Source organism: Lissotriton helveticus, chromosome 7 (genome assembly GCF_964261635.1).
Source record: "Lissotriton helveticus chromosome 7, aLisHel1.1, whole genome shotgun sequence".
NCBI lineage: Eukaryota > Metazoa > Chordata > Amphibia > Caudata > Salamandridae > Lissotriton > Lissotriton helveticus.
Window position 1 is genome coordinate 1244410653 of NC_136068.1, and position 72089 is coordinate 1244482741.

The following is a 72089-nucleotide window of genomic DNA, read 5'->3' on the forward strand; positions in this document are numbered from 1 at the left end:
CGCCATGACTGCAGAGAGCATCCCGCCGGAGGAGGAGGGGACAGAATGAGCTCGATCCCCCAAGCGCCTGGATCACAGCCGATCAACACTGAGGCAATATATCTCTCAGGAGCGCAGCTCAGCCCATGCTGGTCCTGACTAATAGATTCATCGGAGCTGCCACAGGGGATCAATACCTGATGATCTGCTCCCGATCACCCATGGTCTAAGAGATGATGCAGATCAACAAGGCAAAGGGATCTGAGCGGAGCTGTCCTGAGGATCCGAACACTACACTGGTGAGTGCCCCCAAGGTGGAAAGTAGAGGCTACTCACCAGGTCACCGGGATTACAATCACGAAAGCAGGCAAAGTGAAGAAACGGGCGAACGTGGTTGCCTGACCTCAAGATGGCGGCCTCTTGGGACGGAGATGCAAATTGGGAGCTGGTCTGCCTCTCTACCCACTGCTAAGAGGCAATCGCCTTGTTACCTTAGGTCTGTTTCAGTTCTCAGAGCGTGTAGAGAGCTCTCCAGGAGCACTGACTTCATACTTCAATTAATTCATTACTGGTGACCGCTTGGAGCCACAGCGACGATCACCCCTTCAGATCGCCCCCCCCCTTTCCAGGCAGTGGATGCGCTAGCTTCTCCCCTTACTTTCGATGCCCGGCGAGGGATCGACAACACCCTTTTGTTCCTCTTTCAAATTTTGGTGACTTTGCCTTCCCATTCAGGGGTAGATGTTCTCTGACTGTTCAGCCGGTTCGGTTTTGCATGCATTGCCTGCCATTTTGTTGTGAGGTATTTACCTCCATGACCTGGACCCTCCATCTTGTGGCTGCAACTGACACTAGGACTGATCGTCACTGTTGGTCAGTGGCTTCCTTCCAACACCACCTGAACACCGGGTTGAACGATGGCAAGATTTTCCTGCTCTGTAAATATGTATTATATATTTGTCCAAGCCTAATCGCTGTTAAACTGTCATCCTCAGCGAATTTGTAATTTGTATATAAATATATATATATATATACAAGGTTTTTTTAAATGCTCATCCTGTCGGGCTTGTAAATTTGGTATAACCACCAAAAAATACACTACACCTTTCAGCCCGAGGGAATTTAAAATTCAGGGATGCTATGACTGCAAAACTGAATATGCAGTTTATATTCTGACGTGTACTTGCGGGCTCAGATATGTGGGTAGTACCAAGCAGCAAGTACACGTCAGAATTTTGCAACATCTGCGTGCTATCGTGAATAACGATGGCACGTATCCTGTTGCAAGACACTTTAAGGCAGTCCACCAAAACAACTTAGCAGACTTAAAATATTTTGTCATCGGAGCAGTAAATGAGAATCCGTGCGGTGGAAATAGAGAAAAATGCCTTAGACAGCTGGAATCCAAATTCATTGTAGAACTAGACAGTAGACAGCCTAATGGTTTAAATAATACAGAGGACCTACACTATTTCCTTTAAGAACTCATTAATTTGGTTAGGATGTCCCCGTCAAAGTATTTTCAAACTTTTTGTTTTCTAAATTGAAGTCCAAATAACCTTACTGCGGCCCTAGTACCTTTTCCATTTTTTTCAATTTTGGTTTTAGTCTTTCACATTATAAGTATAAATTATTTTTATCTTATAATTTTTAAAAAACTACACGATTCTTGTGAATATTAAGTCTTTTTTTTCCTAAAAAAGAGAACACTATTATTATGGAATGGGAAAATATCACTGTTACTATTTGCACTTTAACTGAAGAAATACTTTTATGCTGCTATAATACATCGTTTGCACTTAATTTGTATTTTGCACATGAGCTCCATTTTGCACAACTCTTTATCTTGCCTAGTTCAAGATTGATGAGGTCAGGTCCTTATAATTTTGGAATTCATTCCGATATTTATGTATAGCCATTTTTGAAGTACCAATATTTTTTATAAAATATTTCTATTTTTATATTGTATATAATATGCATATTTATTTATATATATATATATTTTTTTTAAATGAAAAGTGAAGGATATATATATATTTTCGTATGTCATGGGTACATTCATGAAAAGTAATGGAATTACACGCATAAGTGACCATAAGTGCAAATTAAGACATGCTCTGTGCTGATATATCAAATACATCTGTGCACTATGTTCTATTTATCATCAATGAATTGGCATTCATGCTGTTATGTTGTTTTGATTTTAATATGAAATGTAATTGATTTGGGTATTTGGTTTAAAAACTACAAAACCCAGCATGCACATGTATATAGTATCTCTTCTATTTTTAGCACTTAGATGAGGTGAAAGCATCACACCAAAAATGTATAAAAATAAAAAGCGGACCATCTGTTTGTCAAATTGAGAAAGAATACGGAGGTATTCGAAACGCGTCTGGCAACATTTGTAAAATAAAGACCTGCTAATCCACGAAAATTGGAGTCTGTATTTCGTTCCTTTGGCTGTGTTCCGGCTGGGCATTGCAGAGGGGATTCGGAGATATCGTCATATATATATATATATATATATTACCTACTGGCGGTCGCCAGTAGGTATATATAGTTAGAATTTTTTCCCTATGGGTTTTTTGAAAATTCTATGTCTAATAACTTTGGCGTTTGTGGACGGAATTGGCTGAAATTTTCTGGAAAATGGAACATTTTGTTTCTGAGCAGCCCCTGGAAATTTGGGGGGGGTTCGTCCAGGGGGGGCCGAGAAAAAAGGGGGGTCCCAAAACGTGTTTTTAACATTGAGTTTTCCATAGGGCGGTCTGTCGCACTTTTAGCCCGAACGGCTGAATGGATTTGCACGAAACTTGGCAAAATTGTAGAGACTGGTAGCCCGATGTGCCTTTTGTAGGTCTCAATATATGTGCTCCAGTGGATTTTGAGAAATTAACATTTAAAAAAAGATATATATCTGTAACAGCGGACTGGGCAGCTCCCGGTTCGCGGACCGGGGAGCGTACCAAAACTTCGCGTAGCGAAGCTGATTGGCTCTCCGGCGTCTGTAAACATTCCAAACAGTCCGGAGCGGCCGCCATCTTGTCTCTCGGTAGGATTGAGAGACAAGAGGAGGCCAAAACAAAAGGGGAAATAACCATAAGGGGGCATAGTAGATCCTCCCTGACCCCTTAGGTTTAATGTGGAGGCTTTAAAAGGGCCCCGTGGGTAGCGCCCGGTACGCGAACCGGGAAGCGTTCTGGGCAGCGTACTGCAATGAAAAATGAATGATAGACTTTTCAAATGCTGTATGTTAATTGATTGTTGTTTTTGTTGATTATTTTTTTTTATTTTTTTATTTTTTAAGCATTTTTTATTGTGTTTCATAATTTATTAAACTTTCTAACATTTCATTGTCAGAAATTTCAAAATTATCATGGAATATACTTTGTAGTCTCTGAGGTTGTAAAATGTCCTCATTTGCAAGGAGGTTATCTACTGCTTGTACACATTGCAGTAGTTCTTGGTCCCAAGTTTCATCCATAAATTCAATCTCATTTGGATCAATGATTTCTGTGTTGGACTCTGGAAGGACAATTTCAAATGACATTTTTTGTTCGCTTTCCATTTTCCCTGAAATTTGCATAAAAAAATATATATTAGTAGAGGTAGGGCAATGTTGGGATTAATTTTAGATAGGCAGTTTTTAACAGTGAATTTATCTTTGGGCAGTGTATAGTATCAGAGTGATTGTATCTAAATTTATAAGTACTACAGAGGGATAGTATATAACTAACAGAAAAAGTTTGCCATATTAACTTAAAGTGCACAATATACTTCAGTTTTAAAAATAACAACTTACCTTTAAAAATAAGTTGAAGTTATTAATGAAAATCCTATTGAAATGTACACCAGGAAGTAGTAGTCAAAATGGCTGTGTTTCCTTCTCTTCCTTTATATATATTCGGGTACATAACCAATCAAATGTCAGGTAAAAAAAGTAGAAAATGAAAGTAACATTTTAATTGGTTGTGAATTCCAACACTTCAGATGTGTTTTGTGAAGTAATTTACCTCACGGTATTTAGAGAGGTCTACAGGCTAAATGGCTAAATGGAATTCCAATCAAATTTGTGAAAATGGTAGGGATTGGTATGTAGTATGAGCTAATTTATATTTGGTGAAATTATCTCAAGTGGCTTTTGTGTGAACTACTTTCCCACCTTTTTTGATGGTGCGCTTCCCAGGGAGCGACCCGGTACGCGAACCGTTGAGCGCCCCGGTTCGCGGACCTTAAGCGTTCCAGGAGTCCACCATTTTGTGTTTCGGTCGAATTAAGATACAAGATGGAGGGCAAATAATGTTCAGAATGGGTAGAAGGGGGCACGGTAGAGTTATCTTGACCCCCTAGGTTTTCTGAGGGTGGCTGAGGAGGCTTATATGTGCGAAAAAAAAACATTTTTTTAAAAAATTTCGCGAGGTTAGCTCCCGGTACGCGTACCGGGTAGCGGCCCCGGTAGCGTATTTTGTTGAAAATTAGTGAAAAATGTTAGAGTTAAATAATAATTGTGAGTGATCAGATGTAGGGTAGCTCTGAGAAGAGCTTTTGGGTTTATGGTACATTTAGGTACTTATAAGTAGGTACCAATGCACATTCTTAAATTCAGAGTGAAAATTCTGTTGCCCTCATCTGAGAAGTGAACTCCATCTCCTCTGTAGATATCTTGCATGTAGTAACGCAAGTTATTGTTGTACAGGGAGCCCATTCTATGGTCTCTCATGTAAGCTGAAACAGATTTGTTTACATGCTTCCTCGATTTCTCAATTTGTGGACAAAATTGGTTGGACCACCTCCATTTCTGTCTTTGGCATATATTTGAATATACCAAGGCAGTCTGAGGAAAAAGTGCCATCAATTGCTCAAAGGTGTCCTTTAAAAGCATTTCCAGACCTACCCCAGTCAAAGTGCCCAAGTCATTACCTCCACAGTGCACAATTAACAGGTCAGGTTTGGGCAAATGCATAAAGGTTTTCACCAATGGTATCAATTGGTGACATTTTAATCCTCTGTGGCCAAACCACTTAATTTCCACATCTTGTAAATTGAGGTTAGGTAAATTCCTGCTTTCAACGTACCTTTGAGCCCAGTGAATATAACTATGACCAACAATCCAGACAGAAAACATGGTGAGAGAAAGTTCTCCTGCAGTCAGATGAAGTGTGGCAATGAAATGGCAGTTGAAAAAATGAGAGTTTGAAATGAAAAAAACTGTGGAGTTTCTGTGTTCATGAAGCAGTAACAGTGATTGGTGGATTTTGATTGCTGAAAACAAAAAGTTAGGGTGCACGGATGTGTTCTTTGAAAGATGTATTTTGAGTGGTCAATAAAAAGTCATTAAATGAAAGAATGCACTGGATATGCAGGTGCACTGAGAGTTCAGAGTTCAATTGCAACATTGTTGTGTGAACTTGCAAACAACAGAGTTCTTCCAGGAGGTGGTTGCCATGCAGATAAAGCAGAAAGGGCAGAGGGGGGATGGGTTTTCATTTGAAAAAAGTGAGGGAAGACTTTTGATTGGGTGACATGAGAGATATGTGTGAAGAATTACAGCATTTCTGTGCTTTTCATAGCTGCAGACTCTGGAGTGCATACCTTTTGCTCTGCTGCAGACAAATTGGTGTGTTTCTGAGACTGTTTTCAAACTCAAAGTATTTGCTAAGGTGAGAAAATATTTCTTTACTTTAGATAGAGAATAGTGTGTTTTAAGGAGAAAATTATGATTTATGTGGCGCAAATTGCTTGTAAATATGCTCTCACATGTGTATGGAAAATATTGATTTTGAATGTTTGTGTTACATAGCCATGTTAAAAGTGACCCAACCATGCTGGAAAGGCAATCAAAAAATGCTTTCATGTGTTTTATTGACATTTTAAGTCATTTTCCCATGTGCAGTGTTTAGAAATTATGATTAGAAAATCGTTTTTGGGGAAAAGGAATTGTTTTTAAAATCATGACAAGGAGATAATGGTGTATACTTCTTTATAAGGCTATTGACTGTCCTTGATGTTATTTTTCTCATTTTAGTGTAAGACCTTTCTCTGTGGCGCAAATTGCTTGTAAATATGCTCCCACATGTGCATGGAAAATTTAGAGTTTGAATGTTTGTGTTACATAGCCATGTTAAAAGTGACCCTACCATGCAGGGAAGCCAATCAAAAAACGCATTTATGTGTCTTAAGGACATTTTAAGTCATTTTCCCATGTGCAGTTTTTAGAAATTATGATTTGAAAATCGTTTTTGGGGAAAAGGAATTGTTTTTAAAATCATGACAAGGACATAATGGTGTATGCTTCTTTATAAGGCAATTGACTGTCCCTGATGTTATTTTTCTCATTTTAGTGTAAGACCTTTCTCTGTGGCGCAAATTGCTTGTAAATATGCTTCCACGTGTGCATGGAAAATTTTGATTTTTAATTTTTGTGTTACATAGCCATGTTAAAAGTGACCCAACCATGCTCGAAAGGCAATCAAAAAACGCTTTCATGTGTTTTAATGACATTTTAAGTCATTTTCCCATGTGCAGTGTTTAGAAATTATGATTTGAAAAACGTTTTTGGGGAAAAGGAATTGTTTTTAAAATCATGACAAGGACATAATGGTGTATGCTTCTTTATAAGGCAATTGACTGTCCCTGATGTTATTTTTCTCATTTTAGTGTAAGACCTTTCTCTGTGGCGCAAATTGCTTGTAAATATGCTCCCACATGTGCATGGAAAATTTGGAGTTTGAATGTTTGTGTTACATAGCCATGTTAAAAGTGACCCTACCATGCAGGGAAGCCATTCAAAAAACGCTTTTATGTGTCTTAAGGACAATTTAAGTAATTTTCTCATGTGTAGTGTTTTGAAGTTATGATTTGAAAATCGTTGTTGAGGTAAAGGAATGTTGTTAAAATTTATGTGCGCCATATGACCCCAAATTTCTTTTTCAGGGGTGCAGCAGGGTGTTCTTGAGATACCCCTGCACGCTTGAAAAAAATCCTATTTTGTGATGAGCTAATTGCTAATCACAAATTGCAACCTTCATTCCTATGAGCCTCCTAGCCCATGGAAATGAATGGTTAATTTGCAATTAGCAATTTGCTCATTGCAAATTAGGAATAGTAAAGAATTGCTATTTATTCCTTAAAATTTGCTATTTAGGAAATGCAAAATAGTTTGATGGTACATATGGTGGTTCATCTGTAACAAGATAAGAAGCTTAGGGATACATTTATGATGACTAGTGCAATAAAGTGCACATTACTTACTTCATTGGTAGGCCTTTACATGTATTATCTCCTCTGTATTCTTCATCAAGCGTAACTTTAATCTGCAATCCTGAGTAGGCCTCACCTTAAACAAACCTCTGGATAGGACACACTTTATTGTCATCCTGGATTAATCATTTAAAATGGTAGGGACAGATTTATGATAGGTGTATGCCTCTTTTGTGCCACTGTGCGTCACTTTTATGATGCAGCGGTGGTGCAAAAGATTTGCTATGAGGCGACAACATTACAAATTGATGCATTTAGGCAGATATGTCATGGTGTAAAAAAAAACGTACCACATAAAACCCAAGCAGCAGTGATGCAAAAGATGCACCATGCCGCAAGACAGGCCTCACTTGGGGCCATATGTATGAAGGTAATTAGCATTTGCAAAGATCAAAATTCTACAAATTTCAGCCTTTGTTAATGTTAATTAGACAAATGGTATGTATCAAACAAGTTTGATGCAAAATAAGGAGTAGCAAAATTTGCTATTCCTTATTTTGCAATTGTACTGAAGGATTTGCAAATTTTGTGATTCCTTAAATGCAATGTATCAAACAAAAAATATGTAAAAAATGACATTAAGGATTTGGAAACTATTGTGGTAAATTGGTGGTAATTTGTGAAATCTTTTCAAAAAGCTTTTTTTCAAAAAAACAAAAGGTGCTATATGACGCCAACACATGCCCTTAGGGCATGTATGTGTGCCATATGCCCCCAATTTTCTTTTTCAGGGGTGCAGCAGGGTGTTCTTGAGACACCCCTTCACCCTTGGAAAAATTCCTAATTTGTGATGAGCAAAATGGTAATCGCAAATTAAACCTTCATTCCTATGAGTCTCCTAGCCCATGGAAATGAATGGGTAACTTGCAATTAGCAATTTGCTCATCGCAAATTAGGAATGGTAAAGAATCGCTATTTATTCCTTAAAATTCGCTATTTAGGAAATGTAAAATATTTTGATGATACATATGGCAGTTCATCTCTAACAAGATAAGAAGCTTAGGGATACATTTATGATGACTGGCGCATCACCAGGGATGTGACAGTCATCCTGCGCCGCTGTTCCGCCACCCATGGTGTGCTGCATTTACAATGCGGCGCAGCATGGGGCAAAAATGGCACAGATGTGTGACGCATATGTGCCGTAAAGGTGGCGCATTGCTGGAGTTGTATTGCAAGTGCGATGCAGCTCCAGCAAGGCTCAGGGGTGCCGCATCTCCACAATGCTGCGTCAAGACCTATGCCAGCTTCAAGCAGGCGCAGGGTTTTGACGCAGCTTTCTCCTATCTGATTGTAAATGCGGCACACCATGGGTGGCAGAGCAGTGGTGCACGTTAACTGGTGCATGCCTGGGGATGTGCCATTTAATAGAAATCTGGCCCTTTACATTTAAGTATGTGCAGGGGACACAGAGTCGGTGAGGCTTATCCAAGGTTAAGAAGAGATGAGTCCTGTTCAGTGAATAATTAGACATAGGCTTCACCTGCTCAGCATTGCTGGACATGGCTAAATAATAGCTGCTAAATGTTAATCTTGTTAAACAATTTTACTAATATAATCTCTGAGATTTGTCTCTTACTCTGCAACATCTCATTGTTGTTATCTTTCTTTAAAGATAAAGACAACCTCAACATGAGCGACAATCTGCAATCAGTTGATTTTGACCTCATCATTGAACTTGTAATTGAAACATCAGTGGATGTTGATCCCTTGGATGATTTAAATCCTGAGGATGAAGAAGAGCGTGATGAGGATGCAGATTTGTCCGAATTATATGACATAGGATGGGAAGCTGACCTGCGTGAGCCTATGGAAATATAAACATTTATTTTTAAAATTTATAATTAATAAAAAGTAAAAAGGTAAACCGTTTAATTTAAAAATAAAGACACCTTCAAAAGCAGGTTATGTGTAGTGTCTTCAATAAAATATTAAAATATGCTCATAACATGGACAATTGTTCCTTGCATATGAGGCATGTTGCATACCTGGCATTGACCTTTTTTTGGCCACGAGGGATGGAAAAAAACTGCCAGATGAAACTGGGTTTCTTTCTTGAAACCCGGGGCAACTCTTCAAGAAATTGTGGTTGTTCTCCCTCCTCATCCATCTCTTCATCTTCCTCCTCAGTGTTGATAACCACCTGGGGAGGTGGTCCTCTCTTCCCATGAGGAGGTGGAGGTGGTGGTGGGGGTGCACCAGCTGAAGCAATCAGTGAAGCCATTTTCATACAATCAAAATAGGTCTTCCAAGAAGCAAAATAGGTCTTCCTCTCACAATAATGAAAGTCAGAGTGAGGAAAGAAGGAGTGGTTTTCATCATTTGGAAAAAACAATACTTCTCAACCAATGAAAAGTGTTATTTTTAGGTCACCTGACCTAGCCTTCCATAATTATGAAACTAAAAGTGAAATGAACCAATGAAAAGCTTTATTAACAAGTCACATGACCTCTAACTTTCATGTTACGCGCTGCGGAACGCTCCCCGGTTAGCTTCCGGTTCGCTGCGCTTCGCGCCTCGGTCCGCGCCCCGGGACACTTCCGGGTGCGCTAACGCAGTACGTCACAAGACGCATTTCGCGGCAACGCGATACGTCGCGCTTTCGCGGCGCGGATCGCTTCCGGGGAGTTGCGTTTCGCGCCTCGGTCCGCGCCCCGGGGCACTTCCGGGTGCGCTAACGCAGTACGTCATAAGACGTATTACGCGGCAACGCAATACCGTCACTATGTTGATTTGTTACCGGTTCGCGGACGGGATCGCGGAATCGAATTGAGCTAACTGGAAGCTTCCCGGTTAGCGGACCGGGAGCGAAACAAAAAAAATATTTAAAAAAAAATTATTAATAAACATATAAAATATATTTTTGGATTTAAAGAATAATACATTTTACTTCTGTAGATATTAGCTTTTAAAAAACCAATGAAATTCACTGAAAAAACCATAGGTTATAGACCATATATAGTTAGGAATTAGCATTTACAAAACCTTGAAAATTCACTGAAAAAACCATAGGTTATAGACCATATATAGTTAGGAATTAGCATTTAAAAAACCTTATTTTACTCACACAAAACCATTGAAATTCCATATATAGTTAGTTGTACTAACTATATATCGCGCACCCGCAATCCACTGCTGATGATGTCACATATTACATCATTCATGACATGGTCAGTGACATCACTGATGACATCACTGATGACATCTCAAATGACATCACTGATGACATCACTGATGACATCTCAAATGACATCACTGATGACATCACTGATGACATCTCAAATGACATCACTGATGACATCACTGATGACATCTCAAATGACATCGCTGATGACATCACTGATGACATCTCATTTGACATTACTGATGACATCACTGATGACATCATTCATGTGATTATACGATGAAGCTCTTCAGACTCTAATATAACCTTAGATACAGTAAGTGTAAACAGACACTCACAGACTGTCACTCATCCATAGAGTTACACACACACCTAGTCAGTCATGGAAAGAATCAATCACACATCCATTTTCTCAACTATACAGTTATACACACCTTACTTATTCAAAGATATACTAACACATATTTACTCTCTTATGCAATCCCTGATACAAGTTCACAATGATCCATACAGCCACTCACACATTCACTGGCTCTTATGCACAGTTATTTATATATGTCAACTCTCACATGTACTGTGTTTTACATATGTACTTACTTTTACATGCAGCACTGAGATATCCATTCACTCACCCATACACTCATGCACACAGTCAACCGCCCATACAGCTGTTTCCACATGCACTTTTGAACCCATACATCTAGTGAATCAACTGCTCACACATCTATGCAAAGAGTCATACACCTCCCAGCCATCCATACACACTCTCAGTCTCCCATACAAATACGTAGGCAACCAATCAATAACGCATATAGTTAATCATATAGCTAATGATCAACACATGCAGCAGTTTATAGAACAACAAAGATAATGATGCACAAATTGAGACAGTTTAGTCACTAACCCATGCACTCAGTGAGACACATTTAACCACTCACTCATACAGTCAGTCATGCACCTAATAAATCCTTCATCCAGACATTTATACATCCACTAATTCTTAAATATGTAAGACATATTTTAACTTTACAGAATTATACAGTCACTGGATGACGTCATCAGTGATGTCATCAGTGATGTCATTTGAGATGTCATCAGTGATGTCATCAGTGATGTCACTGACCATGTCATGAATGATGTAATATGTGACATCATCAGCAGTGGATTGCGGGTGCGCGATATATAGTTAGTACAACTAACTATATATGGAATTTCAATGGTTTTGTGTGAGTAAAATAAGGTTTTTTAAATGCTAATTCCTAACTATATATGGTCTATAACCTATGGTTTTTTCAGTGAATTTTCAAGGTTTTGTAAATGCTAATTCCTAACTATATATGGTCTATAACCTATGGTTTTTTCAGTGAATATATATATATATATATATATATATATATATATATATACATATATATATATATATATATTTGAAACTCTAACCACTAGTATATGTAGTAGACCATTGTACTTACGACCACTCCTATGTGATTTTAGAGTTTATCTGTTTCTATCTCTTCTTTAAGTGACTTTACAATTGGTACATTTGCATTTTTTTCTGTTTATATCTCTTATGTAACTTTTAGAATCCAAAGTCCTTATGTAACGTAACTGGTTCTTTTGTAAAGCGCTCTGACACCTTCGCACCTTCAGGGAATGTTCGTGCTATATAAAATAGCATTAAAAAAAAAAATAATAACCTTCCCTTTTTTACTGTTATTCACCCCTAAGGTAGGCCCAATGTACCCCTGTGGGCAGGGTGCAGTGTATGTGAAAGGTAGGACATGTCCTGATGTGTGTGGCATGTCCTGATAGTGAAATACTGCCAATTTTGTTTTTCACTATGAAGGCTCCCTGTCCCCATAGGATAGAATGGGGAGTTTGCTTATAACATGTTATAGGCATAACTGCCCCTGAGAAACAGATAGAAAATAAAGTTTAGTATGCCTGCACCTAGAATGTCAAAATGCATCTTTTAGGGTGAGTGATTTTTACATTCTGTGTTTGAAAATAGATATGTTCTTACTTAGCCATCCAGTGTGCCTATGCTAGGATGTGTATTGACTTGTCTACATTTAGAGTGGTGGGAGTAGTAGCACCTGCACCTGAATAGGGCTGTGCCTGCCTTCCACAATGATGGCTATGCACCCCTGTGTGATGTGTCTGGAGACAGGGCTCACACTGACAATGGAGGTTATTGTGCACTTGCAAAGTGCCCCCAAGAACTGGTTTGGACTCAGCTCAGAGCCCTGGGCCAGGAGAGAACACAGCGATTTACTGTATAAAAAGAGGGCCCCAGACTTTTAGATCACTTCTAAGAAATCAAGAGGAACTTTTGCCACGGGGAAGAGCTGGAGAAACTGAGGAGGAATACTGCCACTGTGCTGTTTGCTGTTGGTGTTGGCCTGCAGAAGCTACGTTCTGCCAAGGAAAGGCAAAAGGACTTTGCTGTTTGCTGTGTCCCCCAGCTTGAAGAGGACCTCCAAGGGCTTGAAACTAAGCTTGCTTCCTGTTCTGAAGTCTCAGGGACACAAAGACTTCACCACCAGCTCCCCTGAACTTCCTTGCTGGGAGTTCTGACCTGCTAAGAGGTGTCTGCTATTGTTTTCGGCCTCTGGAGGCTGTTTGTCATAGGGAGCTAGAAAAGTAATGCAACTTGGAGAAGTATGACGCATCCGCACCTGTTTCCAACGCATCGCCGAAGAAACCATCACAGCACCTGTCCGCTGCTCGAGAAATCACTACTCGCTTCATCGAGTGCACTGATCTCCGATCTCCGAAATTCCGAGATCACCGCACCGATTCCAACAAAAGGCCACTTTATCCGTGGGGACAGTTCTGATTGAGTTAGGACACCCGCTGCATTGGTAGCAGCCTTGACATTATGGATTCAGGGCATTTGAGCCCCCCTCTGAGATGGCCACTTGGCCAGGAAGACTGCAAGGTTTGTAGGGCGCCAGGCCCTTGTACGTATATGTGGTGCTAGGAAATGTTTTTCATGTAGTATGAGGTACGCACGCTGTTCTGAGTACCTCTCAAGGTGGTCTTATGATGATGAGGTTGTCGTGCATATTTAGACTTTGCTAATCAGATTTTGTTCCACTCTACGCTCTGCCCCTAATGTTAGTGATTCTCAGGAGATTAAGGTCCGATAGTAGTCTGTTGAGACTATGGGCGTACAATGCGGTTGATGCCGAATGTGCTTCTGTTACAGGCTGATGCTAAGTACAGTGATCACAAGTGGTCACTGGGTGTTCATTTATAATCTGTTCTAATTTGACTAAATTTGCTTTGTGATGGTTCTGAAAGTGGTCCATTTGGTCCTATCATATGTAAACAATTCACTTGTAAATATTATCTAGTGCCAGGTGACATCATGTATACCTAGATGAAGGGCCTAACAAATATCCCACCTCACTTCCCGGACGGCACATTAGTTCTGATATCTTCACCCAACGTCTGGAAAATGTGCCCCCTTTATGTCCTTTTACTTCTCCTCACCACTGTTTTCCTAGTAAAACCCTTCTCATATCCCCCCCCACCCTCCTCCGCCTCATTTTCCCAGCATGGCCACCACTCGATTTAAGGCTGGAATTAATTGCTACAAAATCATTTATCCTCCCGACCAGACTAAAGCTGCAGTAAAACGATTGAAGCATAACACTATTGAACGTTTCCCTGATTCCCTTTTTGTTGATCAATTTTACAATGGTCGTTTTGGGAGGCTCAAAAACGATTTCATTTTCTTCACTCACGACACCCCCTCTTGGTCCTCCAGCTTATATAATTTCCTTAACATCTCCTCCTCCTCCTCTTCCCTCATGGGAAACTACTAAAAATGTCCCCCTCTGTGTGTTTCAATGGCTACCTCACTATCTCACCATATAGCAACAGTACTGTCATGATCCAAGGCAAAGACACCTGTCTCTCTCTCTTTGACCACCTCTTCCCCTCCCTACTCCCCTCCTCTGTGACCAGGTTATTCCCTGACTCTTATCTAGCTCTACCTATTACTCCCTTTCTCCTCCCCTGACCCCCTTACACTCCAATAGGCTGCACCCTCGAGAAGCACAGGTCGGCACTCCTTCCTCCGCCTCCCCCTGCTCTATGCCCTCCTCTCCTATTCCTCCCCCGCACAGTATGCCCCCCTTCATGACTTCAGCCTTATCTCTGGCTAATACGCTCCTTATCCAATTTGCACCATCCCGGTACTCCAATCTCTTCTCCTCCCCCATATTCCTACCTGCCACCCCCCTTTTAAGTCCACCTCTCCTCCAACCTTCTCCCCCAGTTAACTTTCCCTATGCTCCCCTTATACCTCCCTCCCCCCTCTTCTCTACCCCCTCCTCCCCTCATTACTCACCCCGATTTCTCCACAAACCCATTGCATTTCTCTCCTTCCCCCCACTTCTCCAGCAATGCTGTTCTACCCCCTTTCCCCGCTGGGTAACCCTTTCCATTTCCCTGCCTCGGGCCCAGCAGAACCAGTTCCTTTCTTCAACTTCCCTTTCTCCCAACCCCCTTCACTCTGCCAGATGCCCGTTCCCTCACAGCTACCTCTTCTAGCTGTCAGGACCTCTTCAACCGCCTCCCCTCTTTTCCTCCCAAACCTCCTACATTCCCATGACTCCACACAGTCCTCCCCTCTCCTTCTACCCTACCGCCTTGATCCGCACCCATCTCCCCCTAAATATGTCCTTAATTCCTTTCCTTCTTGCAACACCAACAAAGACAACTCTCCCTTCACCTCTGATTCACCAACTCCCACTCTCAACCTCCACCATTCCCCACTTTTGAACCCTATACCCAAACTCTCCTGCTGTCCCCAAACCTCTCCCTGCCTTCCACCACCAATTCCACCCCCTCCTGTTTCCATCGAGCCACCAAACCTCCCGTGCTCTGCCTTACTCTCTCTGGAAAAAAAGCTAGACTCTCTTATCACCTCCATCTCCCAGCTTGTAGCTGCCATTTCACTTTTAAGCTCCAAGATTTCCACCTTTCCATAACCTCTACTCCTTTGGAAACCCCTCACCTTCACACGAGCTGCACCTCGCCCCCTCACCCCACTATAGCCAAGCTCAACCTGTCGCCTACAAACTTTGTTAACTCACACAAGCCCTTGAGCGCCACCCTTCTTCAACCTACATCTCCTAGTAACCCTACTATCTACTCTATTCCGACCATCTCCTCCAAGCACCTAAACCCTCCTGAGCACCCCCGTATAAGTACAATATCCCGATCATCCTTCAGAGCCCAAGTGCCCCGTCACCAAAACAGTCTTGACAGAGCTGTGCTGTCTGCTCCACAACTGTAGATCTGCAGTAAAACACAAACTTGAAATCTCCAATACCATCACCCTTCACAATATTGACATGCTCTTCCTCACAGAGACCTCGTTGAATGATACCTCTCAATCTATGTTTGATCTCCTATTTCCCACAGGCTATTCTATAGTTGGGAATGATAGAATTGACAACGTTGGGGAAGGTGTTGCAGTCATCTTTAGAAACTCCCTTCAACTGAAGGCTTTTCCTATCAGCTCCTTCCACACTTTTGAATGCCTTTCTCTTGAGCTTCAATTGCACCACCGCACCCCCTTCAGATTCCATCTAATTTACCGCCCGCCTTGTAGCGGCCCTTCGTTTATGGAGGAACTCACTGACTTCATCAGCGACCAATACTTGCAAAGTGACAATCAGACCTTCGTGAGTGACTACAATCTTCACTAGGGCTTACCGCAAGACTCTTCTGCAAACTCGCTGGCCACCTTCCTCTCTGCAAATGATATTATCCAACACTGCACAGAATCAACACACTCCAAGGGCTCAATCCTGGACCTTGTTATTTCTAAAGCAGGCATTCTTTCTATAACTACCCCTATTCATGCAGACTGGTCTGACCACCTCCTCATCCCATTCTCTCTTCACCTTTCACACTCTATAACTCCTGGCCAACCTAAGAGGGCTACCTCCTGGTTCCGTGATGCTAAAAATATTGATGTCGATTCCCTCTGTGAATCAGCTTTGTTTTCATTTCGGCTAGACCCGAACCTAGATGTTGACTAACTCACCTCCCAATGCCTTACAGTCTTTGCAGTCGAAATCAATAACATTGCTCCTCTCCAAAGCAAATAGATAAGGCCCACTCCCTCAGCACATTGGTTCAACAAATCCCTATATGAAGAAAGGAAGCAGCTAAGATTCCTGGAGAAACAATGGAGGCAAGCGCCCTCCACCGATAATTTGGCTACGCTTCGTTCAGCAAGACCCAAGTTCCTCAAGCACATCTTCCGTGGGAAAGCGTCGCACTTCAGAACCCCCCTTGACTCCGCCAAAAATAGACCCAAAAAACTATTCGATCTCATCAAGATTCCTAACTGCTCTCCCCAACCTCCAAGTTAGAGGATTCTACAAAGAAAGCAGCGGATTTTGCTATATTCTTTGATGAAAAAGTGAAATCCCTTGTGGGTCAGGTCGCACATCCTACCCCTCCAGAGGAGCGTAAATCCTTAGCTATTTGGCAGAACTTTGACCCCATCTCTGAAGATGCCCTCCTCAATTGCATCCTCGAAACAAAGCCCTCCAACCATTCTCTTGACCCCATCCCCAGTGCCACTGCCATTGACTTCTATTTCCATTCTCTTTCTTATTGGACCACTCTGGTCAACCTCTCCCTCTGTCATCGCTCCCTTCCTGTCTCCTTCAAAACTGGGCAGGTAACCCCTCTGCTTAAAAAACCCACTGCTGAGGCAAATGACCTCAACAACTTCCGCCCCATCACTAACCTACACTTTCTTGAGAAGATCACAGAAAGATGTGTAGCGAAACAACTCTCTCATCATATCAAGGACAATGATCTTCTTGACAATTGTCAGTCCGGCTTTATCCAAAACTGCAGCACTGAAACAGCCCTACTGCAAGTGGTTAATGACGCGCTGAGGATAGTGGATACTCGATTCGAGAGGGTCCTGTCTTCTAATTCTACTTGAGCTTTCTGCAGCCTTTGACACTGTCAATCACAACACTCTCCTCAACACTCTGCACCAGAGAATGGGCATGGAGGGCACTGTGCTTAAATGGTTTGCTTCCTTCCTCTCTGATAGATCCCAAATGATCAAAATAGCGAACTGTCTTTCATCTCCTTTGCCGGTAGGTCAAGGTGTTCCTTAAGGCTCTATACTTGCACCCACTTTGTTCAATCTCTACTTAGAACCCCTCGAAAATCTCCTAAGTAAATCCGGGATCCACTATCATCTCTATGCAGATGACACTCAAATCTACCTCAAGGTTGCCTCAACTCACGATCTCGCCATCCTAAGCTCTACTCTCGACTCCATTCAAAACTGGATGTCAACGCATTAACTGATTCTGAATCCCCCCAAAACTGAATTCCTCCTTCTCACTTTCTCCTCCCCCGGTTCAATCATGGATGGATCAGATGAATCTACTTAACAATAAACCCATCATTGTCGACAGTGCAAAATCCCTTGGTGTCATACTCGACAAAAAACTCAATCTAATCTCCAACATCAATTCCATTGCAAAGTCTGCTCAATACCAACTGTGCCTTCTTTGGGGAATTCAACGCTTTTTCCCGGAGCAAGACCTTAAAACCCTGGTGCAATCGCTAGTCCTCTCCAGACTGGACTACTGCAATTCTCTTCTTACTGGCCTCCCCAAGTCCCAACTGTCCCCTCTTAAATCTGTTCTCCATTCAGCAGCTCGTTTTATTTATGGGGCCAAAAGTAGCGACCACATCACACCGATGTTAACCACCCTCACCTGGCTTCCCATTGAGGCTAGAGCTATCTACAAGACTGCCTGTATCACCCACAAAGCCTTGCACTCCTCATCTCCTCGCTACCTGGCGAATAAACTGAAACTTTCTGGAGACTGTAGACCATCTCGTAATGCGGAAAATGTACTGCTTGAACCTCCCACTTTCAAGAAGGAAAGATCGATGGCCCAATTCTTTTCAGGCAACGCGGTGAGAATCTGGAACTCACTTCCGCCGCAGCTCCGGACAACCACCTCCTCCCAGGCCTTCAAAATGAACCGAAAAGTTCTCCTCCTCCAAAGACACCTCCAAATGTAATTCACGCCCTCTCTATTCTCTGAAGGAAGACCTCCCATTATTGAAAATTCTAATCTGCATGACTATGGAAGTGACTTCCATGTGTGTTCTTCCATTTATTGCAGTATTATCCTTCTACCTGTGTTTGGTACTCGTTTGTAACATGCACACGTCACTTTTCTCTTGTAACACACCGTTTGCTACCTCTCACATTTTGTTTGCTTTAGATACTTACACACACAAGTGCCACCGTTGCCTACGTGACGTTAGTTTTTGTGCTGGAGTGTCTGCCATTTATTGCAGTATTATTCCTCTACTTGTACTTTGCACGCTTTTGTAACCTGCACACATATCACTTTTTCCTCCTGTAATGTATCGTTTGCTACCTCTAGTATTCTGGTTGCTCACTATTGTCACTTTTGCCTCATGTAACTTTATGTTTGCTTTTGTAATTTGTTCACTTGTAATTTTCTCCTCATGTATGATTACTGTTCCTATTGTGAAGCGCTCTGACTCCTTCGGGTAAAATCCGTGCTATATAAAAACGCATAAATAAATAAATAAAAACACATTGAGGTGTCAAGTCTGTTGCATCATTGGGGGATGGAGTAAGAAACCAACACATCGCCTCCCCACGCAGTAAGGAACCAACGCATCATCTCCTCTCTCTTAAGGTATCGATGCATCACCTCCCCAGCGTAACATTAAGGAACCGACGCATCATCTTCCCTGGAGCAAGGAACCAACGCATCACCTTCCCGGAGTGCAAGGAACTAATGCATCACCTTCCCTGCGACCCTTTTTGTTTGTGTGCACAATGCATCCAATGTGAAAAGTGTTGCACCTGCAATTTGCTTTGAACTGTACTATTTCTACCATTTGAAAGTCATATTTGTATTATTGTATTGTGGATTTTTGTCGTTTGGTCTTGTTTGGTTTTGATAAAGATTACTATTTTTTCTAAACTAGTGTGGTGTCCATTTGTAGTGTTTTCACTGTATTACTGTATGTGTTCACAGAAGGTTTACACACTGCCTCGGAGATAAGCCTGTCTGCTTGTGCCAAGCTATCAAGGGGGTGAGCAGGGGTTATTTTGGAAGTGTATCCTCCTTACCCTGACTAGAAGCAAGGGTCCCTACTTGGACAAAGGTAACAAACTCTGACATCTAGAGAACCCCATTTCTAACAATCTGTATTTGTTCAAAAATAGCATCTATATGAAAGCAATTCCTTCAGGCATATTTCAGTGAAGAAATATATAAAGAGTGGAAGAGGTGATAAATTATAGTTTTAGGACAAAATCTACAGACTTTATCAGCACAGTAATGATATTTTTAGATCTGGCTTACATTAATTTGCGAAAGGCAACTAACTTGAGCTGAATGCCGTACTCATTTGTATGGGATTTAGAAAATAACTTATTTCGGAGTCTACAAAGGTAACATTGAATTGATGTTCTTTTGCACTTATTGTAAGCTCTTGTATAATACAATAAATGTGTTCATTTATTCATTCACGCCACCAGCTTTTGAAATGCCTATAAAAGTGAGCATGTAACTTCAAAGTACTCGAAGCTCTAGATTGTTTCATGGAAAGTGCTCCCTCCTCTGAACCTCAGTTCTGTAAAGTTAACCTCTCAAGCTCCAGACCCAAAGACGCAGACAGTGGAGAAACAGGACAAATAAAAGAAGAGTTCTTAGCAAGAATTGACTTCGAAAGTCACTCCTAAACCCCTTTACTGGCCTTCATTAATATGATGCTTGGAGAAGACGGACACAGAGAAGCTTCCCTTCTACAATGTACACTATTGAGTTCCCATTGCAGATTCTAACAAATCTCAACTACCAAAAGACTTACATTTTGAAGATTTGTAGAAAATGCACAGCGGATGATGTACTTGTCACTGCAAGTGAAGGCAAGCTATGGGGACTAGCTGTAAACTGGCTAACATATTGTAGTGGACTCTTAACTATTCCTTTGCAGTGCCCAAGAATGGGTTAGAAGCAGTGCCTAATTTGAGCCAGTGGTTTCAGGTGTTCAAAATGGGCACTTACTTCTCGACACCACACTGACAGTATGCCCCATAGTGGAGCTGCCTGCCTAATTTTGAGATGAGCAAAAATAGTGTTTAAAAATGTAATGTACATTAAAAACTAATAATCCTTGCAGTCCCCACCATTTATATGGCTTTCAGTAACCTGGAATGATCTAAAGTATCACACCTGTCTGAGTGCCCTAGTTAGGTACTGTCATTAGCAGAGATGGCGGGGCAATAGGTGGTGCACACTGCAGTTGCCTCCTGAGAAGGCACCGGCACTTAATTTTTACAAGTTAAGCACTTGTTAGAAGGTTCATAGAATGAGAAGTCAGACTTTATTGGCAAAAACAAAGAAGAAAAACTTGAACCAGGTCCAACGTGCAGTCTTCTCCTCTGAATGTAAGACTTTGGGAAGGAGTCAAATGAGACTGCAGATGCAAAGATCAGAATAAAGCCATGAGACTGGAGACGCTATGATACCTTTGAAAACAATATAGGCAAATAGGTGCATGTTATCAAGGTAAGTTGACAAAAAGAGGCAGCTGTTATTACCATGCAGTACAAAAGGTTTTTTGCACTGCAAAGATGCACTTTTCTCAGCACAAAAACTGCTTTGTCACTGTGTCCAGAGTAAATTACTGGGAAAGATCAGAGCAAACACCCATTTTTAGGTCTCGCCTTGGCAGATCATTCCCTGCCTGCGCTGTCTCAGCGTGAAATAATAGTAATCTGTATGTTGTCTGAAACTCCGTGTCATTTGTTTTTAGGTCTCGGCTAAGCGCGCGAAAGCGCATTTCCCCGAGAACCTTTTGTCGCCTTGTCTGCTTTCCAGGAGACAATCCTGGCCACGCGCATCGCCTTGGAGGCGATTTGAAACTGGCATGCGCCGCGCTCGCCGTGGCTGTCTCCCGAGAAGCGCAAACATACACAGGCACACCTCCCCCTGCACGCATGCGCACACACACACGAGCGCACATACTCGCACGCACACAGAGACACTCCCCTCCCACCCCCCGCCGTTGCACACAGAGACACACACACAGGAGCGCACATACACGCACACATACAGAGACACCCCCGCCGTCGTACACATACACACACACACGCGCACACAAACACACACACACACTCATGAGCGCCCCCCAAGGCCCACTTACCGCCAATCCGGTGTTCTGTCGCCACCGCGGGGCTATCCCTCAGGCATGGGAGCCCCGCGTCACCACTGCTCCTCGGACCAGGAACTCTGTGGGCGAGGGCTTCGCGCACAAGACGGAAGTCCCGCCCCCACTCTAGGTTTCGTTTTCGAGTGCGCGCGCACATATTGCAGTCATTGGCCATTTTAAGAAGGGCTCGCTCTCCTGTTCAGCAGCTCTGTCGCTCTGCTTTCGTATCTTATCACGGTAAAGTAAAGTAATGTTCAGCACAGATTATATGTATATGTCAGGGGACCTCCACACTGATTGTCGGATCGCAACACACAGGAATTTAAGTTAAATATTATGCCTCTGCCTTTGTAAGCATTTTATTTGGAAAGCAAATCCTGAAATACTGAATGCAGAAAGTGACATTTTATTCAGAATCCAAGTGTAGGATGTCCCTCTGAGATTAGAGACATGATTTCCAATGACAGGAGTTCCTGATTTAATCTTAAAGGTGGCATTGCTTTAATTAACATTGTTTTAAAGGATGGCTTTAATGCATGTTTGGTTTGTTTTCAAAACTTTTGAATCATGTGCCCGTGCCTGAGGTGCATCATCAGAGCTGTGTGAATAATAACAGCTGTGAGCCCGTGCGTGAGGTGCATCATCAGAGCTGTGTGAATAATAGCAGCTGTGAACCCGTGCCGGAGGTGCATCATCAGAGCTGTGTGAATAATAACAGCTGTGAACCCGTGCCTGAGGTGCATCATCAGAGCTGTGTGAATAATAACTCTGTCAGCCCCGTGAGTGAGGTGCATCATCAGAGCTGTGTGAATAATAACAGCTATAAACACATGCCTGAGGTGCATCATCAGAGCTGTGTGAATAATAACTGTGTCAACCCTGTGCGTGAGGTGCATCATCAGAGCTGTGTGAATAATAACAGCTGTGAGCCCGTGCGTGAGGTGCATCATCAGAGCTGTGTGAATAATAACAGCTGTGAGCCCCGTGCATGAGGTGCATCATCAGAGCTGTGTGAATAATAACTGTCAGCCCCGTGCTTGAGGTTCATCATCTGAGCTGTGTGAATAATAACAGCTGTGAGCCCATGCCTGAGGTGCATCATCAGAGCTGTGTGAATAATAACTGCGTCAGCCCCGTGCGTGAGGTGCATCATCAGAGCTGTGTGAATAATAACAGCTGTGAGCCCGTGCCTGAGTTGCATCATCAGAGCTGTGTGAATAATAACAGCTGTGAGCCCGTGCCCGAGGTGCATCATCAGAGCTGTGTAAATAAAAACTGCGTCAGCCCCGTGCGTGAGGTGCATCATCAGAGCTGTGTGAATAACAACTGTGAGCCCGTGCGTGAGGTGCATCATCAGAGCTGTGTGAATAATAACTGCGTCAGCCCTGTGCGTGAGGTGCATCATCTACATTGCTCAGGTCATCCAAATTCCTACACTCTGTACCACACTGCTTTCAAGAACAGCATACTCTTGCACACACTCTGACTGCTCACCAATTCAAAGTTTGCTAAAAAAGTTATGCAAAGCATTGTCATACACAATGCCAATAACTCAAACTTTAATGCTGCGAGACCTATTGCATTGTAAATGCTTGTTCTGCTTGCGATTGGTTTACCTATGGCATTGCTGTTCTTATCTTGCTTTCTGTTGGCTGTTGATCCTATGGTGACTTCTGTGAAGTCCAGAAGCAGCAGCACCTAACTACAGTTTTCGTCCTCTCGCACTTGTTTTAATTGCGTGCAGTGTACCCTCTGTTTCTCATGCCGCGTTTGTTTATTCATTTTGGAGATCACACCCTGCCTCTGTAACTGGAGACTCTACTCTGAGGAATTAGACGCTGTGCAGTTACTTTAGCCTCTGTAACCAGAGGGCAGCATTGTATCACAGGATTGTGCATTTTTTTCAGTGGATCATTTTTTTTCATCGTTTAACCATTCTTCCACCCTCATGCGCAGGCACAAATCCTGGTTGTCACACACCGCGAAAAGCTCAAAATTCCGCTCCTTTGTTCCCCCATGCATATCGATTCCCAGTCCCTTTTAGGTCTTCACATATTAAAGAAACCATAGATGTGACCAGATACTTCCTTTACACACCGTCAGTCACTCTAGTTCGGGGTCTGATATCCGCTTTCCCCGTATTGCTCAAAATATGGCGTAACGAGATTAGGTCTCACGCTCACTAATTCCATAAGGAATACCACCCAGTTTTGCCTCACAGTCAATGGGTCCGACAATAGCCCAGAAGTTTGAACATACAGTCAGTCCTTATGATATCTGGGAGTTCGATCCCCGCTTCCCCCACCTGGGTGATTGTTATTTTTATTTTATTTTTATTTTCATTAAGAACAAGCGGGTATAGCAACATTTTAGAATAATGAAAGTGATGTATATACATGTCATAGCAGGCATGATTCAGTGTAGCAAACTCACTCTTTATTACTTAGCGTACAAACCAAACACTTTTCTGTTTTAAATAGCCAAAGCAGCGCCGGGCCTCTTTCAAATCTTTCACTTCCAGTTGTGTGTGTGTGACACCGTAACATTAGCATTTCTCCCTGGCATCGCGAGCAGAGCAGATCGCTGGAACAAATCGGTGAGGGGGCGTGACAAGTTGGAGAGAGGGAGAGACTTGGCTGCCCCCAATGTTTCAGGTAAGCGCCCGGCTTCCTCTGGGTTGTAGTTACTTGCTCTACTATGGTTTAGACTAGGGACTTTTGGCTACTTTTACGAATGTGCCAGCATTGGCAGATGAATGTTTCTCTTCAGTCTCTTGCTTTCATTCCTTGCGTTTTTACTCCTCTCTCCATTCTGTCTTCTCCTTACTCGTTCGATGTGTCTTTCCCATTCCCCTGTTCTTTCTCTTCTCTCCTGTTTCACACTCTCCATTCCTTGCCTCTCTCTTCCTCCTTTCCTTCTTTCTCTTCTCTGCTATCTCCCCCTTTCTCTTCCTTGTATCCTTCTACTTTCCGTCATTCTCCAGCTTTCTCTTTCCTTGAGTGTTCTCTCCTCCATTCCTTATTTCCATTCTCTACCGTCTCCCCCTTCATTGCGTCCTCCCCTCTCCCCTTCATTCCTTCTTTCTCTTCTTTCTCTCCCTTCCCTACGTCACCCCCTCCATTCCTTCGTTGTCCTCTCTGCTGTCCACCTTTACATTCCTTGCCTGCTAACCTTAACACCTCTGCTCCTGCACTCCCATCGCCTTCATTCTTTGGGTCTCTGCATGTGCGCTTTGAGACTGTTATGGTGTGTCTCGAACTGACTGAGCAATGCACAAGGGGTTAATATTCTGAAAATGATTCATATGCCCCAGAAATCCAATCCCCTATGAGTGGACTGTTCACCCCTTCCCTAAATGCACTCCCTTCCCCCAGCCTTACATCTGGTATGCTTATAAGGCCTTCCCCTCGGTGTCATGGCTCAGGCTGTCCAGTCTGGGCAGAGCCTCCATTCAATGCCCACTGCTCAGCCCGGCTGCCCCCAGAGCACTTCTACTGGGCACATCTGCAAATAAATCATAAACAACTTCCAGAGGCACTCTCTCCTGGGAGCATCCTTTTCAGCTATTCCATTAATTGCAGAATAACACTGGGTTTTAATGAAATGTAAAAGTAATTCTAGCATGTGCATTAACAACGTGCACCACAGTACATAATGCCACCAGATTATGTTTTTAAAGATTTAGCGCTAGAGGTCTGCTCAGGAAAGGCGAAAGCACAGGCAACGAGCGTTTGTAGCACAAATGATATGAAATGGCTTTTCTTTAACAAAGACAATTTATTGTGGCCTTCATCAGATACCAAACAAGCTACAAGGTCGTAACAAAAGGATATATTACTAGATACATTCCTTAATAAGCATTGGCAAAGTCAATAGGTCTCGCCTTTGTGACCTATTTACTTTGCCAATGTATTCTAAACACACTGCAAAGAATCCCTCATTCTGTGCAAGGTGGATAAAGTTAAACAAGCATTTGTAATGCTACAGGTCTCGCATTTTTTAAACTTTCACCTATTGGCATTGTAAATGACAACGCCTTGTATTTATGTGCACTTTGTACTCATAGTCGTTGTTTGCAGAATTTCAAAACACATAAATAAAAGGCATTGTCATTTACAATGCTAATAGCCCAAAATCTCACAAATGCGAGACCTGAATTCAATTCAAAAGGTAGGTTTATTTTGACCATCGGTCATTAAACAGCATAAAAACATTAAAACACAAACTTTGATTACAATTGTAAAAGAGACATTATTAAAATACAAAGGGATTCATTGTCTCCTTACAACAGATAACTTAATTATCCTAAAATCACCCTCAATTTTGTTAAAACAAATACATACTCAATTTATGGGCACAATCTAAACCACCTAAATAATCTAGACATTTCAATTTTCTATTTAAACCAATTAAAATTGCACTATTTATAAGTTCTCTTTGCCAATACACAGACAACTCCTCCATTCTCTATTCCATAAGTAACCTTTTAACAGCCTGGATATACTTCGCCACTGCTATTGCTATATCGAGGACCTGCATGTCCATGAGGAGCTCAATTGCTTTTATCAGTGACCCAATCCATACTTTAAAAATAGGAACAATTTTAGTTTGTCTCGCAATTTTTTGCAATCCATCAGAATGTGTAAGCAATTACATTTCATACCCATCCCACATTTACACCTGCCATCATGGTCCATTAGTATTCCTCTTATTTTGTCATTGGCTCGAGCGGGGTTAATGCCTACTCTCATTCTTAAAAGTTCCATTCTGAGCCATTGATTTGGTAGGGTATCTAGGTAAGGATACAATGTTTCATTCCTCCGACTATTTATCAAACATTTCACAGATTCTTTTAGTCTCAAATACTCCATATCAGTTAGTCTGGACTTTTCCTTTGCTAGGGATTTGAGTACACTTTTTGTTTCTTCAATATGCAAGGACTGGGGGTCAAATTTCACCTTCAAATTTTTACAGATGGAGTACAGTTTCTTTCTTATTACTGTCGCCCACTTGAGTTCACTCAACTGTATCTCCTTCATACACCAAAGTTACACTTTACCATCTTACCCTGCCCCCAGTCGTTTCCAAAATCTTAGTAAACTCACTTGGACCTGGACATTCCATGATATCAAGTCTAGCTCTAGCCTGATGGCCTCGATCATTGATGAGTTAGGCAGTGACATCAATGCTTTTAAGCATTTCCCTTCCTTGCTGTCCCAGGTACTTTTCCCTCTTAAACATAAAGGCCCACATGCATCAAGCATTTTTGCAGTCGCAGACGGTGCGATTCCTTAAAATCGGCCGTTTGCGAATGCAAAAGTGCTTGTTGGGATGCATCATGCCATTTTAGAAGTCGCATCTTTTTTACGATTTCTAAAATTGCATTAGCATTTAAGAAATCGCAATTGTGCGATTTCTTAAATGCTATGCATCATTATAGAAAAATATGCTTTTTTTAAAATTGGAAGTGCAAATTACCACGAAGTTCAACTTCGTGGTAAATTGCGAAATTGATTAAATATGCACAAAAATGCATTTTTTAAACTGTAAAGTTACACACACACATGTCCTTAGGACATGTGTGTATGTAACTTATGCTGAAAAGTACATTTCAGGGGTGCATGGGGGGTCCTTTGGACCCCCCCCTGCACCCATGACATTTTCTAAGTGCCACTCGCAATTTCCATTGACTCCTATGGGCCTTTTGGCCCATAGGAATCAATGGAAATTGCGAAAATTAAGTTAAGAAATCGGTATTTCTTTGGGATTCGGTAAAAAATGCGATTTTTACCGAATCCCACAAGAATACCGAAAATATTGATGCATATCATTTTGCATTTCTTAATTTGCGATTCCTTATTTTTCGCAAATTAAGAAATGCAAAAAGACACAATGATGCATGTGGGCCAAAGACCGAGGCTAAAGCTTTGACTTTCTGGGCCTCTAAGTGTGTATTCCATTTTAGTGGCCTGTCAAACCATATTCCCAGATATTTATATTCGTTGACCACTTCTAGTTTTGTTTGCCCAAAAAATTAGTTCCAATTTTGATCTCTCTTCCCAAAGCACAATATTTTTGTTTTGTCCATGTTAACTGTGAGGTGTTTTGAAGCACAATATCCATCAAACGCATTTAGCTTCCTCTGCAGACCCACTTCTGTTTGGTCGAGAATTACTAAGTTGTATGCGTACAGTAGACAGGACACATGCTTCGCATTTACCTTTCGGCTTGCACTTCTCTCCGTCATTAATGAGGAAGGTAGGTCAGGAAGGAAGCATGCAAAAAAGAAGTGGGGTCAATACGCAGACCTGTCTTCCGATGCGAGACCTATTGCATTGCAAATTCTTGTTTTTTTACATTAGGGCCTAAGATAGCCAGACCTGGCTTTGCATCAAAAAGTAATGCCTTCTGGAAGCAGATGCGAACAAGGAGGGATGTACTGATTTCTCCAAGAAACTGACTCATTACATGTGCGATGAAGTGTATAGCAAACATCCAATATGTCTCAACCTTCTGCATTTGTCTATTTATTGGGATATTCATTAAAAGGGTATATTTTCAGTACAGTAAGCTATGCATCAGGCACTCGCTTCTGCAATATGGTGAGAGGCAGTGCATCGCACAAGGAAGCCTGTTTGTGCACCAGCACAGGAGATGGAACCAGCAGCAGACCATTCACTGTAGACATGGCACTGTACACTAAATTGATTCATTATTAGTAAACCTAGGTCAAAACACAGTGGCCCCATGAACACATTTCCTAAAATCAGCTTGAAGTTTGCCTGCAACTTTGTGAACTAAACACAGTGAAGAGTCCACAAAGCAATACCTACATAGATACCTTTCCATAGTCTAGATAAGATTGTTCACATCTGTTTGCAATAACAACATAATTTTGTGAATATTGAAAGGATAAAAGGTGAGTCAACACTCCAAGATGGTGAAAGCAGCATCTGTAAATAGTAATATCTGAGGAGTGACCTTTGCCATCAAAATTAAGGCTGAGATGTTTTACGGAATTGGCAAGTTGCAGGCAGGTGCTCATGGAGAAAGGGTAGAACCTGGCAATCTTAAATGATGAGTCAGCAGTGATCTGTAGCAGAGGTGCCAACTTCCAAATATTTCCGGTAGGAGATGTAATTCTTGGCTTTGACCCCCTTGACATCACCAGAAGAGATATCGCAGGAGTGACGTTGCAGGGAGTGATAATAAAAGGTCCCTCTGACCAAATGTTTCCTTTTCTTCCCCAGGATAAAGTCGCTCAAGTGCCTGGCAGCTACATAATACTTACCAAACCTTGCCTGATGGGATGCAGCAAAGATTGATCTTACCTTGCATTCAAATTGGATTAGGTTAATTCCTTCTTTTCCACAATTGGCCTGTGTTATTGTCAATTTTGTTTATTTAGAGGCCAAGTTGTAGAAAATGGGTGACATAAGCACAATGGCACAGCAATTTAGTTTCTAAGGATGGGCTAAGTCATGTGTTCATACCACACATATCATTCAAGCTAAAAGATTCCAACAATTTAGTCAAAGAATTGTTTGACTTTCACATTTCTAAAAAGGCAGTTTAAGTTTAACAGTTTAACAGCATATCAGGAATGTAAGCGAAAACAAATTCTGCATACAGGATAAATTCCACCAACGAGGTCTTTGCTCTAATATTGGTAATTGAAGTAAACCTCAGGCCTCCAAACAAACTACTCTTTTACAGGTGTTTGTCACCCGATAACAGATAAACAAGAACATGCAATACCACATGTTATTTAAGTATATAATAACAAACAAAACTAATGTTTGATTAACATTGCCCTTGGTGCCTGCAGAACTGGGGCACGGTCTGGACTGCCCTTATAAAAAGCAGAAAAGGGCCAAGAAAGGATACAAGATCCAAATGATTTCTCAGGTCTAACCAGGAGAAAGACGAGCAAGCAAAAATAGAGGGATAAAAAATAGTAGCAATAAATGTGATGATAAATATACCCAAATGAATTGTGACTCATACATCTCAGAGTTAGGTGAACTTCAATCAATCAATCAAGATTTATAAAGCGCGGCTAATCACCCAATAGGATATCCAGATGATAGCAGGCGCCAGAGGCTTATTCAAACAGCCAGGTTGTGAGGGCCATTTTGAATTACAGAAGTGAGGTAATGGTGCAGAAATGGGTGGGGAGGCTGTTCCAGGTCTTTGCTCCGATATGGGAGAAGGAGCCTCCTCCACTTCTGCCTCAGTAGACACAGAGAGTATGGAAAAGTGAAAAGAAGGCAGAGTGTAGTCTTCTCGATGGTTGGTGGAAGTTCAGGCAGTGGTTAATGTAGGCAGGTCCTTGGTTTTGTAAAGCCCTGTGTGTGTGGGTCAACAGCTTGAACGGGCATCTCTTCTATATAGGGAGCCAGTGGCATTGTCTGAGGTGGACTGTGATGTGTGTTCATGAGGGAAGGGTGAAGATGAGTCTGGCTATGGGTTCTGGGTGGTCTGAGGTCTCTGTAGAAGGTGTGCATAAATTCCTACGTATAGGGCATTGCTGCAGGCCAGTCATCTGCTGATTAGGGCTTGTGTCACATTGCAGTTCGTGAGTAGGAGTAGGCACTTGAAGATCTTACGTAGCATGAGCAGAGTGAGGAAGCAGGCGGAAGAGACAGCGTCGATCTGTGATTTCATGTTGAACTTGTTGTCAATGATTCCAAGGTTTCAGGCATGGTTGGAGGGAGTGGATGTGAGTCCTAGGTCTGATGGTCACCAGGAGGCATTCCATGTCTTGCTGCTGTTGCCAAAGATCAGAACTTCTGTTTTGACTGTGTTCAGCTGCAGGCAGTTCTTCTTAATCCAGTAAGTGATGTTTGTCACAAATACGGAAAGTTGGTTCTAATGGAGGTCATTGGTGAGTGAGAGGAGGAGTTGGGTGTTGTCTGCATAGGATATTATGTTGAGACGAAGGGATCTGACGATGTTGGCCAGCGGGGTCATATATGTGTTGAAGAGCGTGGAAAAAAGGGATGAGCCCTGGGGGGCACTCTGGGTGATCTCCTTGGTTTCAGAGGTGCCAGGTTGGAGGTGGATCCTCCGGGTCCCTCTGGTGAGGAAGGAGGTGTGGGGTGGGATACGGTGTTGAAGGCTGCCTAAATGTCAAGGAGGATCAATGCTGCTGTTTCTCCTCAGTTGAGGAGGGTTCGGATATCATTGTTGGCTGCGATCAGGGCGGTTTCTGTGCTGTGATTGCTTAAATGAGGTAAAGGCAGAAAATGACATCATAGCAAATATTTCAAGAAAGAAAGCTGGCTTGAAATGCAGAACACTCCCTGATTTTATTTGAAGAGAAGTGTACACAGCAAAGCTGCCTCAGCAAAGAGGTCAAGTGACCCAGCTAGAATGATTCACAATCATTGGAGAAAACAAATAAAGAATAGAAAAAGTATAAACGTTGATGTCAAATCAACAGAAATTTCAAATGTAAACAACTAATATTAACCACCATTGGGTAAAATCATAATGGGTCTGCCATCATGTTGTAACCTTTTATATTGCGGATGCATCAGCAGCATTGAAATATCACCACTCCAGGGCAGATGGAAAGAGCATCATTTGAAAATTTAAAAAGTGGTTTACTTGTCAGACAAAAATATGTTGAAATCAAGAAAAAGTGATAAAAAATGGAGAGCACAAATCACCTGTAAAAAAAAAAAAGAATAAATATAAAATAACAAAATTGTTCTCATTATATGCCCCTAGCAATGTCATAACACAGTTGTCCAGTCAGTGATGAGCTGTGGTGAGAAGAGAGGGGTGAGCCTTGCTGTAGTAGAATAGAAAGATTACTTTGTGAGCCAAAATAATGTTTATATACAATCAACAGGAAAGGGGTATACTTAAACATTGAGACACGCAGAAGTATACCCCAGAGTTACACCGAACCGTTCTGCAAAACTGTGTTTCTCCACAATCTCTCTCTTATGATAAGTGGTTAGGAATGTATATTTTCTTATTAAAATTACAATCTGCAATAACTCTCAGGCCTTTATAAAAAGATTTCATTTGTTCATATATTACATAATTTGTTCATATTTAGTCAATGTGTGCTTATATGATTAACTTCAGAAGAGAGAAATAATAAGTGAAGCATCCCAAAATGTAAACCTTCAACCTACAACACATATATAGGTCCTGATTCTCAAACTGTTTTTTGTAGTAAAACTAAATGCAAATCACAAACTTACCCAATCTGCAAATATCCAATTCCACCTCTCTCTTTTCTTTGTAAGTTCTCCACACGTGTATGTTAACTCCTTCGCAGTAAATATGGGGTGACCGGGGAGGGGGGTGACAAAATGGGGAATATCTGCAAAAACATTGGTGGAGGCTTTTTTGTTGGAATAATTGGGATGAGTGAGCTGGATCAGTTCGGATCCTAAGTGCTCTGAAGGGGATTGTGTTATTATTAATTTTAATCACTCAAAGGTATCAGGATCCTTCTTGTATAAGCTGTCCACTGGGCTTATTTAAAAAAAAACAACACCAACTTTAATTAGGAAGCAGAGATCAGCTGAGTTAGTGCCCTAAACTGAAACATCCCAGAACTGGTTTGAGCCGTTAAGCACCTTGACTGGTTATGATTGACATCTATCTGATGGGAATGTTGTACAAAGTTTTGAGCCAGGTCCCTCTTGAGTGGATAATGCAATCAATCAATCAATGTTGTATGTGCTTTTATGTTTGTTATCGTACTTCAGAATAAAGTTATTTACTTATTGATTGATTGATTGAGTGGATAATGTGAATGGGATTATGGTCCAGAACTGTGTGCAAATCCTAAATTGGGCATGAGAAACAAGATAATAAACAAGCATTGGCAATATTTCATTTCAAATTGTGGGCTGATTGCAGCAGATTGGTGGTTGAATGTTATAGTTCATTTTATCTACATCCTCCTCCTCTGGGCAGGGGAATGAAGTGTACATATTTCTCAGATCTTTGTCTGTAGTAGGACTTTGGCATGAGATTATTACAATCTGGAGTTTTAGAGCGCACACCTCACCCATGAGGATCTGAAGGCGCTGGGGGGTGCGAGCAGCTCTGTTGGTCATTCGAAGAGTCAGATCTTGAGGTCATTTCTGATCTGGTGCAGTGTTGGGCTTTGTCGTGGAGTTCATTCCAGGTCTTGGCTGCGAGGTAGGAGAAGGATCTGCCACCTGCTCTGGTCCTGTGGATGTGAGTGACCGTGACAAGGGCGAGGTCGGCAGAGCGGAGGTTTCTCTTAGGGGCATGGAAGGAGATGTGTTTGTTGAGGTATTAGGATTCAGTGTTTGGAGGGCTTTGTAGGTGTGTGTGAGCAGTTTGAAGGTTATTCTTCTTTCAAGGGGGAGCCAGTTGAGGTTACCGGGTTGATGGGTGATGTGATCATGATGATATGTTTCATACAGGTACCCCAATATAGGTTCAGGTAGTAACCAAACCTTTCACCTATATTTCCCCTGCTATTACACTACATAACGGTTCTTGCTACTGACCTTTTACCTCATTACGGCACTGCCTAAATGGCGTGGGGTTTTCTCAGAAAATTAGCCTCATTCATTATGTGTGAGGATTCTTGGAATCCCAGCAGGACTACGATCTCATGCATACTAACTATGTATTAGGGTCAATCCTTTCATCATCCTAGTCCGACATGACATAGCAAGGTAGATCCCCTGAGGGTACATAAACACCATATCTATGTTGAGGCAGGGAGAGGAGTAAAAGAACTTTAAGCTGACACACTGATGCAAGATGCTGAGGTTCCTGCACACAGAGACTCCAGTTCGCAGTGGTCTGACATCCCTTGTGGGGTGTCCATCTGGAGACGAAGACGGGGTCCCGCAGTCTGTCACATCAGGTAATGGAGTTGGCTTTAACCTAGGGGGATTTTTGGCTCTACGCCTACATACATGCTAGGCACACGTAAATACATCTAGTTAGGATTGCATTGTAGGAGTACGCATTTATTACTGTCATGTATTGTATATACTTGCCTGTATTCTTTATTTTAGCACTATGGTAGGAATCTACTGCCATTTTACTCTATTGGTGCTTATAATCATTTATATCTGTTTCTGTCTTACTGTTGTTTCAAGACACCTATTTTATACAAGAATGACGCTGGTTCAATAAATGCTTATTGAAAACCTCCCCACCGTTTATTCTCTGTATCTCTCTGAGACAAAGTGAGCATGTGTGACTGAGTGAAAAGTACTGTACTATTTCCACGATCCCTGATGGGACAGAGTTGTCATGTTCGATAGTTGCCAAGAACTATTCTCTCCTTGGTAAGAGGAGTTTACAGTGGCACTGTTAGCTAGCTGGTACACAGACGAGCATTCCCAGTGAAGGTGTCCCAAATCAGTTTAGACACCAATCCCACAGTCTATGTTGTTTAAATGTGCAGATCCTATATAGGTTTGTACAAACTACACGACATGGTGCTGCCACCATTGGTTTGGTACTTATTTAACGGTCAAATCCGAGTATTTCAGTCGTTCTGTTCTCCAAGACCCCTACTCACATTTTTCCAGAGACGTCTGGAGTGGTAAGGAACAAATATGCCCCATAGACATATCCTATGTATTGACTGCAAGTTTATCAAGCTCGAAGGACAAATAGTTCCTGTTGTGCATACAACCTTACCTCAGTTTACTTGAAACTTCTTTTTTCTCATATAATGGCTGATGAAGACGCTGCTGCACCAGCAAAACGTGCGAACGCAGTAGAGGAAAAAGAAAAAGAAGGCGAAATAAACATTTCAGAAAATGTCAGAACTGCCCTTACTTTAGAACTAGCAGACTATGGAGTCACAGCTAGTGGTGGGACAGTAACATTCGTGATTGAGGCACACAAGTTATATAGAACTGAGGTATTCTATTCATGGGTTAAATTCCTGTAAGCAGATGCACACACAAATACATTTCATTCTTATGCTGAAGATGAAACACCAGATGAATATTGTACATATGAGGACATTAACATTCCGCTCACCTACCAGGAGATGAACTGGTTTAAAGGCGCCCCCCACACACAAAAGAAAAAGTGAGACTTGGTCCGCTCGGAAGAGATGCAACAACTTGGCCAGCCATAGTGGCGTATACACCACATCCAGACATTGACAGAATGCCAGGAGCAGACTTACGTCCATTTCATAAAGAAATAATACAACTTTACAAAAACCTGACACAATTCGTGATGAGAACACTCACACTTCAGCCATTAAGGGCACACCTACAGGACAAATTCAGGGATCTACAACTAAAATACCTACACAAATGCTACACACAGTTATGGGTAAAATGCCCACTAAATCTGAGCAAATGCTATTCCGGATAGTTCAGAAAATAACAGTTAGAGGATGTGTTCCAACACAAGCCCTCAAGAAAAACACAGGATGCTAACAATCTGCTTGCCATTGGGGATAGCTCCCCAGATGGAGGATTGTACCTCTTGGGGTGCAGTGTTTGATGCCATAAACACCGAAACTCATGGAATACCTTCATTAGCAGTAATACCAGATGTATTAAGACAAATACAGAATGAGTATGGAGCAGAGCCTGCTCTGAACTTAGGGATGAAATTGTTAGGAACTTTTGCCCAGGTATCTAATATTATCTCAGCAAACATAAAAGGGGAGGAAGCAGCAGCGGCAATATGCCAACGCCTGAGGGATTTCACTCCTTTACAACAGGAGCGTGAATTACCTAATATTATCGAAGACACCTATGCCGAATTAGGTAGAGATAGTTTGGGAGCTAGAGCAATAAAACCTCAACTCATGGGTGGCCCTGATAGAGATAACACCAAGAAAACAATTGTTTCTTCTAAGAAGAAATAGGATAATAATAACAAAAAACAAAAAATTGAGAAAGTGGGTCACAATCCAGGTGTGGGTCTCCTCAACAGGATCCCTCTGAAAGGAGGTACAACTTTAGGAATTGTGATAACAATAAAAAATCTAACAGTATCAGGATACTGATACACGTTCCTCTTGTTCCTTTCAGGGTTCATCAAAAAACTCAGAGAGTGAAGGACAGTCAGAAGGCAGACAAGAAGGACGCACAAAGTCCAGAGACACCCAATGCGCATCAGACTATACTTTCAAAAAAGAAAAGAAATCAAAAACAAAACCTTAATTTAAAATGATAAAAGTAGCTGGTCTTAAAGTTAGACATGTCCAGAATTCTGAGGACTCAACTTCTGAATGGGGAATTGCCTCTGACAATACTAGACAGCGCAGCAGAAGTAACAATAGCTCTTAAGAACCTGATGGAATTTCAGGTGACAGCGGAGTTGAATGAACATATCACGGTGGAGACACCTGATACAAGGGTAAGTGTCCCGCATAAGTTACATGAAATAACACTCCAAATGGAGGAGACAAACCCAGAAAAGTTAAAGGTTTCTTTTGGGAGAACCTGACTTACAGATATGACTTCCTTTTAGCTGTAAATCGTTATGGAATGCCCAAAAGGAGAAACAATTATTTTACTGGCTTTGTCTGACCTCGTTCCAGTATAGTTAAAACATTCATCCGCGCAGGAGTGGGCAGTAGTACTCGCTCCAGCATTATATTGCAACCATGTTGTATTGGATGCTGAGTCACATCACCATGTACTCCCAGTAAATACGACTCCAACTCCACAGAGACAATAGCCAATAAAACAAGAAGCAAAAAAGCAAGTCAGGGAGATCTTAGATCAACCTGAATACCAGGGTGTAATTTAAACCTGTACCTCTTCAATGAATAATCCTTTGATTCCTGTAATGAAACCCGATAATTCATACCATCTAGTTTTAGACTACCGAAATCTGAACACATGCACCAAAACATTTGCAGTGCAGAATGCGCACAGTGCCACATTAATGAATAACATTGTGCGGAAAAAATACAAAACAACATTAGATATCTCAAATGGATTTTTCTGCCAAAATATAGTGCCTGAAAGCAGATATTTGACAGCATTCTAAGCGCTCGTTTCTCAGCGTCAATTCTGTCGACTCCCCCAAGGGTATAAGATAGGCCTGAGTTGTTCTCAGCTAGAGTAACAGATGTACTACAGAATTTGCATTAAGAGGTATTGTCCTACGTAGATGATATTAATCTGAAGGATGATGATTTAATGGACCACTTGAATCGGGTGAGCAACATAATTTTGGAGTTCGCCTCTGAGGACTACAAATTCAACTTTAAAAATTGAAAATAGCCCATCTCAATGTCCTTTTTTGGGGATATGAGCTTTCAAGTGAAGGAAAAAGCCTGGCAGCTAATTTTTTTGAAAAGTGTGCACTGCTCCAACCTCCCAAATCACTGAAAAACATACAATCCATATTGGGATTCTCAATTGTTGACAGAATTTACATTTTAGATTATGCAGAAAAAGTAAAACCTTCCTACGACCTAATACGACCTGATGTTTCAGTAAGGCATTGGACACAGGAACACACAGATATCCTTTGTTCCCTACAAGCTGACATGATAACTTCCAAACACCTACACACACATGTAAACACCGAAATTTGGAGAACCGTGTTATAGCTGGTCAATCCAGGTTCACTTACCTAACCTTCAATAATGGCGAAACATTACCTATAACATATAAATCACACTTGCACACACACACAGAAATGCGTTTTGCTTCCACAGAAAAAATTCTGACAGCAGTTCAAACTGCTGTAGTGAGAGAAAGAGCACTGGCTCATGGGAAACGAATAATTGTCATGACTCCAGTACCTCTCTTAGAGGCTGTCACAAAGGCAAGCGTTCCTAATGCTAAAGCTTTACGTCCGAGATGGATACAATGGGCTAATTCTCTCACTGCAACAGTTGTAGATTACACATTTGACTCTTTACTTAAAACACAAGCATTCCTGCAATATGAACAAGAATTTCTTCTACTGAATGAAATATTGCCTCTATCATCAAAATACTTTATTTCGGCCAGTGAGGCCATACAAGTAAAAAGCAAATAAAATACAGTACATACATAATAATTTAAGAATACACTCATCCGTTGCTCACTACAGCGCACCAGTATACGTCTGTTTTGTAAAAAATCACTATGGATTTAAATGAGTACCAAGGGGTTGCCTCAACAGTCTGAAGGCTAACCTATTATCATACTACGATGTAAAGTCCTTGTACAATATATGAGCAGCATGGTGCTGTTTGTCTTATACCAAGCATCGATTTTGGATAAAGAGCATATACAATAGATGTGCAAACTCACAGTTGTTACGATAATCCATTATGCTAGACCATAAGCCTAAACTGATTAGAGTGCGTGTGCAAAAGGTGCAAAAGTTCAGTGTTTACATGCTCCTAAAAGTAAGTTCATTAAAATGCCTATGTGAAACCAGGCCTATCAATTCATAAGATCATCAAAATATTTCTAAAAATATAAAAGCTTATAAAAATGCATTACAGATAAAAATATTTTGGTAATTACACAGAAACTATCAATTTCACTTTCAATACCATACAAACTTAAATGATAGCCTTTCCATTGGATATGCCCCACTAAATTAATTGTTTCGCCATATTCAGAGCCTGTCACCCTTTTCCAAAGATGTAAGTTTATTATCTTTACCAAGTAATAATTCGAGGGTAGCAGTATGGTGCATGGCTACTCATATTGAATAGTGCACTATAGCCACTCAATACAAGCTTCAGCCTGGCGTCCTAGTTATAGAATTAAAATGTTGCCCTCTCTTTTACCTCATAAAATTAATGACCAATAGGAATTGGCTGAGCCCTAATACAATGAGGCAGGAGTTGTCTGTTTTTAATATTCACAGCATTTCATTCAATTTCCTGACACTAAGGCACCTGCCTATCGGTTTTATCCACTTCCTTCTAGCGATTTTATATACTGGGCAAAAGAACAAAATGTGTGAGATATCCTCATCAACTCCCAACTGGCATAAGCAACAGTGAGACTCCCCCTCCTTAGATTGTGACGTTGTCCATTTGGAGATTAAAGTGTTTATCTACAACATTTCATATCTGAAATTCAGGTATAAACACTTTGCCAATTGTGGTTCTATTTAATCCAGAAATGGCTCAAAACAGGGAGTTGTTTTAAACTGGAGGAATTGTGTGGTGAACCTACACAATGTACTGTTTGAAGTTACCTTGTGTCTAATAAAGTTCCAGCATATAGGCTTAATCTCACATTTTGATTCAGGAGTCAGCAGTCTTGGATTCATCCAGTATCTGCTCAAACCTAGCTCAAAGAGCCATGCGGACTTGGTGAGGCTCTGTTAGTGTTATTTTAATGTGTCTCACTACCGATTTGATTTAAATATTTTATTCTTACCTGCATTTACGGACCATTTTCAAACTCTCCCAGCACTTTGCACTTTGCCTCTCGAGTGCTGCCCTGGCCCACTGCGGCTTGTGCCATTTGAAGGGAGGGCGTGCACTCGACTTGTGGCCTGTCTAGTTCTGCTGAAACGATTCCGCGGTGGAGGGGCAATCTTAATCTGCCGCTCCACTGCATTTAACGAGTGTGCCACATCAGACGTGCAGCGGACTTGGTGAGGCTCTGTAGTGTTATTTTAACATGTCTCACTACCCATTCGATTTTAATATGTTATTCTTACCAGCATTTACAGAGCATTTTTAAACTCTCCCAGCACTTTGCACTACCCCGGCCACCCCGGCTTGTGTCATTTTAGTGAAGGGTGTGCACTCGATTTTCGGCCTGCCTAGTTCTGCTGACACCCTTCCGGAGTGGAGGGGCGGGCTTAATTTGGTGCTCCACTGCATTTAACGGTGATGCCACAGTGGGTGCGGGTAAGGCAAGCCCGTCTGTACCCGTCCGTGCCTGGACAGCGCCAGGCGCCCTGACCCCAGATCCAGGGGCCCCCCATAGGAAAACCTACATGCAGGAAATCTTATTCTCACTTCAACCCAAAGTACCCTGTGGATTATTTAAATGGCATCATGATACTCCACAAGGGCAGTGCAACAAATTGGGTTTAGGGTGGTGAGGGGATCCAATTCACGGCAGCAGACTTCTGGCTTAAAACAGCTGAGCATTTATAGCCTTAACTGCAGATCTATGGTACAACATCATGCAGAAATATTTGATTTATTGCAGGACTCTACACCTGATATATTATTTCTGATGGAGACCTGGCTGACAGCTGACTCCATGGCAATTTCTACCCTGGCCCTCCTGGCAGGCTACAGAATATATATGCAGAATAGGACCAGTGGGAGGGGGGTGGTATAGCGGTGATAGCTAAAACAGCATACTTGTGTGCTCTCACTCTTCAGTCCATTCCAGACTGTGAAAGTGCCTTGTTCAAAATTACACTGTCACATCAGTTCACTTTCCAAGACCTCTTATTTATTGCCCTCCAGGCCCTTCCAAAACATTTCAAGAAGCCTTGGTACACACTGTATCTAATCTTGTCCTAGAAGCTGCTAATTTAAGCATTCTAGGAGACCTTAATTTGCATTTAGAATGCTCCAAATCCCAGATGACTAGCAATTTTGTATGTGATATGGGTACTTGCCAACTAACTCAGCTAGTAGAGGGTCCTACACATGCTGCAGCACACCTACATGATCCGGTATTTTCTAATCTTCCTTCACTAGAAGCAGATGTACCTCTTACATGGATAGACCACTCTCTCATTTCCCTGAGCTTGAGTATTGCAGGCACTCCTGTGCAAGCCCCATGTCACCCTTCTTGAAACGCCCGTGGGACAAATTGAACATATCTACTTGTCTATCTTCATTAAATCAGTCTCACTCAGACTGGCCCAGTGATTTAGAGGCAGCAGATAGCGCGTTCAGGGGCTGGATCAATAATTTGTTGGATGAATGTATCCAGAGGAAAAGCTGTAGTTCCAAGCGTATCCAAACTCACGCATGGTACAACGAGACCTTGTTTAAGAAAAAGAAAAAATGTAAAGTCTTAGAATGGGCTTGGAGATCTGACGACAATGCTATTGAAAAAATCACCTATAGGAAAGCTATTAAAGCCTACCACAAATTAGTCCCAAAAAAACAAAGCTTCATTCCATTCTAACTTGATTTCGTCAAGCCTTAACCCTTCAAAAACCATTTTTTCCCTATTGTAAGAGATGGTGAAACTCCCAGGGGTGGACAATAATAGACCACTCTCTCATTTCCCTGAGCCTGATTATTGCAGGCACTCCTGTGCATGCCCCATGTCACCCTTCCTGGAAGCGCCCGTGGGACAAATTGAACATATCTACTTGTCTATCTTCATTAAATCAGTCTCACCCAGACTGGCCCAGTGATTTAGAGGCAGCAGATAGCGCGTTCAGGGGCTGGATCAATAATTTGTTGGATGATTGTATCCAGAGGAAAAGCTGTAGTTCCAAGCGTATCCAAACTCACGCATGGTACAACAAGACCTTGTTTAAGAAAAAGAAAAAATGTAAAGTCTTAGAATGGGCTTGGAGATCTGACGACAAAGCTATTGAAAAAATCACTTATAGGAAAGCTATTAAAGCCTACCACAAATTAGTCCCAAAAAAACAAAGCTTCATTCCATTCTAACTTGATTTCGACAAGCCTTAACCCTTCAAAAACCATTTTTTCCCTTTTGTAAGAGATGGTGAAACTCCCAGGGGTGGACAATAATATTATATCTGACAATATGTACTGTGAGTCACTGGCCCAACATTTCATTAATAAGTTGGAAGATATCTACAGTGCCTCAAAATGAGGGTAAGAGCCCCGAAACCCCTAGAGAACCCTGCTATGACAGTTAAACCCTGTTCCTTACAAGACTTATCTCCTATATACCTTAAAGATTTGGAGTTGCTTACCCCCAAGATCAAATCTAGGTCCCCCGGTGACCCATTTAAACTCGACCTCTTCAATAAATTCTATAACTGCCTGCTGATGGAGGGATGGGAATTGATTAATGGGTCACTTCAAACTGCAGAGATTCCAAATTCATAGAAACATAGTGATTTCCATGCTGACGAAGCCTACTCAAGACACAACCATGCCTGAGAACTTCCATCCTATCTCCCTATTCTCAAACTTGGCCAAACCTAAGGAGTTGCACATAAACACTGTCTTGACCCAATATCTGGAGGTGAATGAGATTTTGCACGGATCCCAGAAAGGGTTCCGAACCAAACACAGCACAGAATCTGCTCTCCTGGCGGTTAAAGAACAGTTGCGGATGGTGCTGGATGAAGGTCATACCGCGGCATTGGTTTTACTTGACCTCAGCTCAGCCTTTGACACTGTCTCCCACAGAATATTACTTCAACTGCTGGGGGAGATTGGTGTCAAGGGCAAGGCTCTAGCCTGGTTTGCATCTTTTCTGACAAAACTTTTCAAATCCATGGCCCTCCATATCGTTCTAGTGTCTGCCCCCTTAGCTGTGGTGTCCCACAGGGCTCTGCCCTGAGCCCCACGCTGTTTAACGTTTATGTCTGACCATTGGCCCTTTTTGTAAAAGCACTGGACATCAAGCGGGTGTCATATGCTGATGATACCCAGCTGCTGTTCACCTTTTCTAACAACACTAATCAGGACCAAGCACAATTCCAGGAGGACCTTCTGGCCATTGCAGACTGGATGGCAGATAACTGTCTACAATTTGAACTCCACCAAGTCTGAGGTGCTCTTTGTGGGACGGGATACCCATCAATGGGACAACCAATGGTGGCCAAAGGCCTTATGCGCCTCTCCACAACATAAATTAGTAGTTAAGAATCGAGGGGTCTTGATGGACAACGCCCTTTTATTTGAGTACCATGTGAAAAAAGTGGCAGGAACTTGTTTTGGCCTCCTACGGGGTGTGAAACCCCTTTTGGTTTTCTTTGATGCACCTAATTTCCAAACGATTGTTCAAGCAATTGTTCTGTCCCATCTGGACAATTATAATGAGCTCCGACTTGGAGTCAAAAAAACTGTCATCAAAAGACTCCAACTGGTTTAAAATGAGACAGCGCGCATTCTATTTGCCCTTCTGAAGCATTGCCATATCTCTCACCTTCTCCGCTGTCTGCACTGGGTGCCGATTGAACAGAGAGTCCAGTTTAAGACTCTCTGTATTATACATAAGATCCTACATGGCCAAGCCCTTCAAATTATGCAAGGGCTTTGCTCTCCATACGTTCCAGGGTAGGCTCTGCGCTCGGCCGATATGCATCTGGCCAGTATTCCAAGAGTGCCCCGACAAAGAGCAGGTGGACGCTCCTTTAAGGCATTGGCCCCCGCCTTGTGGAATGCCGCCCCTCTTGCTGTGCAGAGCACACAAGATCATTGGGCCTTCAGGAAATTAACTAAAACTTTGGCTTTTCCCCTCCATTTAGTTCTTCATGTTCTCTTCTCCCTGGTCCGCTAGCGCAGGTACGCCCCAATTTTGGGGCAGCCATGCACTTTATAAATGTATCTAACATAACATGTTCTAATATGGAGTAACCAAGGGAAAGCGACTTGGGTCCTAAGTTCCAACTGTTCACTGAGAGATTCTCTGTACGTTGCTACTTCCGGTTTTGTCCAAGTTCTGATCCAAAATGACAAGGTTCTCCAGATAGCTAAAGTGCTCCAAGCATTTAATACCCAAGTCATAGGTCATAGGAATCAGTGGAGAGTGTTGAGGAACAGCCACAAACATTCTCAAAATTGTATTTTCATCAGTAGTTAGGGATTTGAGAGTACCACCTCCCCATATCTCTACACCATACAAAGCGTCAGTTTGGGCTCTGGCCTTGTATACTTCCAGAGCGGGAGTAATGGCTTTTGAGGATGTTGCAGCTTGCTTTTTTACAATGGGAATAGAGTTTTGATAACAATGCCTCTAGATCAGTATGAACATATCATGTACACTGACTGTACTGCTCAGCTGGTCATAGGAAGTAAACAACAATACAGCGCAGCATGTGCGATTGTGAAGGGTGGCATGCAGGAAGGCAAGTTTCATCCTAGCAGTACGAAGATACAGTCTCTAGGAGATGGCACGGCACAGCTGGCAGAATTAAAAGCCCTGTTACTGGCACTAATAAACATGGATCAAGAATTCCCCTCACTGATTGTGTGCGATTCAATTGACTGTTTCCAGTTTACAATGAATATCTTCACTACGGGGGTCAGAATGGGTTTAAAGACTCAAAAGGTTGCACAATCAAACAAAAATGAACTACCAAGAGCTCACGTGATACACACGGTGAGTCATCAACGTGATGTACGTTCATGTTAAAGGGAATTCATTGGCTGATGATGCCGCAAAAGGGGCAGTAGGAATTACTGCCATTGATGCAATCATGCGTTCTAGAATGAGTATAGACGGAGACATAATGTTAGCTGACATTGCATCACGCAAAAACAGCTCAGCTGTACCAAAGAAAATTCCACTCAAGTACTCCTACAAGTAAGATGCAATTAATATTCCGTATGCTCAAATTCCAGGAGTGGGGGATAGAGTAGTACCTAACATGGATCGCAGATTAGGTTTAATTCAATATAGCTTTAATATAGCTGCACACAAGGGTCAGTGTTCTGCACATGCAGGAGTTACTGTGATAGTTTCTTTACTGAAACAACGCTATTGGTGGCCAGGATTAACAAAGTGGACAAAGAATTTGGTCTTAAAGTGGGACATCAGCCAGCAAATGAAGGAATCCACCATGGCACGTCCAGCGTAGACACCATTATTGATATCAGACAGACCACTCGCATGTGTCTATTTGGACCACTGTGTCCCCTTACAATCGGATGGGGCTTACAGGTTTATCTTGGTGGCACTGTATTCATGCTCTAGATTCCTGTAGGTTTGGCCTCAGTGATCGGCTGACGCTCAAACTTTTATAAAAGATGTGTGACTCCTTATAGGGACATACGCAGTGCGCACATTACATTCTGACTGTGGCCCCGCATTAAGCTCTAGGGCTTACAAGGTAGCCATGGGAAGTCTGGGTGTTGCACAACAGTACTTCTCTCCGTACCATCCCGAGGGAAATTCGGTCATAGAGAAGAAAAACTGGGACTTAAAGCAATCTCTAACAGCGAGGGTATAAGGTTTGGGTGGTAGTTGGGTCAATCACTTATATGGGGTCCAGAGGGCTCTCAACAATATGCCAAGAAGGTCGCTAGGAAGGGTCACTCTTTACGAAGTCGTATTTGGGATGAGAATCGATTTTGATACCTTTTCTCTTGATCCCAGTGAACCTGAAACAACTTCAGCTCCCGTTTCCCGTAAACAACAATTTCATGAATTCTACATTTTTTTTTAAAAGACTTACCTAGTATCACCTTGACTACAACTCTAGATAATAACTGAAATATTGTTTTTTCTATCCCGGTTTGTCCTAGTGACTGCCTTTTGCTTACTCATGAATGGAAACTATCTCCCAGAACGTTCTGCAGTATCTCAAGTGAACTCGGTCCTGAAACCTCATACTTCATCACATCCTGAACAAAGAGACCTTTCCTTTGTGAACATTACACCTGTTCCACTTCCTGGTGGTATAGTCTGGGACAGAGTTTCATATGATGTATTAGGTCCTACAGAACTTTTGAAAATACCTAATGTATTTAAAATTTCTGTAAATGATACCATTTCCTCCAGTACATTTTCTGTCAATTGGGATTTCGAAACTAAATAATATGTTGTCTGATTTAGAACAATCCGCTGCATTTTCAAGCATTGAAATTTAGAGGACACAACTGATTACAACACAATGTACTGTTACCAACATTATGGTCATCATTTTTTACATAAATCCAGTATCCCACGTAATGGTTTTATATACCACCAATGGTAACATTGCCCAAAACCACAGAAAAGTAGTTTTAGAACGTTCGCACAGAGGTTTTCTTATTTTTTAGGGTTTAGCACTTCTGACCTGACCTCATATTACAATAAGGTTGCACCTACATCTGCACAGAAAAATATGCCAACAAACACCAAACAGATCTACTCTGCATCCTTTATTACCCAACTGTCTGAACAGGATTTCGACTTATGGAGTGACACTATAGACATAAAATCAGTCTGGGGTCCAAAGGAATGGCAAGTTCAGGGAACAGAAGCCCTATTTTGAGCATGCCTCATTCCACAGCAGACCATCTTTCTGAACGATACCGTGCAACAGACATCCTGTCCTGGACTAGCCGAGGACAAGGATTTGAACACACCTTAGACCACCCATCAGACCCGATTGGAAGGGATGGTTAGTTTAGCTCACAGACACAAATAGGTGTCAGTAAAGATTTAGGGGGACTACCGAAGGGTTTAGTATCCATAGGCCAGACAAACGCTTTGTGGTATGAGAAATGGTGGTGACATCATACAGTTTTGGGAAGTTTTGGGAAGGTATGCCTCGATTGGTTAAAAACCTCAACACTATCCCAGGTAAAACAACACTTATCCTTACTATCAGAAGACATGGATTTGCGGGACTTTTTATTGGGTCCCCGAAAGCCACGTCAGAAATGTTTCTTATACTCTGTTTATAATGAAATTTGGAAAACATCTCAACAGGAAGCTGTGGAGAGACTTTGTGAAATTGATAGAATTAACCTAGAAAAAATGTTAGAGGTAGTTGATAATGTTATGACCACATTAATATACAGGATTTATTCACTGGGCAACATTGTATCTTGTGCTATAGATATACTAGAACAAGATCTGTCCATACTACAGCACGGACAGTCTCAGATACGTTCTATTCTGTTATTAAGGTGGACGCTACAGTCATTGCATTCTGGTTATGTATCTTGTTGATTTATCAACAGAATGTCCCTGTTCTCTGTATACAATCTAACTAAGAAGCAGATAACAGTGGCACAGAGAGAAGCAAAATATATTATTTTGCATATTGAAAGACTGGACCAATTACCTTTCACTCTGGCCGAGTCACCATCCACAGAATGGTTAATTCATGGCCATATAATGTTACCGGTCACAACTTTCCAGGTTCAGTATTGCCAAGAACAACAACAGGCAGGCAGATATGAAGACATGGGTAAGAAATTCACCAAGGAATATTGAGAATTACAGTGCAGCTTTCGATGCAGGAGTGGGGACATTGAAGTATTTCTAAGTGGTACAGACTGCGAGAACTCTTTAAGTGGTTCTCTCATCTGCCAGGATATCATGCTTCAAGGGGCCTGTAACAGTTCAGTTGCAAACTTATCCTGTCATTTGAAAGGTTCCCCAGCTGCCGTGATTAATCTGGTGTTCAAGGTGCTCTTGAATGGGAGGTACTTGATGCTGAATGATCAAGTTTGTTGTGGAATTCTTGCGGGCTATGCATATCTTGTCACTGTAGGCTCCAGGGTTACTTGTTGTATGCAAGTATTGTTTCCACTGACCCAGACAGTCAGGAGGCGCCGTTATGGCCTTCATTGAATGTTTCCTTTATATGGTTTGATATCCCGAGCCAAATGAAAGCCATGCTTTTACAGAAAACCAGACCCTTAACCTCCTCCTGAGAGACTTTTTATCTTCAGGTCGCAAAGGTCCTCAGCTGAGATGCAGGCCCTTGTATGAACGAACTGCCCTTTCCATTTCACAGAAATGGTACAACGTATCTTTACAATATCTGATACGAAGGGTATAGTACATCTTTTTAAGACCATAGGTTCTGGACTGTTAAGCACCTTTCAGACAGTCTTCAGAGTGATTCCAGCCTTAATACACTTCGTATACAGAAGCATTTTTGGAGCTTCCTTTAATCCTGTTACATAGAGCAAGAATCCTGATTGTAATTTTTCTGCTATGCAATGGAAGTCCCAGTCACCAAGGAGATGGAAAAAATCTCTTGGAGCCCCGAACGCATGGTACTCCATCTGGGCACACCTTGACTTCGGGAACTAAGCGAGTCTTGGTTTCTATCATTTAGACCAGTCTGGATTGACAGCGTTCTGCCTGTCCTCCGATGCCTGTTCTGCGGACAAGAATGCGTGTTGGATCTCTGTCTATCACTTCCATCGGTTGTGTCACCAAACGTGGATGCGTTAATTGACCCACTAAGGCCCAAGTACTGCTGTGTCCTAAGCATATTCCCATGTTGATGTCTGCATTCTTAGATCCACCACAGGAGGCTTCAGCTCCTGTTGGAACAGAGACTGGCTCCTCTACAAGCATACAGACCATGGATACCATACAGGCTTCCCCAGCATAGGCTGTGGGCACTACAGAAGATCATCTGTGCTTGTTTGGCCTGATCTGTGAGGTGTTGCAGGGACCGTCGTCTGCAAAGACAAGCAGCAGTGATGTTGCATCTCCCACACAGGACACACAAACATTTGGCTCATCGTGTGCTGGGAAAAATTTACCCTTTTTCAAAATCAACCGAACTTGGAATTTTAAAACAAAAAGGACTTTTTTTCCTCTTCTTGCTAAACAGCGTGGCTTTCAGGCACTCATAATTGTTTGGACCATATATACAAACATATTTTAATAGCCTTCTACAGTTTATGCTAGAATTGTAGCATTTTTTACGTATTTTTCCAGACTTATAGTTGTCTGCACATTTTAGAAGTGCATTTAGCATTTTAGTGTGTCATACAGTGAGATGAGGAATGGGTGTTCTATTTCATACAGGTACACCGATATAGGTGCAGGTAGTAACAAAAGCTTTCACCTATATTTCCTCTGCCATTACACTACCTAACGGTTCTTGGTACTGACTTTTACCTAGTTATGGTACTGCTTAAATGACTAGTCTCATTCATTATGCATGAGGATTCCTGGAATCTCAGCAGAACTACCATCTCCTCCATAGTAGCTATGTATAAGGGTCATTCCTTCCGTCATCCTAGTCTGACATGACACAGCAATGTATATCTCCTGAGGGTACCACTTTGGGTACATAAACACCATATCTTTTCTGAGGCAAGGAGAGGAGAAAACGGACTTCCATGCTGATACAAGATGCTGAGGTTCAGACACTCCAGCTCACAGTGGTCCCACATGCCTCACGGGGGTCCATCTCGAGATTAAGGCAGGGTCCCACAGTCTCTCACTTCAGGTAATGGGTTTGGCTTCATCTAAGGAGGATTCTTGGCTCTACACCTGCATACATGCTAGTTACACATAGATACACATAGTTAGGGTTGCATCATAGGAGTATGCACTTATTACTATCATGTATTTTAAATACTTACCTGCATTCATTGTTTTGGCTCTATGGTAGGAAAATACCACCGTTTTACTCCATTGGTGCTTACAATCATTTATATCTGTTTCTGTCTTATGGTTGTTTCAGCACACCTATTTTACACTAGAATGACGCTGGTTAAATAAATGCTTATTGAAAACGTCTCACAGTTTATTCTGTGTATCTCTCTGAGACAAAGTGAGCACGAGTGACTAGGTGAAAAGTACTGTACTGTTTCCACGAACCCTGATAGGACAGAGTTGTCATGTTCGATAGTTGGCAAGAACTATTCTCTCCTTGGTAAGAGAAGTTTATAGTGGCACTGTGAGCTAGCTAATATACAGGTGATTATTCCCAGTGGGGTGTCTGGAATTGAGACACCAATCCACAGTCTATGTTGTCTAAATGGGCAGATCCGATATAGGTTTACAGGAACTATATGACAATGTCATGGGATGTCAAGGATAATTCTGGGCCTGGCGTTTGGGATGGTTTGGAGTTTGCGGAGGAGTTTTTTGTTCAATCCAGCATAGAGGGCATTTACGTAGTCTAGTCTGCTGGTGATGAGTGTGTGGGTGATGGTCTTCCTGGAGTCAGTGCGATCCATGTGAAGGTCTTGCAAAGTATGCGGAGGGTGTTGAAGTAAGTGGAGGACACTACGTTGATCTGATGGTTCAAGTTGAGTGAGGAGTCGATTATGATGCCGAGGTTGCGTGCGTGGTCCATTGGGATGGGTAGGTTTCTGATTGCAGGGAGCAACCAGGGGTTGTCCCATGCAGAGGGGATGGAGCCGAGGGGGAGGACTTCTGTTTTCTCTGAATTGAGCTTCAGGCAGCTGTTGCTCATCCAGATTGTGATGCCTTTCATCCCTTCTTGGAAATTGTGCCTGATGGCGTTGGGTTACTTGGTGAGGGAGAGGATGAGCTGGGTGTCATTGGTGTTTGAGACTATGTTGAGTCTATGGTTTCTGGCGATGGTTGCGAGGGGTGCCATGTAGCTGTTGAAGAGTGTGGGGCTGAAGGAGAGTCCCTGGGGTACTCCGCATCTGATGTCCGTCGGTTCAGAGAGGAAGGGCGGGATTCTTATTCTTTGTGTTCTGCCTGAGAGGAAGAATTTAATCCAGTTTAAGGCTGTGCTTTGAATGGCCACGTCGTGGAGACTGGAGGCTAGTGTGTGGTGGTTGGGAGACGGTGCTGAAGGCTGCTGAAAGGTCCACGAGGATGAGAGTTGCTGTGTGGCTTTGGAGGAGGGCGCGGATGTCATCGGTGGTGGATATGAGGGCGGTCCCTGTGCTGTGGTTGCTGCGGATTTCGGATTGAGAGGTATCTAGAATATTGTTGGTTTCTATGAAGTGTGCTAGCTCGTTGTTGACAGCCTTTACAAGGACTTTGGCTGCAAATGGAAGCAGTGAGATGGGCCTGTAGTTCTTGAGGTTAGTTGGGTCTGGGGAGGGCTTCTTTAGGAGGGGGTTGACTTCGGCACATTTCCAGTCATCAGAGAATGTGGTGGTCTAGACGGAGCAGTTGATAGTTCGGCATATTTCTTGTGCGATGGCAGTGGCGATCCTGTGGAAGATGTGAGGTGGTCAGATGTCAGTAGGTGCTCTGGGGTGGGTGCTTTTCATTGTCTTTGCAGTGTCTTCTGTGGTGGGAGGGGTCCAGGTGAGGAAGGCCTGTTGGTTGGCGACGCTGGGGGTGAGAGTTAGGGTGGTGCCCTTGTCTTGGTCATCAAAGTTGTCGTAGAGCATGTTGATCATGAGGTGAAAGAAGGTTCTCCCATTATGCAGGTGTGGAGTTCAGTCCTCCTGGTGCTATTCATGTTTTGGCATTACATTTTTATAATGCTAATTCCTCTGCTAGTAACCTGAAACATCTATATTTTTTACCCATCTTTTTAAGGGATTATAGAGATAAAGCTCCTCACTTGTCTGATATGTACTCCTGGGAAATGTTAATGTTCATCTGTGGAAGGGTGCTATATAGGGGCTTTATGGTCCCACTACTTGTTTATTAGATACTGTCCTGCATATGGAGCTCTCATGACAAGAGAAGAGTCTAGATCCAATTATTTTTTATTTGAATCTTTCTCTTTCCTTTGATATGTTTGGTTCTTATCCCAAGGTTTCTATTCTGCCCATTTTTAGAGGTCGGGGATTTTCCACAGTTATAGATTTTATTTTTGTATCTGTATCCTTCAGAAACCTTGTGAAGTCTATTGAAATGCCTTAGTTAGCTTTTAGTAACCACAACCCAATATTGTGTACACTCAACTGGCTGAAAAAATTGAATAGTCCACATCGTGGGGTGAGGGGCCACGTAAAGACCATTTATTAGGGTCGGCACTTGAAATGGGTTAAAGTAGAAGCCTGATTTTAATGCTAAAGCTTTTTTTCTTCCAGTGCTCTAGTCTTCAAAAGTTGTCTTAGTTAGGATTCGACAGAGTCAAATATTCTTAGTTCCTTTACTTTAATCTCCCTGTTAGAATTTGGGTCTCTAGTTGGCAGTGGTTTTCACGCTGTCCAAGTAGGGGCCATAATCTCAGTGGTAAGTTAGATACACACTTTAAGTTAGCCTGTGCTCACCCGCGAGTAGCTTGGCACAGAGCAGGCAGGCTTAACTTAAGAGGCAATGTGTAAAGCATTTGTGCAATACATACACAAAGGAACAAAATGAACACACCACAAAAAGACTTCACACAAGTTTAGAAAACTATAGAATATTTATCTGAATAAAACAAGACCAAAATGACAAACATCCAGTGAGTAGAAGTCGAGTTATGAATTTTTAAAGACTAAATGTAAGAACACTCCTTAGAAGCCAATATCTCTAAAAGGATACTTGTGGTGCGAGTGCCTGGGGCAAATCAATGGTTCAGGCCTACTAAGATGGACGGCAGGCCATCTATAAGACTCATGCAGGTCCCATTGAAAAAGTACCTAGGATGGAGCAACACTTAGACACTGAGGGCACAATGTGTTGATCTTTTCCACTTATTCATGTCACTGCATTGTTGGTGAGATCCATTGAGATACAGGCAATGCATCATCATCGAGCCATGCAGTGTGTCACGACGGGCTGTACAGACTGTTGAACAGCTGTTGTCGAACAGCCTCTGCGTCGGTGTCAAAGGGAAATGTGTCAGTTCCAACTGGCGCAGTGGTGACAATGCATCAGTTTTGTAGGAAAACAGCTGCATAATACACTTCTGAGGCACAGGACTGGAGAGTGTACCTCAGGCAACAGTAGGACTCACAGATGGCAGAGTCCATGAGCAGTAAATAACAAAAGAGGGAGAGAGAGTTTTATGGGTGGATTCGTACTCCCTTAGAAGGTATGCTTAAACAAAAGGAATCCACCTATGGTGGCTGAAAGCGTCCTCTATTGTGATAGGGAGCACTTAGCGTTTTTTAAAATACCCCTCACACATCAAAAGGACCCTTGGTGTCATGCTTCATCATTGGGGTCTTCGCACCCCTCTACGGGATGCGGCGTGCTGCGAACTACGACTACGTGGGAGCACTTTAGACAAAGACTATGTGTGGTGTATGTGAGGGTTTTCTTAAGTGAGTGGTGGGGTGAGTGATATTTAAAAAGTGCCTGGCTCGTGGGGTGAAACTAAAAAACTTTTATTAGGCCCCCGGGCTGGTACTGTTAAAATAGTGAAGTGCGCGGTGTTGATGTTGTGTTACTGTACATCACCTCTTGTGTGCGTCAACATGTTTTGGAGATCAACTCCTTCTTCAGGACGGGGTGCACAACTTCCCCACCTTACTCACGTTTTGCTGTATTTAAAAATGTGTGGATATATTTACAAAATAGTGCAAATATTATTAGGTTACAATGTACCTACAGCGGTTACTTCAGTAATTGGCTATTTGCATTACCTGTGGAAAAAAGAAAAAAATGCGAACGAGCATTTATAATGTCCTCAGCGTCATTCTAGCAGGTGCAGTCACCTAGAAAAAATTTCAAGCAGGTACTGCTCACTATGCAGTAAATGTCTGGCTACCAGTGACGATTTATCCTGTAAAAGAAAGGACACAGACATGACACACACACATGTAACAGAAAACACACACTCTATAGTTGTGATGATAAAAAGGTATTTAGGTGGGAGGAAGAGATTTTTAGCATACTTGTCTTGGCTGAATAATGTACTTCATGAGCCTTCCTGAACGTCTGGGGTTGTTTTGCCAAATTGCAACCTATAAGTAATAAGTACAGATGAGACTAGTTGTTGTACTTACTCAATTTTCTTTTGTTTTTGTTGCGCTAAATACCATACTCACGAACTCAGTGCGAGTCAATTTCAGTGTTCCCCCATCCGCGGCTCCGCTGGAATGGTTGTGTGAGCCTCGGTGTGTAGTTTATATAGTTCGCGCTATTGGTCAATAAGTTGTCTAATTGAAAGTTTAGGTAATGCTCTTTAGCCCAAATAAGGGTTTTCCGCTCATGCTGGCTCCCCTCACCGGCTAAGCTGGCCGTTCTCTGTATGGAGCATGTGACGATCACCGGATACTGATTCTATGCGCATACGTATATTAGGCGCATGCGTCTAGGACCTGAGCGCGCTATGTGTAATGGATAGCATTCTGTGTGACAGCCGTATATAAAACGGCCAAGATTAAATCATTGCCGGGTGGTGCGCTAAGCGTCTTCAATGACTCGTTGGTCGCGCATGTGTAGCGCACTGTCCTCTATTATGTGTTTGTGTGTTTCAGGGGCGGTGTCATCCACCATCTAATTTTCAGCGCATACAGGAAGGATATGCAGTTACAAAGTGTATGGGCTCCCATTGGCCGATTAGTATAATTCAGTTGTATGCAGGAAAACAATTAGATTACCTATTGGCAAAATCTATAGTTGTTTGCAGTTTCATTATCAATATACTTGGGAACGCACTAGTTGTTAATCTGGCCCCAAGGTATATCATCATTCAGACCCTTCACATGGGTCCCCAAGTGGAACACCCAGCGTTGTTCCTTTTGAAAAAGTCCTACCTCCGTCCAGTTGTTCTATCACGGTCCACTGTAGATCCTTAACACAGTGTTGAGCATTGAGGTAGTGTGACGCCATCTTGGTCATACTTTTTTTGTACCTTACGTTGCTTTTGTGCTCATTCATGCGGGTTTTGATTGCCCTCATCATCATGCCTATATATTCCAGGCCACATGGGCATGTAATCATATAAACTACATTTTTGCTATTGCAGTTTGTCAATTTTCTTTGTTTCCAACTGTTTCCATTGTTGAATGTGAGTTTCTTACTCTTTTTTGTCAGGTGGCAACTGCTGCAATTGCTACATGGGAAGTGGCCCTGTATACCATGTTGGGATGTCGAAGGTTGCTTGGTCAGTTGGGGGCATGTGTGGACAAGTATGTCCTTCAGATTCCTGCCCTGTCTATGTGCAAACATGGGTTTCTCAAAGGATAGTGTGCCATTTGTTAGTATTCTCCAATGTCTGTTGATTATCTTTGAGACATCATTTGAGTGTGTGTTGTACGTAGTGGCACAAATCTGTCGTCTTGTTTCAGATTCAGTTGGTACCTTATCTTCCAGGAGAGCAACCCTGTTATTGTTTTTGGCCCTTTTCATGGCAGAGTCACTTATTTTGTTTGGGTATTCTCTTAGCTGGAGTTTTGTTTTTAGTTTGTTTGCCTGCGTTTTGTACTGTGCCATGTCTGTACAGTTGCGCCTTAGGCGCAGAAACTAGCCGTAAGAGAGGTTTTCCCTTAGGTGTCTAGGATAAAAACTATCAAACCTTAGTAAGCAGTTCCTGGCCGTCGGTTTGAAGTGGGTGGTTGTCCATGAGCACCAGCAGAATTGCAGGAAGTAATTTGTGTCCCTGAGACTTAAGAAAAAAGGAGGCAAGCCAGCAAGTCCTTGCAGTCACTCTGGGTTCAAGTGAGATGGGTCCAGTACTAGTCCTCAAGCAGGGCAGAGATCAGCCGGCAGCAGGGCTGATCAGCAAATCAGAGAAGCAGTTCCTCAGAACAGTCAGTGAGAGTAAAGTGGCAAACCTTACAACTAAGCAGTCCTTGCTCCAGCAGAGTGCTTCCAAGACCTGGAAGTGGACAGTCTTAGTAGGGTCAGAGCCTTAGTACTTATACCCATATTTGCCTTTGAAGTGGGGGTGACTTCAAAACAGCTCATTGAAGTGCACTGGTCCCCTTTAACCCCTGCCCTGTCTGACAGGCTATCTGTGTGTGTGGGGGGGTGGTAATCAGTCATATGTGTGGGTGACAGGAGGCAGCCTATGTGTGAACTCCCTCCCCCTCTTCCTGCCCAGAGGGTGATCAGAATGCAGAGATATCATGGGACATCTTCATCTCCTCCAGAGCCAACCTCCTTTTCCTCCAGAGCTGGTTCTTTATCCAATTATGGTTTGGCCAGGAATGCTCCTGCTCTAACTTGGCAAGCTCCAGTTTAAGTGTTTGTTCCTCTCTACGTTCCGCCAAAACCTCTGGGAACAGGCTCTTTGAGTAGACACTGATCTTTGCCCTGGAAATATTACTGCTCCTGGCAAGTTATTGGCCTATTCCACAAGCAGTTTCAGAGCCATTTCAGACTCTGGAAACCCTCTGTCTCAGGAATCTCTTGCCCCTCATCTTGCATGGCATCCTCTGCATCCTTGGTCTTCACCTAGGCCTTCAAAGCTTTTTGTAGCCTTGCAGAAAGTGACAGTCCTTGATGAAATCATTCAGCTTCTGCACTGTGTTGCATTCTAACCTTGACATCACAAACTCATTTCCTGCATGTGCAGGTGACGCTTCTCCGGAGAAATACATAGTTTGGCAGATAAATAAAAAAAGGCCAATCAGGTAAAATTGAAAAAGGCTCCAATTTGTCTTAGCTATAGAACTGTAGTGGTATCGCACAAACACAACTCCTATCCCACCTCTGTCACCAATGTTAGAAATTGGGCCTATAGTTAGCTGAGGTTTGCACCCTGTCCAAGTAGGTACCACACTTTTAGTCAGGGTAAGCCAGACACACACTTTAAATTAACATATGCTCACCCTTTAATAGCTTGGCCCAGAGCAGGCTGGCTCAACTTAAGAGGCAATGTGTAAAGTATTGTGCAACACACACACACACACACACAGTAACACAATGAACACACCACAAAAATTCTCCACACTAGTTTAAAAACATAGAAAATATTTATGCAAATAAAACAAGACTAAATTATGATTTTTTAAAGAATAAATGTAAGAATATTGCTTAAAAGTCAAGCGCTTAAAGCTACTCGAGGTCGCAAGGGACCAGGGTAAATCTAAAGTTCAGGCCGACTGCGATGGAGGACAGGCTGGTAATGAGACTCTTGCAGGTCCCACTGAAAAAGTACATTGGATGGAGCAAAGCATTGATGCCAAGGGCATGATGAGTTGATCTTTTCAATGCAGTAGTTTCACTGCTTGGTCGCCGAGCCCTGTTGAAATACAGATAATACATCATTGTCGAGCCTCGCAAAGCGTCATTGTCGGGCTGCGCAAGCTGTACAACTGCTGTCATCGAAGAGCCTCTGCGTCTGAATGTCCTAGCAAAGTTTCCGAATAGCGCAGTGGTGATGATGCATCAATTTTGTAGGAAACCTGCTGCAGAACTCACTTCTGATGCAGGGGACTGGAGGGGGCACCTCACGCAAGGGTTGGACTCCCGGATAGCAGAGTCCAGCAGCATCAGAAGAATTGCAGGAAGTATTTTGTGTCCCTAGACTTTGGAAAACAGGAGGCAAGTCAGCAAGCCCTTGGAGTTGGTTCAAGTGAGATGGGTCCAATCCTTGTCCCCAGCAGGACAGAGATCAGCAGGCACCACAGTAGCTCAGAGAAGCAGAGGAGCAGTTCCTCAGAACAGTTAGTCACTGCAAAGTGACAATACTTACAGCACAGCAGTCTTTACTCGAGCAGAGTTTTTTCCCAGGGTTGGTAGTGCACTGTCTTGGTAAGGTCATACCCAAATGTGCCTTTGAAGTGGGAGGTGACTTCAAAGCAGCTCCTTGAAGTGCATAGCTCCCCTTTTATCCCAGCCCCACCCGGAGGAAGACCCGCTGGTTTCACAGTAGTGGAAGAATAAAAAAAACGAGAGGTACGACTTTAGGAATTTTAACTCACCGATTCCGAACAACTGCACTACCCTTTTTATCCCTGACCACTACTGTCAAACCAGCAGGTCTTCCACCGGGTGGAGGACAGCATAACTCACAAAGAAGAGACACAATGTTAATGCTGTTACGGACTCATTGTCAGTGAAATTGCTCTCCCACCCTCGCAGCTCCACCATTAAGTGAGGTGCCCCTGCCCCTGCACTCTTGAGTGTTGGTGATCGAGGCCCTCCTCCACCCGCAGGTTTCCCTGCGCCTCATCCCTGGTGGTCCAGTGGACCTCTGTCTCCTTTCTTTCTTTCTGCTCCTTCACTCCTTTTTCTCCCCTTTCTATCTTTCACCTTTCTGCACCTCTGCTCTTTTGCGCCTTATTTCTGCCCATTTCCCTTTCTCTCCCTCTGCTCCTTCACTCGTTTTTTTTTTCCCTTTCTATCTTTCACCTTTCTGCACCTCTGCTCTTTTGTGCCTTATTTTTGCCCATTTTCCCTTTCTCTCCCTCTGCTCCTTCACCCGTTTTCACTCGTTTTTTTACCCTTTCTATCTTTCTCCTTTCTGCTCTTTTCTGCATCTCTGCTCTTTTGTGCCTTATTTCTGCTTATTCTCCCTTTTTTCTTTATCCCTTCTTTCCTCCCTTTACCTTTCCCCGCCGCTGCTGCCCCCGCGGCCCCTCCCCCCCCAGCACGACCGGCCCAATCCAGCTCCCCTCCTCGCTCCCGCCTCCCAGCTGTCCAGCCCTCCCCGACCCCTACTTAATGGCGGCTACTGCGGGGACAGGCGAGCAAGACCGCAGGTGCGTCAAAGGCAAGCACGTCGGCGCTCGTCTGCGACCCGTCCACGACCAGCACCAGGAACCCTGGACCTCCGCCCCGCCAACGCTACGACCCAGCAGCACTCCACGCACTCAGGCTGCAACAACAACTGCAAGCTAGCATCACCAGCCGACACCCATGGACCCTTCAGCTGTCACCGCTGCCGGCACACCTGCAGCACGGCCAAGAACACGGATCCAGCACAACCCGCCCACAAGAACACAACCGAACTGAAGACCCTGCAATGCATCCTCCTCAACGTCCGATCCCTCCACAAACACGCCACAGAAATCTGGGACCTCCTCGACAGCACAACCCCAGACGTAGCATTCTTCACCGAAACCTGGACCAACACCACCTCGGGACCGGACATCGCCATCGCCATCCCCCAAGGATACAAGATCTCCAGGAAGGACCGCCCCATCCACCCAGGAGGAGGAATCGCCATCATCCACAAATCCAGCCTCCGCCTGAGCACACTCTCTGACAAGTCCAAGGAACTGATGGAACACCTTCACTTCAAGATACTGGCCAGCCCCACCGCCGCCCTCCGAGGAACCCTCATCTACCGACCTCCTGGACCCCGCCGACCCTTCGCCAACTCCATTACGGACATTATCTCCCTTCAGGCCATCGCATCCACCAACTACACCCTGCTGGGAGACCTCAACTTCCACCTCGACAATCAACTGGACCCCAACACCACATCCCTCCTGGACAACCTCCACAACATTGGACTCCGCCAGATCGTGACCGAGCCCATGCACTCAGCAGGACACACCCTCGACCCCCTCTTCACTACAGGAAACTCCATCACCTTCAGCCACACCACCGAACTCCCATGGACCGACCATCGTTGCGTCCACTTCACCTTCAGAGCACCCACCATCCACAGACACCAGCACCTGCTTCCACAAAGAAACTGGACCAAAATCAACGATTACCAGCTCACCTCCTCACTCAACAACTCCACCCCAACCATCGCGGAAAACGACGACCCCAACACCACAGCCCGAACCCTGCATAGATGGATCTCGGACAGCACCAACACCATAGCCCCCCTCAAGAAAAACAACAATACCCGTGCCAAGAAAGCCAGATGGTTTACCACCGAACTTCGAGAGTCCAGGCGCACATGCCGCCGCCTCGAAAAGGCCTGGAGAAACACCAAATCCACAGAAGCCCACAACAACTTCAGAGCCGCCACCAACGCCCACCATCAACTCATCAGAGAAACGAGGAAAAAAGCGATTGAAGACAGAATCTCCACCCACGCACACAACAGCAAAGAACTCTTCAGCATCATCAAGGAGTTCGCCCAACCCTCCAGCGAGTCTACCGACATCCCTCCCTCACAAGACCTCTGCGACAAACTCAGCATCTTTTTCCACCACAAAATCAAGAGCATCTACGACAACTTCGACGAAGACAACCCACACACTGAACCCTCACCAACCACCCCCGACACCCGGAAACCAGCGATTGATGACTGGACAGCACTCACCACCGAAGACACACTGAAGACAATGAAGTCAATCCACTCAGGGGCCCCCACGGACCCCTGCCCCCACCACATCTTCAACAGAGCCGCCAACACCATCGCACCCATGCTCCGCCAGACCATCAACCGCTCCCTGGCGACCGCCTCATTCCCCGACGACTGGAAACACGCCGAGGTCAACCCCCTCCTAAAGAAACCCTCAGCGGACCCCACCGACCTCAAAAACTACAGACCCATCTCCCTGCTCCCGTTCCCAGCGAAAGTCATCGAGAAAGCCATCAACAGCCAACTCGCCACATTCATTGAAGAACACAACATCCTCGACTCCTCCCAATCCGGCTTCAGAAAAAACCACAGTACGGAAACCGCCCTCCTCGCCGCAACAGACGACATCCGCACCTTACTGGACAAAGGAGAAACAGTAGCCCTCATCCTCCTCGACCTATCAGCGGCGTTCGACACAGTCTCCCACCGCACCCTAATACGCAGACTCTATGATGCAGGAATCCAGGACAAGGCCCTCGACTGGATCTGCTCCTTCCTCTCCAGCAGGACGCAGCGGGTCAGACTCCCCCCTTTCCTCTCGGACCCCACACCTATCACCTGCGGAGTCCCCCAGGGCTCCTCCCTCAGCCCGACGCTCTTCAACATCTACATGGCTCCACTTGCCCCCATCGTCAGAACCTACGGACTCAACATCGTGTCATATGCAGACGACACCCAGCTCATCCTCTCCCTATCCAACGAGCCCAACACCGCCAGACGCAACTTTCGAGAAGGCATGGAAGCCGTCGCCAAATGGATGAAAAACAGCTGCCTACAACTAAACACCAACAAAACAGAAGTACTCATCATGGGCCCAAACCCCGACGCCTGGAGTGACACCTGGTGGCCCACCGCCCTCGGAAACCCGCCAACCCCCACAGACCACGCACGCAACCTGGGAATCATCCTGGACTCCGAGCTCAAAATGGGCCGCCAGATCAACTCTGTCTCATCTTCCTGCTTCCACACCCTCCGCCTCCTTCGTAAGACCTTCAAATGGATCCCCCTCGAACACCGAAAGACAGTCACTCACGCCCTGGTCACCAGCAGACTCGACTACGGCAACGCACTCTACGCCGGAATAAACAAAAACCTCATCCGCAAGCTACAGAACATCCAGAACGCTGCCGCAAGACTGGTCCTCAACCTGCCAAAACACTGCCACATCTCCCAGCACCTGCGCACACTCCACTGGCTCCCCGTCGAGGCGAGAATCACCTTTAAGATGCTCACCCACGCACACAAGGCCCTCCACGGCACCGGACCAGCATACCTGAACAGCCGACTCAAATTCCACGCACCCCAAAGGACCCTACGATCAGCCCAGCTTTCCTACGCTGTGGTCCCCCGCACCAGGAAGACCAGATCGGGAGGCCGCTCCTTCTCCTTCCTCGAGGCCAAAGCATGGAACGCCCTTCCGCTCCACCTCAGACAGTCAACATCGCTCCCCATCTTCGCAAGAAACCTCAAAACCTGGCTCTTCGACAGACCCCCTCCTTGATGGAATGGAACCTGCACCCCTCCAACCCCCCCCCCCACACCTAGCGCCTTGAGACCCTTACGAGTGAGTAGTTGCGCTTTAACAAACTCCTGATTGATTGATTGATACACATAGGCGGAGAATCAACATATACCGCCCAACACATGTGTCCGTATATGAGGGTTCTTTTTACAACAAAGACCAGCTACAGAATTTGTGACCCTGGTGACACAGGACAAGTGGTCCACTCCCCCCCTGATTTGCATAGAATTGGATACAGCCATGGACATACCTTGGTTTAAATATGTAAATAATGCCTTCAAAGTTCTAGGGAATTAAGAGATGATTATTATCTCTGTCTCCCTAGTCAAGAAAGATACAGAGTGGACAAGGAAGGAATGTTTTGATTTTAGAGAAACTGAATCAGTTCATTGGTATATCTTATTAAAGACAGTGCCGTAGTGTGACCTTTAGCTCACATTTGTAACAAATAGAGATCATGGTACCTGTTAACTAGATTCAGGTTGAGCCTGTTCCATTGCCTGCTGGCAGTATCTAAAGGGTGGAATTCTATTAAGAAGCTATCTTCTGGTGGCTGCAACTCTGTGTCTCCTCGGGATACCCTTCAGTGTTTTGATGGTTTGCAAGTTGTATAGGCAACCCTGCACACGATTTAATAATCCCCTCTTGAAAACCTGAGGTTTTAGGCAAGTTCGTCCTCCTTTGTCATTCATACAAATGTTACATAATGCCAAAGTCAAAAATGTATGTTTATTATGACCGTAGTCTTTAAACAATGCAATGAACATAATACAGGAAGGAGTTTGCACATTAAATTCATAAAACCTTTAAAAGTTAATCCGTTAAAAAGAATCTACGCACCATTATCGAAAATACAAAATACCACTACATTTTTTTTACGTTTCTTAAAACCTATATTTACATATATAAAACCTATACGTTCTCTTACCTCTACAAGCAATTTCATTCTACTCAAATTTCCTACAGTACTACAGTTATTCCTGGGTTCTCAGTTCACTCAGGGCCCGCTTTATAAATTTCCCCAGGGCAATTACAATATCAATGGAGGGGATTTCAGTTAAAAGGCTAGCTGCCTGCGTCCTTGTTTTTATATCATAGTTTAAAAATACGGGTCGCAGCCACAGTTTTCTCTGCTCTAAGAGTGTCAAGCAGTCTAGCAAAATATGTAACAGGTCTCCGTTCGTTCCCAGCTCACACCTGCAGAGACCTTGCTGGTCTAACATTTTTGTTTTGAGGTCTCTGTTTACTAACCATGGGTTAATCCCGATCCGTACCCTCAGAATCTCTTGCCTGAGCCCACGGTTAGGTAGGATGTCTAGATAGGGGAACCAGTTTTCATTAGTCCAAGCATTTAACATATGCGCTACTGATTTTTTTTTTTGCTAGGTATTCTATATCACTCCGTTTGGAAGCTTCTTTCCCCCTTTGCTTCAGCTCACCTTTGGTACTAAGGACTTGGTATGTTTCCTGGTCTACATCGATATTCAATACTTTACAGATTCCCATCATTTTTTCCCTACTGGCTTTTGCCCATTTTAGTTCACTTTTCTCTATTTCTTTTCGACACCAGTGTGCTACTTTTTGCCTTTCCGGGTCTTCCAGTCTCTTCCAAAATCTGATTACAGCCAGCTGAGTTTGTATCACCCAGGACTTTGTGCCTATTTCTGTTCTTATGGCTTGTATCATAGAAGATTGAGGAAGAGATAAGAGCCTTTTTATGCATTTCCCCTCTATCCCGTCCCAAGCTTCCTTACCGCTCAAATAAAGGATCTCAGCTCCATACAGGACTTGGGAGGGGATCATTGCCTCATAAGCTCTAAGCATTGGTCGATGTGACATCTCTCCATAATCCCCATTAAATCTTTTTAGACCACATATGGAAGAGAGTGCATTTGCTTTTTGTGTTTCCAGGTGGGTATTCCAATTCAGAGCCCTATCGAACCATATACCCAAATATCGATACTCATTTACTGTCTCCAGTTTGAGGTCACCTATGTACCAACTAAACCTGCTTATCTTTTTCCCAAAGCATAAGGTTTTAGTTTTATCTAGATTGATAGTTAAGAATTTGCTAGCACAGTATGTGTTAAAAGCATTAAGCTTTCTTTGGAGGCCCCTCTCGGTCTGGTCAACTATTACCAGATCGTCCGCGTACAATAGGCAGGATACCTTATTCCCATCCATTTTAGGGCTAGCACTACCCTCTACCTCGAGATATGCCGGGAGATCTGACAGAAAAATTGAAAAAAGTTGGGGGGCCAACACGCAGCCCTGTCTTAATCCATTGGCAATGGGTATTTTTGGGGTCAAAGAACCCGCGATATCCTTGATTACTTGCCCCCAATTTTCTCTATGTAATTCCTTTATTATTATAAGGAGATCTTTGGGAATCTTTAACCTCTTTAGAGTATCCCACAGGCATGCCCGATCTACTGAATCAAAGGCTGCTCTGAAGTCGACGAAACAACAGCATAACTTGCCGTTTTGTTCCGTCGACTTCCTAGCCATAGCCCATAGAGCAAATCCATGATCTATTGTAGAGTGGCCCGCTCTAAATCCACCCTGTTCTGTGGGTACTATTTGGAACTCTTCGACCCATTCATTCAATTGTTTAAGTACAATTTTAGAGAATACTTTCTCTCCTATATCTAGGAGGTTGATTAGCCGGTAGTTTTGTGGCGCCTCTTTGCTCCCTTTCTTGTGTGTTGGCCTGATTATGGCACCCTTCCAGGTAGGTGGCATTACTCCTTTTTTTAAAACTACATGGAACATCCTTGCGAGAAATCTTGCCCACCAATTAACTTCCGTCTTCAGTATTATTGCAGGGAGATTGTCCGGACCTGCTGCACGGGTTAGCTTAAGTTCTTTTATTATAAGCTCTACTTGTTCTTCGTTAAATTTGGCTATTAGGTCTTCTGAGATTTCTTGCCATATTTTATCCTCCACATCCTCTCTGGGGGTTCTTGCCCCGTACAGTTCCCTTATGTACACTTCCCATGCGGCCTCACTCACCACACAATTTAATTCCCCATCTACTGTCCCGGCTACTGCCTTTACTAATTTCCAAAATTGCCTTAGATTTTTATCCTCTATGGCTACTAACAGATCTAACCAGCATTTTTCTTTGTGTATCCTTTTAGCATTATTTACCATTACTTTAAATTCTTTTTTCTGCTTAATTAACTGGTCCTGTCTCTCTTGTGTGAAGTACTTTTTTTGCCTTCTTTGTACTGCGCGTATCTCCTTTTTCTTGGCTTGACACGCCCCTGAGAACCCTTTGCTTCGGTTTATCTGTTTTACCCTTATGGGTTTCTCCCTATTTAAATGTATTCTTAGGCAATGGACCACTTCTTCAAGTTTCCCTGTGAACCATTCCAGGTTTTTATTCTCAAAATTTTCAGGGGCCGGTTTTATTTGCATGGCCTTCAGTTTTTCCATGTATTCGTCCGTTAGTCGTGTCGTCGCCCGTTTAGGGTACTCGACCTCCTGGCTAATCACGGTATCCCTCTGCAATTTCCTACCCCCTGCTATTTTTAGGTGCAGAAGTTTGTGATCACTCACCTCTTTTTGTTCTATCCTATAATCCCTAATCTGGGAGAAATTCCAGGCTTGCAGGAATATATAGTCAATAGGGCAGTTCTGTTCCCCTAAATTAAAAGTCTTTCCTGCTGGGGAGTCTGTCTCTATTCTCCCATTTACACAGTGAAAGCCCCTACCTCCTAGTGCGTGTACTAGTTCTGAGTCCTGTTTCGAGATCTCCCCCACTGGAAACCTAGCCGGGTTTATTCCGTACACCTCTATCTGTTCCCTGTTCCACAGGTCTGCCCTTTTTGGGTTCAATTTATGGTTAAAATCCCCCACAAGTATTATTATATCTGCAGCATATTTTTCTAAGATACTATCTACGTCCTCTTTAAAACACCTCATCTCCCTTTCATACTCCTCCCCATTCTCCCATTGCATATATACATTCATTAAAATCAACATTTTATGATTCAATTCCACCGTCAGGAGTTCAATCCTACTCGCTTGGACCCATTTGCATTTTGTTTTCAGCAGATTAACTTCCCTCATTGCTTTTGTTGATATCAGTGTCAACAGGCCCCCCCGAGGGCCGCCCGTGGTTTTTCTTTGTGGCGGGATGATGTAACTGTAGATATCCTTCAAAGGTTGGGGTTTCGTCGCATAGCCAGGTCTCTTGAAGGCAGGCAATGTCCACTTTATTTATAATTTCCTTAATGTAATCCCGTTTTTTCTCGTTGCCTAGCCCATTCACGTTCCAAGTTAAGAGACCTAGTTCTTGCGACCCCCCCGTCCTATTCTACGTCGCTCAACCCACCATCTTCTTCCGTATCCAGCATATTACTGTCATTGGATTCACCCATTGGGTTACTGTATATGGACCAATTGGCCCATGCGGATTCATTCCCTGAGTTTTCTATTATAACATTCAGACAACCCCGGTCGTCTTCAGTTTCTCTGCATAAGATCACTTGTCTCCTCTGTAGCCCTGCATGCTGTTTTAAGAAGGTGTTGTCTCTAGGGGTTTTTATTTCATACTCAGGAATAATCCTTATTCCCTGTTGACTTATCTCATTTGAGGCTTTCTGAATTGTCCTTTTTACCAGGTCCGAGTAAAGAGTAATTTTTGTTATTTCCTTTCCGTTCCTGTTCTCTACGAAGCCTACGAGTTGAAGGTCGTTTGTGCCGAGCCCCCTCAAACTACCGCAATTTGCAAATGCGCTTAAGATCAGTGCTCTATTCAGAGGACTTATTTTTCTTGTCAATTTTTGCTTCTTCCCGTCTGGTACCCAATCCAGGAATAACCATTTGTTATTGTCTCTCTCATGTGAATACATCTTTATTTCATGCACCTGTTGGCTGGCAGTTGTTCTCCCTGCATGCCGTCCTTTCTTTCTGATGCCGGGTAGTTCTTGTGCTTGGGGGTTTACTGACCTTTGTTCAGTGGACTGTTCAGCCCTTGTCCGAACTTTCTGCTTCAAAGTACGGGACAAGGGGGGCTTCTCAGTTGCCTCCCTGCATGTCTGCCTTTTCCTTAATTCTTTCGGGGTTTTTGGTGGTTTTGCCTCTACATTCATATGGTTATATGTTAGGAAAGTCTGCGCTGTGACATTTAATTCTGCCTGCACCCCCCCCACCGTTGTCTTCTTCCCTTTTCCCTTTCCAGCAGGTTTCGGTTGCCTGGGTTTTTCTGCCCTATTCCTGGCCCCAAGAGTTACATACCCCCCACGCCTTTTTATCAGCATAGGTCTTTTTGAGATATATACATTGTCTACACTCTCTACGGCATCCTTTGTAGTTTGCTCTGTAGGGTGAGGAGATTTTTCAAGGCTTGCCATGCTTTCTATGCTTTCTTCTTCAAGTACTTTCAAGGCACTCTCCTCACTAGGTGGGGTTATGTCGGTTGGCCTTAACCTACTTGGCATTTGGCTCTTTATCTCCCCTAATTCTTCTTCTATTTTCTTTAGATGCTGTTTCTGTGCTTTCATCACTCCGTTGTTCGAGAGTGTTACTTCCAGGATTCCTTGCAGTGCCTTCTGGAGCAACAGGATTAAATCCATCAACGAAGATGAGGGGGTTTCTGAGCTCACCGAATCCTGTATATTGTTTCTGCCAGGGTTTATATAGTGGCCAGTCCTTGTATTTTCTTGTAGTAGTGGGGATTTTTGCGGTGTAAAATGCTGCTGGAATTGATCTGGAGCACCTCCCCAGACATAACTCTGGTTCTGGGCTTCGTTTCTCCTATGTCCTTCATTCCCTGATGACACCAATGAGAACATTTTAGGCGAGGATGACAGTCGGGGCGCAGAAATCTGATGGTTTTGGCTCAGCAGTGACTGGTTTATAGATTTGGGGTTTCCCCTTCTTCTTCTATTTCAAGGTTAAAATCTTCCTGGGGTCCTCCCTTATCTGTCCGTCTTTGATTTCCTACTGTCGTGCCTGAGTTTTCTCCAATCTCTCCATCAATTTCCACTATTTCTCCGTCACAGTCTGATGTTATCGCTGGGTTTAATGATTTATAATGTTTCCCTACAAACTCCTTTATGGATTTTGACGCTGCCATGGAATCTTTCTGTTTCGTAGTTGTTTGGGTACAGCCTCTTTTCGCCTTTTGGGCGTTCTTCGTTGTCCTTTTGACTTTTCTTTTCTTAGGTTTCCCCTTACTATTATCTATAGAGGATGCATGGCTTTCCTGGCTCTCTTCCAGGGATTTTGGGCCCTCCGATGATTTACTCCTCTCTGGATCATCCGCTGTACGTGATTTCAACCCTTTTCTGGGGGCCATTTCTAGGTTTTTAGCTTCAAAAGTCTATTGGTCTGCTGAGGGTGGGGTCTCTTATTAGTTACTCTAGTTTTTACTCTTATATAGGAGAAAAAAACAAAAAACAAAAAAGAAAAGTTCCACTTACCTCTGTTCCGCCTGTTGCCTTCCGCCTGCTTGCCTTGCCACTCTTATAGTTCTCTGTCGTGTTGGTTCACCAACCTTTTCCGTAGTACTTCGCCTTCTTATACTGGCAAGCTAGATGCCCTTCTTAATTCTTCTGGCCCCTTAATTCTTCAGGGGCCTCCGAGATTTGTTCTACTGTTTTTCTATCTATCGAGGTCCACAATAACAGGGCCCCCCCCCTAGAAACGATGTCCCTTGGGGGTTCCACTGAGGTTGCGACAGATGTTTCCTGTGTTTTTATCCCTGCATATTTATTCCTGCAAGGATCTCTGTGCGGGTCTCTGTGCAGGTCTGCGTGGGTCTCTGAGCAGGTCTGCCCAGGGCTGCCGGTCTCTATCGTTTCTCTTTGTTCTGCGGGTTTAGCCTGTCTGTTCGGCCTGTGCCCGACTTCCCCTCTGACTCCCGGCACTCGGCAAGCTCTACAAACCCTCCGACCCACCGGCTCGCGCCGCACTCCACTCCCCTCGTCTCTCACCCTGTGTGCTCCTCGTAATACCAAGGCAGAGGCGGGGGACTTGTTTTGCCGCTTTTCCACGACCGTTGGTGACCTCGTCCTCGATCCTCGGACGTGGGCTTAAACCGGTCACTTCGCGCTCACGTTCGTGCTACTGCTCCTGCTCCTTCTCTGCTCGGCAATCGTTGCGCTTGGTCTGGCGAGGCGAGGCTTAGGCAAGGCTAGGCGAGGCTTAGGCAAGGCTAGGCGAGGCTAGGCGAACAGAGGCCAAAAAAATCATTACATAATGCATTTAATTGTTATTTAACTGTACGTTATCTTAACCTAAAGCTGTTAAATGTGATGTGATCTTAACAAGGATGCGTTAAGAAGGCCAAATATAATATGATGAAAATTAACTAGAGCTGTTTTTTACATTTTATTTTGTAGGAAGTTGTTCTCTGCTATTATTATGATTGTGATTATTATTACGTGCTGATTTTATGGATTTTTTAAAATTAGAAATAAAGATGATGATGATTATACCTAGATGATCTTGTTTAGTTGTCACTGAAGGGGGTCATATGTATATACAAATGTTTAATTGTACAGGATGCAGATCATACGAAAAGCTTAGAAGTTAACCGCTATATGTATCAACAAACCATTTTGCATTTCCTAAATAGCGAATTTTAAGGAATCGCTATTTAGGAAATGCAAAACGGTATGTATGTACAAAATCGCTTTCCAATAGCGATTCCTTAGCATTCCTAATTTGAGATTAGCAAATTGTCATTCGCAAATTACCCCTTCATTTCCATGGGCCAAGAGGCCCATAGGAATGAAAGTGCAATTTGCGATTAGCAATTTGCTGATCGCAAATTAGGGATTTTTCCAAGGGTGCAGGGGTGTCTCAAGAACACCCTGCTGCACCCCTGAAAAAGACATTTGGGGGCATATGGCGCACATACATGCCCTAAGGGCATGTATGGGCGTCATGTGGCACCTTTGGTTTTTTTCAAAAAAGCTTTTTGATAAGAATTCGCAAATTACCACCAACTAGAAGTTGGTGGTAATTTGCTAATCCTTAATGGCATTTTTTCCATAATATTTGTTTGATACATTGCATTTAAGGAATTGCAAAATTTGCAATTCCTTAAGTGCAATCGCAAAATAAGGATTAGCAAATTTTGCTAATCCTTATTTTGCATCAAACTTGTTTGATACATTCCATTTGTCTATTTAGCATTCGCAAAGGCCGAAATTCGCAGAATTTCGGCCTTTGCGAATGCTAAATAGCTTGATACATATAGCGGTAAATCCTTTATCAAAAACGCTGTTTAACATTAGAAATAAGTAAGATTCTGATATTTCAGTTTTTACTGTGAAGAGGCATGTAATTGCTTTTTAGTACCTATTGTGATGCTTTTAAAAAAGTCTAAACTATGCACGACAGAAACATTGATTGCATGGCTTCTGCAAGCGAAATTTGTTGATTTACAATATAACAAGCATTCAGTGAAAGGACTAGTGTCTTCTGCTGTCATGTCGCGCTGATCTGATTCCTACAGATAATAATAGTGCTTTGTTCCGGGGGTTACAACCTGTAACGGTGAAGCTAATATGCACTGACTATCTCATTATATGATTGTTATATGTTGAAGGGAGGGTGGCAGAACTGCAAAATTGGAAATGGCATAGTTTCATTATCACTCGCAGTCCGTATATTTTCAGATGTGTCCAGATGCCCCAGGGCTATCAGCATGATTATACTCCTCGTAGTTTAAAAACAGACATTTGAGTGTCTGAGGTATTATAATTAATATTTAGAATATATGCAGTGCTGCACTTCTGTCGCATATTACCAGAGTGAGACGCAGCATTCACGGGCTTGATCTCTTAAACACATTTTATGTGAAATGCGTTTGTGCTTAACAAGGCTGAAGCTTTCGCAAACTATTTACGATACGGCAGAAAGACCCTAACAATGATGGTGACAATTTCTGAAAGGCGTTTGTCAAAACTCTGTTGCTAGAAAACTAGACTCAGGAAAGAAGAGGAGAAAGGATCTACGGAAGTGCTCAGTACAAAAAATAATAAACAGTCAAAGAAGATTCAAGCATAAATATTGCATTGCAAGTCCGACCACTTAGAATAAAATATTTATGCTTGAAACATCTTTGTTTGTTCTCTTCTGTGTGCTAGGGAATTTCATTATATTTTTTTCTGAGAAACATGTTGTTCTTTTTCTGACTTTTATAGCACTCCAGGTAAGCATGTTCTATTGCAAAAATCACTTATATGTTGAGGATTGAAATATTACAGATAGTATACTTTTTACAGTGCAGAATAATGTTATCTATATTCAAAGATAGCCATATTCTAAAATGTTGCTGTAGAGACTATAAGGGTTTTCTATGTTTCAAGAGTGAACTAAGTCGTGTTTTAGAACTGAAAGGTCAACAAACTCCCTTGCGCTTTTTCACCTCACAAAAAAATGCAGTATTTATGCTACCTATGTATCAATACAAGTAGCAATCGCACTGATACCAGATCGACTGATCTGAAACTTACCCGTAGGCACCAAGTCCAGGCCGTCAGAGAAAAGTATAGAAAGGTTCTACATACTTGACTGTTCTGGGGTTAGTTTTGTGTTCTATCTGTGAGTCGTACAGAAATGGCGGCTTTATGTTCTGGGCACTCAGATTACAGCAGAAGATCCCACCACTTTGAGCAACTCTTACTAAGATTACCAGCAGTCTGGATTCGACCAAAACAGGCCGGGTTTGCTGACTTGATTATGCCAGAGCATAGGGAATAATTGCTCGAAAGGGGCCTACGTTTTGCTCCAGTCTGGATTGGCTGCAATCCTCTTAGGTTCATAGAGGCTATGTTTAATCCATAATTTGTACTTCTATCCTTGCTTTAACACCTCCTCAACTTCCATATAACCTGCAACGTTTTAACACCTCAATTGCATTCTTTTACACATGCCTCTATTAACACTGTCCAAGAGCTAATGCTATTCAGGCCCGTCGCATTCAAGTCAGAAAGCTACATATGAATTACATGATCGAGCTGTGTTGTCATTCCTACAAAACAGGACAGTAACATACTTTTCTAAGTGAAAGGCAAGTATTAGAACACTGCGGTGCACTGTTATTGTAAGTATTCTTGGCACTTCTTAATAACAAGGAGTCTGAAAATTATACAGAGTGAGAAAGTGGGCAGGGACGGCTTTAGCGCTGGTGGTGCCCGGTGCAACAATGTGTGTTGGTGCCCCCCTAATGACCTCATTCTCCACTGATTCCCTCACTGCCACCCTTTAACAGTGCCTCTCGAGTCTCCATAAGCACTTTCTCTCAAGCATTTCTCTTGTTTTATAGCGCCACTCATACCAGTGTAAAGTGCCAGTGCACTTTGCATCACATACACATTGCCTAGAGAAAATGAATCATAACGGTGTAGATCAGTGTATAGGAAATGTTACATCAGACAGAGGACTAAAAGGTGTAGGAGTCACAAGTCATCCTTTCTGGTAAACAGTATAGTTTAAAAATGCTTGGTTTGAAGAAGCACAAACTCAGAATTTAAAACGTAACTCCATGGTTGGGGGTTGGCTTTACTGATAAAAATAGGTTTCTACCCCAAAGAACCCTGCAACATTAGCATAATGAAAAACTAGGGAACAAAATCATAACGCTGTAATGTCTACCTTGCAGTTTGCATGCAGCTCTTTGATGATAGTGAATAGCTCACTCTTCTATATTAGCATTTAAACGTATAAACTGCAAGTAAAAAAAGGATGCACTGACCTATTTTCAATATATGCTGTTTGTGATCTGCATGATACATGTGCTTTGCAGCAGGTATTTTAACCTCCTGCTTTACTTTATGTTGAGTCAAAACTTCCACCATATTGTACTTGAAAACAGGCACCCCCTCAAAGTCTGTGCCCATTGCAGTGGCCCCGATCACACCGCCTTAGAGCCAGCCCTGAAAGTGGATACTCAGTTGGAGTGGGTGGGAGTTTTTTTTAACTATATGCCTGATAACCGTGTGTATGAGGAAACCAGGTTTATTTTTATTTTATTTTTATGTTTGCTGTGTAAAATATCCGAATTTCCAAATTTTTTAACTCTGCTTTTAAGATTTATCTATGATTTGAATTAAGCCTAATTTGACTTGATTTGACAAACTACACAACAAAATATGACAGTCATTCAACATTAAAAGATTAAAAAGAGAAACATATTAAAAAGGAAATAACCAGTTCAATCATACGAATATTGCATTTTTCATATTTATTTTCCATAGAATAGATCACCATACCAGAAGGTAAGATTAAACGTGTAAGAAGTGACAATTCATAATATTCAATTATGTGACACTGGTTTAAAATATCTGTTTGTAGGAGTTCTAAATTAGTTACAAAATA